Source organism: Equus asinus, chromosome 12, assembly GCF_041296235.1.
Source record: "Equus asinus isolate D_3611 breed Donkey chromosome 12, EquAss-T2T_v2, whole genome shotgun sequence".
In the NCBI taxonomy this organism is placed as follows: Eukaryota; Metazoa; Chordata; class Mammalia; order Perissodactyla; family Equidae; genus Equus; species Equus asinus.
In genome coordinates, this window is record NC_091801.1 from 36,965,871 (window position 1) to 37,032,746 (window position 66,876).

The 66,876-nt window shown below is 37.5% G+C and overlaps 1 protein-coding gene across 1 annotated transcript; it reads left to right on the top strand.

The window, feature by feature from the left end:
• The first annotated feature begins 38,458 nt into the window (after positions 1-38,458).
• OSGIN2 (oxidative stress induced growth inhibitor family member 2) lies at positions 38,459-60,603 on the top strand. The gene is made up of 6 exons (XM_014853399.3): positions 38,459-39,161; positions 46,248-46,402; positions 51,716-51,852; positions 52,436-52,627; positions 55,644-55,735; positions 58,295-60,603. Exons 1-6 carry the CDS (start codon positions 39,118-39,120, stop codon positions 59,322-59,324), a joined length of 1,650 nt encoding a protein of 549 aa, XP_014708885.1. The 5' UTR covers positions 38,459-39,117; the 3' UTR covers positions 59,325-60,603.
• The last annotated feature ends 6,273 nt before the right edge of the window (positions 60,604-66,876 follow it).

Consider the following 66,876-nt stretch of genomic DNA (forward strand, 5'->3'; position numbering starts at 1 on the left):
TAGGGCCTGTGTGAGGAGCAGGTGAACTGTGGGGGGCATTGGTGGAGAGTGTGGGGGCCTGTGCAGTGGGGTGACTGGGTACACTCCAAGGGGTCAGGAAATGTGCATGGACCAGGACTGTGTTGATGGTGTGTGTGGACCTGTGAGGGGTGGGGCTTATCAGTGGCCGAAGACCTGTGCTTCACAAACAGCCACAAAGGGAATTGGCCAGCCTGCCAAAGCCTGAAACAATTGGGTGCTCCCATGCCTGGGGCCAATCCCACTCAGTTGCAATCCTGAGAGAGCTGACAACAGTCTTGCAGGCCTGAGGCCTATAGCCATTGTAAGCCCCTGAGCCTAGCAACCAGCCACACTGGGTGCCTACTCAATTAACAGAAAAACTGCAACAGGAGTGTGCTATTAAACCTTGCAGCCAGTGGTGCTGGAGCTCCCCAAACCCAATTTGCAAACAGCTGGCCAAGGAGAGAAAACCTAGGTTCCCTGGGTACCTGCAGTTAGAGCAACCCTGCCACAGCAGAAGGACATGCAGCCCACACAGGTGTTACTCCTGGGACATTTGAACTGGTGATGAGAGAGAGGCACACTGCTGGACTTCAAAAGGCATCTCTTACACAAGGCCACCTTTCCAAGATTAGGAAACATAGGTCACTCACCTATTACATAGATATAAGCACAGAGAAAGAGGCAAAATGAAGAAGCGAATGAATATGTTCCAAGCAAGAGAACAGGACAAGAGTCCAGAAAAAGAACTAAATGAAACAGAAATAAGCAATCTACCTGACAAAGAGTTAAAAAAAAAAAAACCTCATAATGATGCTCACGGATCTTGGGAGAAGACTGGATGAACACAGTAAGAACATCAACAAATAATTGGAAAGTATAAAAAAGAACCAATCAGAAATGAAGAACACAATAATGGAAATGACAAATTCACTAGAGGGACTCAATAGCAGAATAGATGAGACAGAAGAATGGATCAGCAAGCTGGACAAATGACTAGCGGAAATCACCCAACCTGAACAGAAAAACGAATTGAAAAGAACAAAAACAGTCTTAAGGGAACTCTGGGACAATGTCAAGTGCACTAACTTTCATATTATACGTGTCCCAGAAGGAGAAGAGAGAGACAATGTGGCAGAGACTCTAACTGAAGAAATAATAGCCGAAAACTTTCCTAACCTAAGAAAGGAAACAGACATCTGAGTACAGGAACCACAGAGAGCACCAAGCAAGATAAACCCAAAGAGGCCCACACCAAGACACATTATAATAAAAATGTCCAAAATTAAAGATAAAGAGAGAATTCTAAAAGCTGCAAGAGAAAGGCAACAAGTGACATACAAAGGAAAGCCCATAAGGCTATCAGCGGACTTCTCAGCCAAAACCCTACAGGCTAGAAGGGAGTGGCATGACATATTTAAAATTCCAAAAGGAAAAAACCTATGGCCAAGAATACTCTATCTGGCAAGGTTATCATTCAGAATGGAAGGAGAGAGAAAGAGTTTACCAGACAAGCTAAAACTAAAGAATTTTATCACCAAGAAACTAGTTTTACAAGAAATGCTGAAGGCACTTATTTAGGTGGGAAAGAGAATACCACAGGAAGGAATAGAAAATTATCAAAAACACGACAAAAACAAAAATAGGCAATCAAATCACTGGTAAACACAAAAACACAGTAAAGGTAGCAGATCAACCACCTATGAAGATAATATGAAGGTTTTAACTTTAACATCTTTAACTTGAAGACTAAAGTACTAAAATTGCCTATTTCAATGATAAGAAGGTAAGGGATAGACTCACACGAAATAAGAAATTAGATATATCAAAAACATACAATGTGGGAGGAGGGGAGTAACAGAGTAGAGCTTTTAGAAAGAGGTCAAACTAAAAAGATCATCAACTTAATATACATTGCTATATACATAAAACATTATATTTGAACCTCATGGTATTCACAAACCAGAACATTCTCCAGGATTGATCACAGATTAGTTCATAAAATAAGTTTCAATAATTAAAGAAGATTGAAATAATACCACACATCTTTTCTGACCACAAAGGTATGAAACTAGAAATCAATTACAGGAAGAAAATCAGAAAAGCCACAAAAATGTGGAGATTAAACAAAATGCTACTGAACAATGATTGGGTTAATGAAGAAATCAAAGGAGAAATCAAAAAATACCTGAAGACAAACGAAAATGAAAATATGACATGCCACAATCTATGGGATACAGCAAAAGCGGGTCTATGAGGGAAGTCTATAGTAATTCAGGGCTACCTCAACAAACAAGAAAAATCCCAAATAAACAATCTAACAGTGCACCTAAAGGAACTGGAAAAAGAAGAACAAACAAGCCCCAAATCAGCAGAAGGAATGAAATAATAAAAATCAGAGCAGAAATAAACGAAATAGAAACTAAAAAAAATAGAAAAATCAATGAAACCAAGAGCTGGGTCTTTGAAAAGATAAACAAAATTGACAAACCCTTAGCTAGACTCACCAAAAAAAAAAAAAAAGAAGGCTCAAATAAATAAAATCAGAAATGAAAGAGGAGAAATTATAAAGGATACCTCAGAAATGAAAAGATTATAAGAGAATACTATGAAAAGCTATACACCAACAAATTAGATAATCTAGAAGAAATGGATAAATTCTTAGAATCTTACAACCTTCCAAAACTGAATCAAGAAGTAGAGAATTTGAATAGAATAATCACCAGTAAGGAGATCAAAACAGCAATTAAAACCTCCCAAAAAATAAAGCCCAGGACCAATGGCTTCCCTGGTGAATTCTACTAAACATTTGATGACTTAATACCTATCAGTCTTAAACTCTTCCAAAAAATTGAAGGGGAGGGGAAGCTTCCTAATTCATTCTGTGAAACCAACGTTATCCTGATACCAAAACCTACAAGAACAACACAGAAAAAGAAACTTACAGGCTGATATCACTGCTAAACATTGATGCAAAAATCCTCAACAAAATACTAGCAAATCAAATACAACAATACATGAAAAAGATCATACATTACAATCAAGTGGGATTTATTCCAGGGGTGCAGGGATGGTTCAACATCCATGAATCAATAAATGTGATACACCACATTAAGAAAATGAAGAATAAAAATCACATGATCATCTCAATAGATGCAGAAAAAGCATATGACAAGATACAGCATCCATTTATGATAAAAACTTTAAATAAAATGAGTACAGAAGGAAAACACCTCAACATAATAAATGCCGTATATTTATTGCATAGCTAATATCATTCTCAATGGAGAAAAACTGAAAGCTATCCCTCTAAAAACAGGAATCAGGCAAAGATGCCCAGTTTCACCACTCTTATTTAACATAGTATTGGAAGTCCTAGCCAGAGCAATCCCACAAGAAAAAGAAATAAATGAATCCAAATTGGAAAGAAGAGAAATTGTCATTATTTGCAGATGAAATTATTATATATATAGAAAACTCTAAGGAATCTACTAAAAAACTTTTAGAAATAATAAGTGAATACAGTCAAGTATGCAAAATCAACATAGAAAACTGAATTGCATTTCTATACATAAACAATGAAGTAGCAGAAAGAGAAATTAATACTACAATCCCATTTACAATTGCAACAAAAAGAATAAAATACCTAGGAATAAACTTAACCAAAGAGGTGAAAGATCTGTATACCAAAGCTGGAGGTATCATACTCCCTGATTTCAAACTATACTACAAAGCTATAGTAACCAAAACAGCATGGTACTGGCACAAAAACAGACACACAGATCAATGGAACAACATCAAGAGACCAGAAATAAACCCACACATCTATGGACAACTGATTTTCGACAAAGCCAAGAGCATACAATGTAGAAAGGAGAGTCTCTTCAATCAATGGTGTTGGGAATACTGGACTGCCTCGTGCAAAAGAATGAAAGTAGACCATTATCTTACACCATGCACAAAAATCAACTCAAAATGGATTAAAGATTTCAATGTAAGATCTGAAACCATGAAACTTCTAGAAGAAAACATAGGCAGTACGCTTTGACATTGGTCTTAGCAGCATTTTTTCAAATACTATGTCTGACTGGGCAAGGAAGACAATAGAAAAAATAAACAAATGGTACTACATCAAACTAAAAAGCTTGTGCACAGCAAAGGAAACCATCAACAAAACGAAAAGACAACCTAACAACTGGGAGAATATATCTGCAAACCATATATCAGATAATGGATTAATATCGAAAATATACAAAGAACTCATACATCTCAACAACAAAAAAACCAACAACCCAATTAAAAAATGGGCAAAAGATGCAAAAAGAGATTTCTCCAAAAAAGATATGCAGATGGCAACAGGCACATGAAAAGATGTTCAACATCATTAACTATCAGAGAAATGCAAATCAAAACTACAATGAGATATCACCTTACTCCCGTCAGAATGGCTATAATTAACAAGACAGGAAACAATAAGTGTTGGAGAGGATGTGGAGAGAAGGGAACCCTCATACTCTGCTGGTGGGAGTGCAAACTGGTGCAGCCACTATTGAAAACAGTATGGAGTTTTCTCAGAAAATTAAGAATAGATCTACCATATGATCCAGCTATTCCACAGCTGGGTATTTATGCAAAGAACTTGAAAACACAAATGCATAAAGATACATGCACCCCATGTTCATCACAGTGTTATTTACAATAGCCAAGACTTGGAAGCAATGTAGGTGCCCATCAAGGGATGAATGGATAAAGAAGATGTGGTATATATATATACAATAGAATACTACTCAGCCATAAGAAACGATGAAATTTGACCATTTGTGACAACATGGATGGACCTTGAGGGTATTATGCTAAGTGAAACAAGTCAGAGGGCGAAAGTCAAATACCACATGATCTCACTCATAAGTAGAAGATAAAAACAACAACAAATAAACACATAGCAACAGAGATTGGATTGGTGGTTACCAGAGGGTAAGGGGGGAGGGGGAGGGCAAAAGAGGTGATTAGGCACATGTGTGTGGTGATTGATTGTAATTAGTCTTTGGGTGGTGAACATGATGTAATCTACACAGAATTCGAAATATATTATGATGTACACCTGAAAGTTATATAATGTTATAATCCAATGCTACTGCAATAAAAAAAATTAATTAAAAGTACGTATAAGACGAAAGAGAAGAGCTAGCTTCTCAGTTCATTTGGAAATGTAGGTGTTTTTGTTGATTGCTTGCTTAATGTTGTCAACATTGTGACATGTCTGATAAAAGAGCTACAGAGAAAAGGCTATAGTAATGGACAAATAGTGAGGAACTCAGAAGAGTTTAGCTGGTTGTATTTTCCAAAGATGACCATAACAATATTTCTCATTCCATATGCTCTTTTTTTACAATGTGACTTGCACTTTTGACACTCTTCCCATTGAGTGGTGGGGAGTATGTTCCCTCCCCTTGAATCTCAGTGAGTTTTTTACTATGGCGAAATACCACCATGTGACTTCCTAGGCTAGGTCATAAAAGGCAATGCAGTTTCTGCCTAGTTCTCTTGGGACACTCACTCTTGAAACACACTCCCAATCTGTGGACATAACAAAGTAGTTTTCTATACTACTAAGTTTGGGATGGTTTGTTATATAGCCATCAACAACTGTAAAAAGAAGAAAACGGGCATGCAAGTTGTGATTTATTTACTCAATGGAATATTATGATGCCACAATAAGAAGCTTTCCTGGGGCCAGCCCGGTGGCACAGTGGTTAAGTGTGCACGTTCTGCTTCTCGGCAGCCCAGGGTTCACTGGTTCGGATCCCGGGTGCGGACATTGCACCGCTTGGCAAAAGCCATGCTGTGGTAGGCGTCCCACACATAAAGTAGAGGAAGATGGGCATGGATGTTAGCTCAGGGCCAGTCTTCCTCAGCAAAAAGAGGAGAATTGGCAGTAGTTATTTCAGGGCTAATCTTCCTCAAAAAAAGAAGCTTTCCTATTGAAATAGAAATAAATGTTTATTATCGTTCATTTACTCATTCAAGAAATATATATATATATATTTTTTTTTTTTGAGGAAGATTAGCCCTGAGCTAACATCTGCTGCCAATCCTCCTCTTTTTGCTGAGGAAGACTGGCCCTGAGCTAACATCTGTACCCATCTTCCTCGACTTTATATGTGGGATGTCTACCACAGCATGTCTTGCCAAGCAGTGCCACGTCCGCACCCGGGATCTGAAGCGGTGAACCCCAGGCCACTGAAGCGGAATGTGCACACTTAACTGCTGCGCCACTGGGCCAGCCCTCAAGAAACATTTTTGAGCCTACTATGTACTGGGGGCTGTTCTGAGGATGCAACACTAAACAAAACATAGTCTTTACTCAAAGTCCTCTGCCTGGCCTGTGTAATTTGGTGTCAGTCATTGTTTAGTCTTTAGTTCTCTTGGTCTGAACCACTGATGATGTCCAGAATTCTATCTTCAGCTCTATCTCTATCTTGAGCTCCAGACTTACATGTTAAATGCTTACCTGCTCTCTTGAACTGGATATCCCACAGGCATCTCGAACTTCTAATTAATACCATAATACCTACACATAGTCCTGAGCCAGAACTTGGGAATCATTGGGGATTTCTCTCTCTCGCTGCACCTCCCACCACTTGACAACTCTACCTCTACAGTCACAGAGGTCGCTGAGTGTACCTCCATATCATCTGAATCCATCCCTTTTTTCCATCCCACCACCACTGCCTGGTTCATGTCATCATCATTTCTTCCCTAGGTTCTTTGGTCTTCCTGACACTATATTACCTCAAATTCAAACTATATAATACTGGGTTTTTTCATAATGTACAAATATGATTATGTTACCTTCTTAAAATCTTTCACTCTTCAGAATAATGTCCAAGATTCTTATCGTTGATATAAATGGAGGGAAGTTACAGAACAACGTGTGTAGTGTGATCCTATTTATATAAATGTATGTACATGTATTCATATGTTTATATACCTACAGAAAGACCCTAGATAGTCAATAAAATGCAACAATTGTAATCTTAGAGTGAGGAGAGTACAGGTGATTTTTACTTTCTTCTTTGTACTTTCATGTATTGTTATAATACATATAATATCAGAATTCTTTTAAAAAATTAAACACATTTCATCTTTACAGAAACAATAAAACACTGAAAATGTTAAATAAGGAGACTCTTCATTATCTAGCCTTGGCCTATCTAGCTTTGTCATTTCTGCTCTCTCTCCTGGTCCTTACCCTAGCCCCTGCCTCAAGCTATGCAATTACTTGCATTCTCTCGGCACACAATGCTCTTTCCAGCCTCCAAGCATTCACACATCCAGTTTCCTCTGCCCAGAAGGCACTTTCCTGCCTCTTTGCCTATCTGATCCCTACTTATTAGGGCTCAGGTCAGGTATTGACTCTTACAAGAGGCTTTTCCTAACCAACCCCTTCACCAAGCTCCTATGTTAACTTCTTCTACCACATATTACACTGCCACATAGTCCTCTGTTGGCCTCCATCTTTGAGGTATCCTACACACCAGATATCCACAGAGCCCATACAAGGCTGTCACACTGAAAGCATTTAATACAATGTTTTCCAGGTCTGAACCTGAGAAAATTCCAAAAGCGCTGTTTGGGGAGACAAGAGAGGTTAGGGGCTAAGTTTTGGTATTCTGCTCCATGGGTTCAAATTTCCAGTTCTGTCACTTGCCAGCTGTGGAAATTTAGACAAATTACTTAGCCTTTCCGTACCTTAGTTGCCATATCTATAAAGTGAAAATAATACTAACCACATCCTATGATGTTTGTTAGTTGTTGCAATTGTTTGTTGCAACAATTACGTAATGTCAAGTATAAACAAGTCCCACACAAGGGTAAGCATTTAAAAAACGGCTATTATTATTTTCTGTCCTCTATTGAGACAAGCTCTTTGAGAGCAGGGGTGTGTTCTTTATGACTGCATCCCCAGAATCTGGTACATAATAGATGTTTAATTAAAGTTTGATGAAACTTATATGAACCGGTATATTCTTGAATCTTCTGAAAAATATCTTTCCCTTATTTAATAATTACTTCATGATTATTTTCTCCCTGAAATCAATCCTCTACTAGAGCAGCAGGAGAGAGCATGCAGTGCTGGAAGAACTGTCTCTTTCCTAAGGTTATACAAGGCCCAAGATAACTATACCCAGCTTTGAGGATGGCTGACTGTGTACTTCCCTTTCTTTCCTTCAGAATGTCCTTTGTTTTCACACTTTCTGGTGTGTATTATATTTTCCTGAATCTGGAGACCTGTTTCCCTGCCTTCCTATGTTTTTCCTCCTCTGCCCATACCCTGCATCTTTGATGATAGTTGTTGAACAATAGCAAAAGGAGTCATACAGGAAGGTGCAGAGATATCGAATCTAGTCCTGGGTTCCTGAAATAAGACCTTCCTTAGACCTTTCAAGGTAAATAATGATTCACGTAGAGCCCGATGAAAGGATCTCTATTCAGTGGCTCACCTGTACCCACAGAAAGGAGAAAGCTAAGTATGCTTCTCTACTTCTCATTCCTGGTCACTTAAAGTCTATTTGAAAAATAATTCCTGCGAGTTTATAGGGAATATAAAATGAGATCACATATGTGGAAGGGCTTTAAAAAGTTAAAAGGCGTAAATTATCATATTAAATTATGGGGATAAACTCTCCATTTTGTGTATTCAGTAACAAAATTGGCAATTTTTACCAATCTTAATTTAAATTTATTTATTTATTTATTTTGAGGAAGATTAGCCCTCAGCTAACATCTGCTGCCAATCCTCCCCTTTTTGCTGAGGAAGACTGGCCCTGAGCTAACATCCATGCCCATCTTCCTCTACTTTATATGTGGGATGACTACCACAGCATGGCTTGCCAAGCAGTGCCATGTCCGCACCTGGGATCTGAACCAGCAAACCCCAGGCCGCCGAAATGAAATGTGCGAACTTAACCACTGCACCACCTGGCTGGCCCCCAATCTTAATTTTAAATGCTAAATTTTCCTAAATTAAACATGAGAAAATTTAAAAATGTTTCCTTGTATCATATTCTTAGAACCATTAGGGCCTATTAATTTTGGCAAAATCAGAGACCTGGGAAATATTTACAATAGCCAGGCAACCTCTGGTGATCAGTGAGCCTCAGCGTCCCTTCTTCACCACAGGAGCAACCACAAGGGTGAGAGAGCTAGAATACTTCTGCTCTCCATTCAGTGGCAAGCCCATAAGCGTGTTCTGCCGAAGATACCCCAAACCTTGTGCATCACAATATTTTTAAGTTACTTACTGAAGGATGCATATAATATACTTTATACTCTACAATAATTTTCCTGAGCTAAATGTCTGCTAAGGAAGTGATGTTTGAGTTAATCCTTAAAGATAGTGATAGGGAGGTTTGGAATGCATGCCCATCTAGAAAGGAAAGAAAGGAGGGAAAGTAGGAAGGAAGGAAGGAAAGAGGATAGAAAGGAAGGAAGGAATAAAGGAAGAAGGGAGACAAAAGAGAGAAGGGTATGTCTGAGGAGAGTGCATAAACCAGTTTGGTAACAGTGAGGAATTTATATTCAAAATAGCAGGGTGTTAAGTTTGTAAAAGTGGGTCTCAGAAAGATTGTTGAGAGATTTTTGCCATGTGCAAAAGAATTTAGACTCTATTGAGCCAGCAGGATGAGGTAGGAAAAAACATGACTTTTGCTATTGAGGAGACCCTAACAAGCCTCATTCTTCAAATAGAAAAATACTATTTGAGAAAGCCTGGTGATGAGAGACCTGTGTAAAACAAGCAGGCCAGGAACTAGCCTCTGTCTTCTTTATCAGAGAATATAATATATTGGGTGCACTTTTCTATATGTCAGGGGCTTATTTAATCCTATGAGGTAGGTACTGTTACTATTTATCTTCATTTTGCAGACAAAGTTAAACAACTTGCCCAAGATCACCCAGATAGCAAGGGTCAGAGCTAAGACTTGAATCTCAGCAGTGCGATTCCAGGTCCCAAGCTCCTATCACTGCACTGTGCCTCCTCCTTCAGGACTGAAGAACATTAAGTAGGACAGTAACAGGATCAGATTGGGGCTTTTGAAAGTCACTCTGGCACTGAGGTAGGGGAGGGACCGGAGGGAAACAGCAAGTGTACAACAGATGTTTCAGTTCCAGTAACTATTTTGGCTTGCAATTTTCTTATATTATTAATACAAAGTTTGAAAATAGTTCATATGTAAGATAAGCTGTTTTGGTCTAGAAAATCAAAACTTACAACCAGTAACATGTTGATCTCTTTGAACTTTTAAAAATATATTAAAAAGCCATGAACATAGCCCTAATGGTTCATCAGTAAGACACGCTCACATGCTCTCTGTTTCATTTTTCCAGTAGTAGTAACCAGTTATTCCCTCCATATTCATGGAGCAACCCTCATCTTACCCTCAGCATGTAAATGAAGAAGACCCCTATCCAACAAATGGGGAAGGTGTTGGGCATCAAGGTGTGTGTATATTGGAACAGAGCTGGTGTGCACATGTGGGTGTTGTGAGGTGGGGTTTATCTTATACAAACAAACTGAGCTGAAATATTGTCTTTTTCACACTATGCTATAATCACAAGAAACATTTTCAGTTATCATGATTTCCATTTTCAGTGATGTTTTCAAATTATAGTTTTATGAAATGTTTCCTTAACAAATTTCAGACTCAAGAAATATCTGTTGTTGTATAAAATTAAGTGGAATGGAAAGTAATTGAATTGAATGGGATTAAAAATAATTGAATTGAATTGCAAAATATGTACAAGTATCACAGTTCTTAAACACATCTATGTTATTGTCACTAGAGGGAGCTCAGCACTTAATTTGTATTCTGAAAGAGTCCAGCACTTTGGCAATCACAACATCACAAGTGCAGTTTGCATCCCATTGCTCTGTGTGTGAAAGGGCTTTCAAATAAATAAACACCATTATTTTTGCAAGAAAAGGAAAGAGACTGAAAGCATTACCTCTCATGCTTTTCATGGTATTTGGAGCAAGTATAAATGCTTTCATCTCTGTGGCGCCACTGTCAAAATAACACATACACTTCATTGAATGCCCTTCTGAAATGGCTCATGGTCTTTGCAATGGTCCAAAATGGAATGGATGAGTAAAGATTGTAATATGATGCATGAAATGCGCTTCAGCACATTGTCTCAGGAGGAGAGTCTATGCGGGGTAGTCAGCACAATAGCCACAGGAACAAGATGTGGACCTCAGATGATGCTCCACCTTTAAATCTGCATTGCTATATGTGAACTGCCCTTGCTCACATCATTAAATGTGAACTGCTGTTGTTCACATCACTTCTTGTGATGGATGCATTTTTTAAAAACAAGGGACACTTCTATTATGTCACCATCATTTATGGGCAAAAGCCACTGAACTTTGGACTCAAGCTGTTTAAAAAAAAGATTGGGTGTGACTTTTAGAAGACAATAAACATTTACTAAGTCCTGCAGCTGAGGGATTTTGAACAAAAATAAAAGACAACTCTAGGCCTCATAGAAATAATTGAATTGAATAAGCCTTGTAGATGAGAATGAAAAAATCACTTATTTTTTCACAAGCCTGCTTTCTAGTGAAGAAATACAACATAGTAAAAATAAGAGATCCAGGCAAAAGCCAGTAAATATGAGCCTTAAGTCACTCAGGACATGGTTATTTTCACATCCTTGGGGAAATGCTGAAGTTCATAAAATCACAGATGCTTAAATTTGGAAGGAACTCAGTCTACCTCTTACCTCCACAGAAATCCTTTTGCTTCCTCTAGTCCTTTGTGGTGCTCAGGCGTGGGGAGGAGAGCCCACCACATGTTAAGGCAGCCTCATCTCTTATTGGATGGCTCTAATTCTGTAAAAGAAACCCTTCTGTCTTCAGAACTTCAATTTTCTACTGTATAACATCATACTCTTATTCTGATTCTGCCCTTCGGCTGAAAATAAAAAGTCTTTTTTCTTGTTCTAAGGAAAGGCATTGAATCTAAATATGGATATCATTTCCTCTAACGGCTGCTTTCTTCTTCCCCAGCCCCATGTCCCCTCCCATCAAGACTTTTTATATCAAGCCCAAATATTACAAGCTTGTTTACATCTTTATTAAAATGCACTTTTATCATTCTTCCCTTGAGATAAAACTTTGTAGAAGTGTTAGAAGATTCAGACATGCCAGATGAAGAAAATAACCTTACTGCTCAGAAATGATCAATTTTTCTGTCAACATATAATTCTTCATGAAATGTCTTCACAAAAAATAGGATATCATTCATTTTGTTTAGTAAACTTTTTTCCATGTAACCAACTAATAAATCATCTACAACAGCATTTTTAAAATTGAATAGTTCTCCATTGTGTTTGTGCCATATTTATTCAAATAATTCACTATTGTTGGATATTTAGGTAGTTTTGCATTTTGGCTATGTGGGGGACTAGAATTGGCCACCCCAAGATATGTCTCTTTGGCACATGGATTATTTTGGGCTGGTTACTTTTACAAACTGCAGACATGAGAGAAACTCTGAAAAGCAGAATTTACTTACTGTTTGTTAAGAGACATTTACATTTGTAAAGGAAATCTCCATCTGTAAAGGTGTCTCCCTCTCTGCACCAGGAAGAAGGGGGGGATAACCTTATCTCTAGAAACTCTTAATCAATGTGGAAGGCAAGGACTCAAGTCTCCATAATAACCCTGCCCTTGTTTACTGTGCTTTTCTTGTAATCTCCTATAACTGACTCCCCCACCTCCAACATCCTCCTTTGTCTGTAGCTGAGGGTAGTATTTAAGGTAAGAGCTTCCCCCATTTTCGTGAGTTACTCAGTTTTTCTGGGTCTCTCTCATGTATACACGTTATAAAGCTTTGTTTAATTTTCTCCTGTTATTCTGTCTCATGTGAATTTAATTCGTTGTCTGGCCAGAAGGACCCAGAGTGGGTAGAGGAAATGTCTTCCTCCCCTACAGCTATTAGAACAATCACTATAAAATTCTTGCCTATTAATTTTTGGCAAGACGCTTGTATTATTTTCTGAAATTTTATTTTCTTATTTTTTAGAAATTAAGAATTTTTAATTCTTTTAAAATTTATTACTTCAAAAGTAAAATATGCTCTTTACTTCCTCAATAACTTCTTATGAAACACTGTCCAAATTCATCATCATTCCCACCAATCTCAAAATAGAGAAATTTACTTCCCTCTGAACATTTTTTTCTGAAAAGCTGCTCCCTTCTCCCAATGTCATTTTTGTCTAGGAGAGTTCCTGAGCCTCTGGTCTAGGTTAGGTCTCTGTTATAATGTCTCATCATACCTTTTACTTGTCCTTCATAGTATTTTTCATGATTGTAATTATATAGTTGATTGTATGATGATTTGTTTAACTCTGCTGACCTGTTAGAGTCACAAGGAGAGAAACTCTGTCTGCTAATTCAGCACAGTGTCTATGGTAACTGACTGACTAACACAGTGCCTAACAAAAAACATGTACTCAAAAATACTTCTTGAATAAATGGAAAGATTTGTAGATTTTCGGTGACTGTGGACCAACAAAGTCCACCATTTCAAGTGGGCAAGAAATATGATTTACTTTTCTATATTCTGAGTCCTTTTTCTACAAGGCTGAAAGAAAACTTATCTCAGTCATATTGAGGGGTTTCTATATCTTGGCCACCTCACCACCTGCTGAGCCATAGTTACTGAGTTAGACAGGCCAAGGCATTGGTCATCTGTCCAGACGTTATCTGCCCACTGTTCCTCTCTGCATGGCTTCTTTAGGTCTGTGGCTCTTCTCAGATTCTGTGCCATGTCTAGGACATGTGAACTTTCTCATGAGGCTGCCTGCACAAAGGTCTGCATCCACACTCAGCCATTACTCTTTAGTCCTCGCCACCTTTGCAGATAGTGACACCAGCTCAACAGAAGGTTGACATAAGGGAAGCCGTATTGTAGAAAAGAAACCACATTGTAACTTTGAATAACCTCTGATAAGCTAACTCAGACATGCTCTGTAGAATTTATGGCCCCTCCCAGCTGCTATAAGTTGATAACTTTGTTCTTTTGAGCTCCTTAGGAATGTGATGACCCCCAGGCAAAGAGTCTGTGCTGATGGCCATCATCAATGACAACTGAAAGATCAGGGTATAGGGCATTGCTCCAGTCTCTGATGCATGGATATTACTAAAACAAAAAGACTATCAGGAACTGAGACCAGATGTCTGCCCCTACCTGGAGATCAGATGGAGGCTGCACTGGGATTAGTTCTATTTTTCAGGGACTGTTAAAATTTGGGTTGTCTATACTTCTTATCCTTCTAGTTGGACACTTGATTATAAAATGTGCTTTTAGATGTTCCAAAATTGTTGAGCAAGATACAAAATTTAATAATACAAGAATGTCAACCTGAAGCTGAAACAAGAGAATATTTCCAAATGAGTGCTAAACAGTTTCATTCCTCTAACCCAGATCTATGCCCCAATTCAGCAGGAATTAGCTAGATTGGTTGTCACCCAAAATCCCTCAAGAATGATAAATACCAAAGAATAGGAGGGATTGAAACCAGCAGAGAGTTAGCCATTGATGATTAAGTAGCTAGGAACTAAAGGTTATTTTCCTTTTTGCAATTACTGATTATAGCTTTTAGCTGTTTACCCACCCATTGTTAATTGTGCTGTTTAGGCAATGTGCTATCTGACTCCCACTAGGCTTCTATAGATAACATCTCCCTGGAGTGTGGGGCACCATGGTAATGGGTGGGAGCTGTTTTTCAGGAATTTGAACTCCTTGTCCAATTCAGGCCAGTTGAGACCACCAACTCTTCAACCGGGCCTGCGCAGATGTTTGATAGGTGACCTTTTGACATCAAGAGACTAAAAACTCCACCCTCAGGTCATGCTAACACTGTCATTTTGTGAACATGGGTCCTATAAAGAGGCATGAAGTCTGACTACACTTGTGCACATCATCAATTACCTCACCTCTCCTCACCTGCAATCACCTATCTCCACATTTCAGACCACCTTGTCCCCTATCCCATAAATATCTCTGAGTCCCTATGATAGGGGAAGCAAATTTGAGGCTCATGCTCTTGCTTCCTCACATGGCTGCCTTGTGATTAAACTCTGTCTCTGCTGCAGTCTTATTGTCTTGGTGTTTGGCTTTCTGGGTGGCAGGCAAAAACGAACCTGGTTCAGTAACAACAGTGCTGGTAACAGTGGATTCCCTCTGCACAGCTGACTCACAGTCATCTCTTTCTCTCTTTTCCCGTACCAGCCCATGGAAACTTATTTCCTGCCCAACTAAAAGCTCAATAGAAAAATGGTCAAAAGTTCTGAGAACAGTTTACACATACCCATAAAAGGAAATACAAATGGTTCTTAAACATATGAAAAAATGTTAAGACTCATTCATATTAAGATAAAGGCAATAAAAATTAGAGGATACCATCTTTCACTTATCAAAATGGCAGAGATCTGATGGAAGAGACTACATCACTGGTGAGGATGTAGATTGGTCTTACTTTAGGGTAGGTAAAAGATGGCTGGAAATTCTTTGCCCCCAGCCCCCAGCCCCAAGCTGTTCCAGTCCTGCTAGCCCAGGTGCCAGACATGTAGTGAAGAGGCCTTCAGACATCTCTGCCCTCAGCAGCCATCTAACTGCAAGTATATGGGAAACCCAAGCAGAAGTACCCAGCTGAGCCCTTCAATCCCCAGGACAGTGAGCGATAATAATAAATGGTTGTTTTAAGTCACCAATTTTGGGATGGTTTCATATATAGTGATAGATAACTAGAATACATCTCTTGGGAAATATAATTTGACAATATTTATCAAATATTCAAATCAATACATACTATGACCCAGAAATTTCATATATTTATCCTACAGATACACTGGAACACATACAAAATAACATGTAACAAGATATGCATTGCAGCTTTGTTTATAATAACAAAAGACTGGAAACAATCTAAATATCTCCATATGGAACAGTTTAAATACCTTCTAGTACATTGAAACAGTGGAATATGCTGCTAATAAAAAGAAAGAGTCACAGTATGTACTAATATAAAACCACATAGAATAATCCTCAAGTTATTTAATTTCACAGCAAGGTGCAGGACAGTGTGTTTAATATGCTATTGTTTGTATGATAAAAAAGAACATACATATGTATAGTTTTGTAAATGCATAGAATGTCTCTAGAAGGATGCACAAGAAAATGGGTAGCCATAATTGCTTCTGGGAAGAGGATTTGGACACCTGAAGGACAAGAAGTGAGAAAAAGACTTTTCACTGCAAACTTTTTAAATTCTGTACCATAAGCATGTATATATTAACTTATTCAAATAACTTTTTAATAATATTTATATGATCCAGCCACACTAGTACAATATCCTCATATTAAAGATGAGCTCAGAAAGCCGAGCTGATTTGTTCAGCATCTGAAAGCTTTCCAGTGACAAAACAAGGTCTGGAAATGACTCCTCACATGGAGTTCTTTTCCTTGGATAGAATTCCTGAGTTTATCCCTTTTTAGTAAGCCCTTTCTCTTAGCATCTCCAAGAAGTACACTTTTTTCTTTCCCGTTTCATCCTTTTTCTACTTCTGGACTAAATTCTTCAGGACTAAATCTATGTGTGTTATATAAGTTTTCTATTACTGCTGTAACAAACTACCACAAATTTACACAAATTTACACAAATGTGTCTTGAAACAACACAAATTTATTATCTTACATTTCTGGAGGCCAGAAGTCTAAAATGAGTCTTATGGGTATAAAATCAAAGTGTTGGCAGGGCTGCATTCCTTCTGGAGGCTCCAAGGGAGAATCCATTTCCTTGTTTTTTCCAATTTCAATAGATGGCCCACATTCCTTGGCTCACAGACCTCTTCCTCCATCTTTGAAGTGCATTATCCAGCTTCTGTTTCCATTGTGTTCCATTCTGTTTCTCCTTCTTCTGCTTTTGATCCTCCTGCCTGCCTCTATTAAGAATCTTGTGATTATATGGGGCCTGCCTGGCTAGTCCAGGATAATCTCTCCAACTCAAGATCCTTAACTTAATCGCATATGTAAAGTCTCTTTTACAGCATAAGGTAACAGCTATAGATTCTGGAGATTAGGACATGAACGTCTTTGGAAGGCCATTATTCAGCCTACCACTTTAGCTCTAAATTTGAGGCAAATTTCCTAAACTTTTTCTGTCTCAGTTTCTCCATCTATAAAATAAGAATAACAACACTACCTATATTGCATGGCTATTGTGCAGATTATATAAATTATTGTATTTAAAGAGCATGGAACACTGCCTGACACATTGTAAGCACCAGATATATGTTATATATAATATATTGAAAAATACTTTATTTTCTGTGAACTGACTAAAAGCCCCAAAAGAGGCAGAAATGTAATAATAATAATTTGATAAATAATCTCTAGGTTGAATGAACTCAAACCATGCAACTACATCTCCTTACATCTATATGCAAGAATCTGGCAATGAGAGAGCAAGTGGGGAGAAGGGGGGCCGCTTTTCCTTTTCCATTTCCTTCCTTCAATCAGATACAGATAAAGCAAGCAACACTTTGTCTGAGGTACATAGTCCCAGGGAGATGTGAAGCCCAAGAAGTCAGAAACGGTTAGTGTCTCAATAATTTTTTCATGGTGCCCCAGGCTAAAGGAAACACCTAATTGTTGGGTTTATTTAGTAGTTAGGTCCAAACAATTTGATAAATGTTTAGTCCTATCAATGTAGTGGCTGTTTGAAAAAAACAATACACATAAATTAAAAGAAAAAGTAATATTATAACTATGCTCCTAAAGGACCACAATTACTAATGCTACATGTGTGCTTGTTGGGCACTGTAGAACTTCTCAAACCTTGGAGTCAGATTGGACACTACTGCCCTCATTTCCTGGCTACACATTGATTTCCTTGGGGTAATTGCTTTTTAACCACAGCAATGGCTGAAAATCCAATTTTGTAAAGATATTATCTAACAGAAAGGAAGGTAGCATGTTTTACTGTTGAAACTGTGCACTGTCTCAAGCTAGGAATTTGCACTGATATCACTGTGATCGCCTTGAAAAATTAAAATATTCTACTGAAACCCTGTGAGTTTGAGGGCACTGAAGCACATAGTTTGAGAGCTGTGATGGCTCCAACATTAAGCTATGGAAGTTGAACTCTCAGAAAAGTAAGTCAAGTGGAACTCTTCCACTTGCTAAATGTTTGTTCAGTTGCCCTAAGGAGACCTGTTGTGGAGGGACACGAGAAAAGGAAGGAGTAGCCAAGTGCTCAGGCCCACCTGTGCTGTTCTCTCAGCCTGTTCCTTAGGGAATTCACCACTTTCCAGAATCGTTCTTCCATTGTCTCAGAACAGAAACACCAACCCCTTCCACTGTCTGTCACTGATGTGGCTATTTTGAAAATACAGTTACTGTCTCCCACTAAAAAAAATAATAGGACGTCTCATTCATATAATCCTTTCATATAAGAAACAACTTGATGTTCTGGAAAGAGAACTAGATTTATTGGATTACAATTGGATTAGGGCCCTGTCTCCATCACATAAGAAGTAACCTTGGGCCAGTTATTTAATGTTTCCAAACTTTAGTTCTGAAGATAATCCCGGCCATGTGTAATGCAATATTTTAATAGTAACTACAACCCATCTGAATAAAGCAAAGTTTCTCAAACTCAATGTGCATAAAAATCATTTGAGGGCCATTATTAAAAGGTAGAGCACCAGGGCTCCACTCTCAGACATTCTAATACAGCAGGTCTAGGGGGGAGCCCAGGAATCTGCCCTTTTGATAAGTAATCCCGCCCCCCCCAACCAAGTGACGTAAATTCAAGTAGATCACAAGTTAAGAAACTTTAGTAAAAGATGTCTTTAAATACTTGCAGACAATAACATTTAACAGTAACATTTTAAAGTAAGTAGCACTGGTATTGTCTTCATTTTATAGATGAAGAAACTGAGAGTTTGAAAGATGACAGTGGCAGCTCCAGATTTTCTATACTATAGGTAGGCCCTGTAATGATGAGAGAGACTGAATTTATCTTATACATAAAATATGTATATGTTCACCCACTGAACTGTATATTCCTGAGGACAGCAAATCTTATTCATTTTTGTATCTCCAGTACTTAATGAAGCACCTTAATAAACGTTTAATAAAGAAACTAATTTTTGAATTTGTTGAATATATAGAAATATCTAATATTTCCAAACAAAGCATAGTTTGAAACATTTTTTATTTTTCTCAATCAACAAAAGTCCCGCAAAAAAAACCCAAAACAAAACCAAACTAAAAACCTCAAGCTACAGTTTTCACAAAACATAAACCTTCCTTTGTTTCCTAATAGCTGAGCTAAAAGTAACTTTCTCACAGTTGGGGAAGGATCATGAGGTCACCCAGTTCCACCCTGGAATGGAATGCCCACTTGCTGCTTGTTCAGTGAACTGATGATGCCAACAATCCTTTGTCTTTGATATAATCAGACTCTGAAATTCATCCAGGCTTCTCGGTTCAGGCTGCCAATGCTGGCAGCATCACTTCCAGATAACTGATCTTGTTCTGCTGACTCAAAAAGTCAACTCCCAGAGTCAGACAGGGCCCCTGTTCATATGGGACCAGTTTCTTGACCTTTTTTTTTTTTTTTTTGCAGGCAGCGGGGAATTGTGAAATCCTTAGAAATAAAAGCAGATTCATATGAACCTTGAAGCCAATGTCAATGGACACTTAAAATAAGATTTTTTTTTTTAAAAATTGGCACCTGAGCTAACAACTGTTGCCAATCTTGTTTTTTTCCTTTCTGCGTTTTCTCCCCAAATCCCCCCAGTACATAGTCGTATATTTTAGTTGCTGGTCCTTCTAGTTGTGGCATGTGGGACGCTGCCTCAGCGTGGCCTGATGAGCGGTGCCATGTCCGCACTCAGGATCTGAACCAGCGAAACCCTGGGCCTCTGCAGCGGAGACTGCGAACTTAACCACTTGGCCATGGGGCCGGCCCCTAAATAAGATTTTAAAACTATTTTGCAAAACCAAATATGTTATTTTCTCCCTTATAAAGTATTTTCTACTGGGAATGAATTGACTTGGGTATCGTATGGCCTTAAGTGGCTTATCTAATAAACTGAGAGACAACAGAGTGATTTTTGACAATTATTATGATCCAAATCATAGTTTATTCAGCAGTAGCTTCTTCAAGGCTATTCTTTTCATTCTACTGTTGACAGTAGAACATTTGGGAAACGCTGGTATTCCCATCAAAGGTAAACACAGGTTAGAATAGAAAGAAATTTGGTCTGGAAGCAGGTATAATGACAGTAGTAATTGCAAAGAAAACTGCACAAGATAATTTTATTTCCACTGACACAAGCTATCACAAATTTCATAAAGAAGCTCAACGCATACAATGTTAATTATCAAGGGGTTATAATCTCTTCTCATACATTTAAAGGCAACAAGACATGTTGAATTATGGAATAAGCAGAACCTCTCCCCACCTGCTCCTACTGTCAGGACAACGCCCTAACTGATGCGGGGTCGGTGAGCCAAGGATTCGAAAGAAAGATTTCTTAGACTCTTAAGATCTGGCAGTAGTGCTCTTTTATTTAGAGAATAGTGTAGAATAGCATGGGGACAGGACCCACGGGCATTCAGAGCTCCTGCTGCTGCCCCGAATTGAGGGTTAGGGCTAAATTTAAGGCATAGGTATGTGAGTCATCTCTTTACAAGACAAAGAATATGTAAAAAAGTTAAAATGGTATCAGTGCCCCTATGGTCTGGCCATTTGGCGGTCCCACAACTTTTAGATAAGAATCAAACCGGATTGAGTAAATGGCAGAAGTCACCGCTTGAATTTTATCCTTGGCTAAAGACAAAGAAGGATTTGGGGGGGGGGGGGGGTGGTCAGTTACATGAGGTTGCCAAACAGTAACCAACTTAAGTTCTTGCCTCTGGCATTGATTAAGAGCTTCTAGAGATAAGACCATCCCCCCTTCTTCCTGGCATAGAGAGTGAGGCATCTTCACAGATAGAGGTTTCCCTTAGAAATGTAAATGTTTCCCAACAAAGGGGCAAACAAATTCCACTCCTTGGAGCCTGAATCTCATCTGTAGTTTTAAAACTAACCAGCCTAAAAATCCTCATCATAAGCCATTTTAAAATTAAGCAGCCTAAAAATCCTCATCATAAACACCGTATTTACAAGGGTTTTTGACTTTACAATATCTACAACTACAACAGCACAGAGTGTCCCCAAGCACTTACTTGGCAAAACCAGTTTGGAAACTTTTATCTTACTCATAAGGCATGTTTCTCTTTTGTAATATAGCACCCTATGAAGATTCACAAGGCCATGAAGGATTGTGCCCTACGTGGAATTTCTAGATCAGAGGTGGAATAACAAAGGACTGGTGGGACCGTAAAGACAAGGTGTTTTATCAAGCTATTATTGAGGCACATTATAGTGATCCACCCAGAGGCCTACTATTTTCTCTGGTAAATATTATCGTTTTATCCATTTTACAACTGGGCAAACTAGGCTTTGGAGAATTTAAATAACCTCTCCAATATCACTTAACCAGGGGTGAGAAAACAAACTCTGCCACATGACTCCATATCCTAATACCACACTGACTCCAACATACTTTCCTTAACTGAATGCATGTGAAAAATACTATTGTTTAGCTAATAAAGATACTATGGGAAACAACATCAGTATGAATAATACAGAGTGCGAATAAACAAATTTTTTCTTAAACTTTGGAATATGTTTCCATACATATGTTTGGATATGGGTATTGCTAATGTTATGAAAATGCATAAAACTATCTTGTTCTCCAAAGCTAGGATACGGAATTAACTATGATGCGGGGTCGGTGAGCCGAGGAGTCAAAAGAAAGATTTCTTAGACTCTCAAGATCTGGCAGTAGTGCTCTTTTATTTAGAGAATAGTGTGGAATAGCATGGGGACAGGACCCATGGGCAGGCAGAGCTGGTGCATGGGGACAGGACCCACGGGCAGTCAGAGCTCCTGCTGCTGCCCCGAGTTGAGGGTTAGGGCTAATTTTATAACGCATGGGTACGTGACTTATTTTTACTGGAGAAAAGAAAAGATGATGTAAAAAGTCATTAAATGATTTCAGTGCAGATGGGATCTGGTTATTGTGCGGTCATATAACTTTAGATACGAATCTGGCCATATAGATCGGCATGTAGGTGAGGATGCCCTGGGCCTCTCTCCCTGGGGCGGTCCTAATTCATACTGATGCGGGGTCGGTGAGCCGAGGAGTCGAAAGAAAGATTTCTTAGACTCTCAAGATCTGGCAGTAGTGCTCTTTTATTTAGAGAATAGTGTGGAATAGCATGGGGACAGGACCCATGGGCAGGCAGAGCTCCTGCTGCTGCCCTGAGTTGAGGGTTAGGGCTAATTTTATAAGGCATGGGTACGTGACTTATTTTTACTGGAAGAAAAAGATGATGTAAAAAGTCATTAAATGATTTCAGTGCAGATGGGGTCTGGTTATTGTGCGGTCATATAACTTTAGATACGAATCTGGCCATATAGATCGGCATGCAGGTGAGGATGCCCCGGGCTTCTCTCCCTGGGGCAGTCCTAATTCATACCATAAAAAAAGTCCACTGGGTCATATAGTTTGGCATGTAGGCCAGGTCACCTTGGGCTTCTCTAGCTGGGGCAGCCTTAATCCACATCACATACCATAAAAAAAGTCCACTGGGTTGTATAGTTTGGCATGTAGGCCAGGTCACCTTGGGCTTCTCTAGCTGGGGCAGCCTTAATCCACATCAACTATCTCGATTTTGAAGCAAACCTTATACCTCTTTGCTTTTCAATGACTTTTGGATTTGAAATTTTCAAACCGCAAAAGGAGATGAATGTATTCAGGGGGGTTAAAGAACAGATTTGAAATAAGCATTGTCTGAAATATATGGTTGCTGTTTTTGTAGTTTATAACTTAGAGGTATAAACAGGAAAGGCGATAATGATAATAGAGGAGCAATTAGAACTGAGCAGACAAAAATGTCATAGGAAAGTTAAAAGCAGGATGTATTTGGTATAAGGCTGTATTATTCATGCATTCACGAGACTAGGCAGGTGATCTGCTAGTGACAACATGTTTGCTATTTCTAGATCACTGAGGAGATGGAAAAATGCTTGGAACTAAAGGCAGCTGAACTAATTAATTTGCAATGGTGCTTTCAGACTGAAATGTTATATTCTAAGTTTCTGAAAGAATTATACTTTGTGGTCAGCTAAAGATCTTGGAAAGGAATAGACATATTAAACATTCTGACAAATATTTTTCTATTTACAGGGTTTTAAAATCATTAAAATGCCTGCAGTATGTGAGAATCTAAATAGTTAAACCTGTTTTATATAATATTGGGTTGTGATTTTCATTAATAATAGAACATCAAATAATGTTAAATCAACAATGAAAATAGTATGTACTTTTAGAAAATTTAAAAGAAATTCTAAAAAGAAAATTTAAGAATTCAATATATTGAAAAATAAACAGTAAAAACAAACCCCAAACCATTCAAACACAATTAATAACAACATTTAAAAAAATTTAATTTACTGATAACATTTTGATATATTTTCTTCCTATCTTTTTTCCAAACATAAATTTTGGGCATTTTTTTATATATAGAATTGAAATCCTACTGCATACCTGTTCTGCATTCTGTATGAACTTACCATATTTTATTTAACTATTTCTCTGTAGCCAGAAATAAAGAATATTTTAATGTTTACAAATATAAATAATATTGTTGGGAACATCTTTGTATACAGACTTTTCTGAATTCATTGTTATTTATTCTAGATTCCTAGCAACAGAATTGTTATTTATGGTTTTACCTATTTCACTTAGTGTCAATATTTATATATTTTGTTGTAAACACATTTGATTATATGTTATATAAACGTTTGATTATAGGGTGCTGCCTCAGATCCTGATGAGATTATTTGTGCATGATAAAAGGCATATGTTTAAAAACAATGTCTGGAATACACATGATCCCAAGAGTTTCATATATAGGATTGTGCACCTGTATGAATATATTTTATTTGATTTAGCAGCAGAAAATTTACATTCTGTATTTTTAATTCATTTATTTATTTATCTATTTTGGTGAGGAAGATTAGCCCTGAGCTAACATCCATTGCCAGTCCTCCTCTTTTTCCTGAGGAAGATTGGCCCTAAGCTAACATCTGTGCCCATCTTCCTCTATTTCATATGCGGAATGCCTCCACAGCATGGGTTGATGAGTGGTGAGTAGGTCTGCATCAGGATCTGAACCAGTGAACTTCGACTGCTGAAGCAGAATGTGTGAATTTAACCACTACTTGGCGGGGCGGCCCTTAAATCCATTTATTACTTTACTTACTTTGCCCTTGGTGGTCTTCTCTCTGTCGATTTAATAAAATGGAATACAGTATAAAGCAAATAAGCAAAATTTATTCATATGGCTGAGGACCACAGAAGCAGAGAGAATTATGTTTACAGTTAAAAATACTAGATCTTCAAATAGAACTCAGCTAACTCATGACAGGTTTTTTTCCTTTGGAATTAAACTTATTTTCTCCAAAATAGAATCAAATGCTAAAAGCTTGCATATATTATTAGTGCCATTTATGTCTGGAAATAGTAACTGATTGATAAAATAACTAAACACCCCCAAACTGGAGATTTTAATCATTTGGGTTACTCCCCAAGCTCTCCCTGATTTCATTATCTGTTACACTCCCCAAGGTCCACAGCCTCTGTGCCAAATAGTATAAATGGAATGTTTACAGCTAAAGTAAACAAAGTGAAACACATTTTGTCTTTTAGAAAAAAAAGGACCAGTCCTACAGGAAGTTTCCAAAGCAGAAACAGTATGTCTTTCTCACATTTGACTGTTGCAAATGTTCTATTTGTATCATCTGAAAAAGTCTCATCTGTCCAATGTAATCTCTAACAGTCCACAAGACCAAAACCACAGTGAATGACAAAAGTAAAGTCACAGCAATAAGCACGTGAATAGCAGAAGAATCATTTAAAATTTGTTTAACGATTAGTATAACACTAAAAATAACAAAAATTAAAGAGTAATTGTTGAAGCCAGAATATTGGGTTTCTGCTTTTTCTTAGATGTTTAAAAATCAACTCTAGGCCTTAATAAGAATTACATAAATTATAGAGTTGTATTCATCGAGCTATCTAAAAGTAGATAATCTTATCATCAGAATGTTAATCAAAAGTTTTAAATTCTAAGACCAATTGAAAAATGTAAACCTATAAGGTTTTATCTTTTCTTTTGGCTGTCAGGAGGTCTGGTTATTATTTTATGACAATTAACTTCCCCTCTTAGAACTATTGCAATAACTGAAAAGACATCGGACTAGGAAGGGAAGATAATTTTCCCTCTTTTTTGTCTAGCCTAATATTCTGGTTTAAACACGTATTCCTCAATTTTTGTTTATTTTTAGAGTTATACTAGTTGTTAATTTTTAAGTGATTTTTCTATGATTCAGATGTTTACGGCTGTGATTTTACTTTTTACTGGGCGAGTTAACCGTAGTTGAGAGCAGGAAAAGTTGTATCACACTACCTCTAGCCCCACTTTACAGTGTGGTACTCCGCACCTCCCTCATCCTCACAACTGAAGGGTCTCTCCCCATCATTAGGCCCTAGCCGGTGGCACAGCAGAGTAAAGGCAAGTCTATGGCACTTACAGGTTCCCCAGGGAAATGTGGTAGTGATGCGGGGTCGGTGAGCCGAGGAGTCGAAAGAAAGATTTCTTAGACTCTCAAGATCTGGCAGTAGTGCTCTTTTATTTAGAGAATAGTGTGGAATAGCATGGGGACAGGACCCATGGGCAGTCAGAGCTTCTGCTGCCACCGCTTCTGCTGCCCCCGCTGGCATGGGGACAGAGCCCATGGGCAGGCAGAGCTGCTGCTGCTGCCCCCGCTGGCATGGGGACAGGACCCATGGGCAGGCAGAGCTGGTGCATGGGGACAGGACCCACGGGCAGTCAGAGCTCCTGCTGCTGCCCCTAGTTGAGGGTTAGGGCTAAATTTAAGGCATGGGTATGTGAGTCATCTCTTTACAAGACAAAGGAAAAAAGTTAAAATGGTACCAGTGCCGGTAGGGTCCGGCCATTGGGCGGTCCCACAACTTTTAGATAAGAATCAAACCGGATTGAGTAAATGGCAGAAGTCACCGCTCAAATATTATCTTCAACTAAAGACAAAGGAGGATTTTGGGGTGGGGGGTCAGTTACATGAGGTTGCCAGACAGTAAGCGACTTAAGTTCTTGCCTTCCCCATTAAGAGTTTCCAGAGATAAGGCCATCCCCCCTTCCTCCTGGCGCAGAGAGGGAGGCATGGAGATTTCCTTCACAAATGCAATTGTCTCTGATCAAAGGGCAAACAAATTCCACTCCTTGGAGCCTGCTTCTTATCTGTAGTTTTAAAAGTAACCAGCCTAAAAATCCTCGTCATAAACTGTTTTAAAATTAAGCAGCCTAAAAATCCTCATCAGTAGCAGCCATCAATTTAAAAAGAACCAGGAGAAGGAGAGCATAGGACAGTACTAAGCCAGCCACCAAAGCATAACCCAACTCCTCGTGACTGCTGCAGGACCATCAGTCACTTTCCTTTCAGTTCCACCGTCAGCAGACCCACACTGTATGGGATAGCCAGCTCAGGGTCACCTCCCAAGTCTCATCTTAAAGTATACACTCTAAAGCAGGCTGCAAAGAGAGTGAGCACTAGGAGTTCCATCAGTAGTGAAAGGAAGGATATAGCACCATGTTTAAAGGGAGATCTCACAACTGGTAGAGTTTTACACTTAAAACAATGAAAAACAATACCTTGTAGTGTTATTTAAACAGTCATATACTTTATATCATTTTTCACTCAATAACTTTCTGAGGCAAGTAAACCAAGGAAACGAAAATGGAGATACTGAGAAATGCTCTGAGTTGACCAAGCATCATACACAACTGGAATAGAGAATAGTGGGTGAGAGTGTGCGCTGGGGATCAAGACTTCAGAGGTTGTAATCGTGGCTTCACCATTTCTGTAACAGCAGTCAGGGTCTGTAAGTGTTTCCTTATATTCAGTCCCCATGTAACAGCATTTTCTAATCTCCTAATTTGTTTTTAAGCAAAAGGAAAAAACATTTTTGCTTCTAGTTGATACTTATTTAACCTTTAAGCCAATAACATTCTAAAATAGGGGAATAACCTGGAAGAAGCGGCTGTCCTTAGGGGGGGCACTAAATGTAGCGGGTAAAAGGGTAATCACTCATCAGTGATAACTTGTCAGAGGCCAAAAAGCCACTCGCTCTAAGAATGTAAAGGAGCAGTCTGGTAACTTTGTGAGCTGTTCAGGCCACATCCTCCCATTCCCCTTAAGCAGCCATCTACTCGTCCTTTTTGAACTATTTTTTACACTCTCCTCTGTTGCCTGTATGTGACTCAGGAATTAGACCCTTCACTGCTTTATTTATGTCCAATGCCTGATATGCAAAAATGATTTATTATAATGTAATTAGAAATAAAATACATTTTATAATGAAAAAATTTCTTTGGTGTTAAGAGGTTTACATAGATTAATATGTATAATGTTCTTTGAAGTGCCTGACAAGTATTCTGTAAGCGTTAATTATTACGTGCCCCTTCCTTATTCTCACCCACTGAGCCCTTAGACTCAGGCCAGTCTTCTGCATTGCTTACAACTTCTTTTGCCAAATTAACATAATATCTGAGGGCCAGCAGCATCCAAAGACATAGTTCCATTGGTCTCCCAAATTATCCCAGGTCTCATTAAAGGTTCACCTGAGGGAGAAGTCTTGGAGAGAATCTTAGCTCTGCAGTCTCCAGGCCCAGGTATGGCACATTTGAGTTATTTGGAAGTGGCTGCAGGTTCTTGGCGTAAACCTAGTCTTTGTCCTAATGGTAGAAGCCTCCTCTAATTTCAATGAGGAAAGAAGAGGACATGCTGAGGGCTTTGGAAAGGGAGGGTTGTGAGCCTTCTTCCTCGCTCCGCCTTCCTCTCCCATCCAGCCATCCATGCTCCCATAACCAACCATGTTTCTAAGGTTCATTTGGATTGTTTTGTTTCTGACCTAGCTTAGCTAGCCATTAAGCTTTGTCTTATCTACACAATTACGAGGTTGCTTTTTTCAAAAATATAAGGGAAATATGGTTCTTTAAATTTTTCCTTTTCAGTTTTTTCCAGGTCATGTTTCTGTGTCTATATTTTCAGATCAAACTAGGTTTTCTTAAAACACCCTCTGCAGAAAGCACAACATTGCACCCTCAAGTTCTTTAATTTATTTCAAGATTGTTCAGTTCCAGATAATGAAGTTTTTCTGGAAGAAATTATCTTAAATGAGCTTCCTTCTTAAAGCAGGGACTAGACTGATTTCTAATATAATCTGTGACCATGTGGCATCCATTAGAACACAGCATGGTTTGCTTTCCTTTCTTCTTTGTAAGTATTCCTTGTCAGAGCATTTTTGGAGAGAAGGAAGAGAATTGTGATAGAGATAGGGCCACTATGATCTAACTTTCTGCAGACAAATGGACTTTGACAAAAAGACCTCAACTCCCTGAGCCAACCCAAACTTACATGCACTGGGGGATAAAAACACACGCAAGAGTTCAGAATAGAATTTACCTGGTTTAGATGTTTATGTAAGCTACAGGTTTTACACCTAAATTTTCATCAGGAGGGAATATGGTTAAATATGTTAAGATATAAAATATATACTTTACTATTAGGAAACTTTTAAAGTAATATTTTTAAAGAATGTTTAATGAAAGCAAGATTTTAAAAGTGAATATGTATACATTTATCATGTATTTATATAAGTACATATATGTATGTATACTATAGAAAGGAATACACAAAAATAGTAATAGTGGTTATATTTAGTGGTAGGATTCTTATAATTCTCATTTTCTTCTTTTTTCAGAAATGAATACCCATTTTCTTAACTTTCTGTAATGACCAGGTATTACTTGTAAAGTATAAATTCAAATATATTTTTTAAAGCAAGGCGTTGTTAGTTCAAACATGTTTGAAACTTATGTAAATATAAATGCTTTTAAAACATTCCAGACACTTGATAAACCCCAAAACATCTATTCCTAATCATATTTATTTTAAAAAAATTACTAAACTGTATATATCTGAAATATCCTATTTTCCCCCCTGAATATTTGTCCATTGTCTTTAGGTATAATAAAAATTTATACTTTTATAAATTTATTCATTTTATTAATTATATCATTCATTTAGCTTCTGCTTTTATTTGTTGCTTGATTACTGACTATATAGCAGCCTATCAGCATAAGAACATTAGGAAAAGTATCAGTGGCCCTGGAAATCTTTACTTCCAAGAATTCCAGAATGTGAGCTCTGTGCCCACAATTTCAATCCATGCCTTATCTTTAACAAAGATCACTTCAGCTCAGTGTTCCTAAAAGTGACTAAGCTGAATTCTACTTGCTATTCACTAATACTGTTTTGAAGGAGGTGGTAGAAATTAAATGAACAGTTTTCATAATTAGAATACTTAAAATATCTCACTACCTTTTGTTTTACACCATGCCCCTGCTTCCTATGGTACTGATGTAGTACATTGCCAAGAGACCAGAAAAAGCATACAGTGAGTTGATAATAGCAAAGATACAGAGGCTTCTACATTAATTATTCTGCTTTGTTAGAAAGTTTCCTTGTGCTGAACCAAAATTTCCTTCCTTGGAATTCTCCCCAACATTAATGCAAATCACTCTCCCAACCACTAAGAATTCCATTATGTTTCAGCTCCAACTCCTTTGACACAGACTTTTAGAAGGAAATTAATTAATCAAATTCTTCAGGAGGTTAAGAAGAAACTAGCAAGACACTATAACGTATCTGTTTAGACTGGGTTCTGCTGTTAGGTAGAGAAACCCAAAATACCCATTGTTTAAATGAGATAAGTCATCTAGGGTTGGTAGCATGCCTTCACAAACTATTGCACTACGTTTATTGCAGCAGGGAATACTAAGAGAAAGTATTATATAGAGAACTTCTATCTGATAAAGAATTTGTATTCAGAATCTAAATAAGCACATAAAAAATGCTCAACAGTGTTAAACATTCATGAAAAGCAAACTGAAACCAAAATGAGATGCTACTACATACCAAAGAATACCTAAAATTAAAAAGACTGACAGCACCAAGTGTTGTTGAGGATACTGAGTAATGGAAATTTTCATATATTGCTGATGGGAATGCAAAGTAATACAGCCACTTTGGAAAACAGTTCTGAAGTTTCTTCTAAAGGTCAGGATACTCTTGCCATATAACTCAGCAATTCCACTCTTAGGTATTTCCCAAAATGAAATGAAAACATACATCTATATGAAGACATGTATGCAAACGTTTACAGCAATTTTATTTTTAAATTTTACCCATGATAGCCCCAAATTGGAAATAACTCCAATGTCCATCAACTGGTAAAGAAGTTGTAGTTGTTTATATAAAGGAATATGACTCAGTAATAAGAAAGAGGACATTCCAGGGAAAAAGGAAAGCTGGCAAAAGGCTTAAGACAAGAAATATCTTGCTATATTGCTGTAACTATTAGGATTTGGAGGTCCCTGGAAAGTTAAGTATAAGAGGCTAAGCAGCAGTTAAAATAGACCACATACCTTGTATGCTATGCTAAGGCCTAAGATTTATATTTTTGGTAAAGGAATCACTCCTACAATTTGATTTGGGCAGGATACGGCAAACAGGCAGGTATTGAGATAAAATAAATAGAAAAGAAAATATTTGTTCAACAAAGCATGCATTGACTTATTGTAAAGGAATTTTAACCTGTGCAAGTAGGCTAGGGAGTCAAAGACAGGGAAGAGAACAGTGGCATCCATTTAGATTTTCCAGAGTGTGTGATTTAAATACATAGGATAGGTCAGATACAAAGGTGTGTTTCTATGTCGTCTCTGTGTGCTTGCATTAGACATATGATTTCTCTTTCAATGTTCAGGTTAACACATTATTAAAGTCAGAGAAGTAGTGACTATATTGACACTATTAGAAATACGATACTTTTTCAAGCAATTAAAAGACTATCTATAGAGGGAGGAAGAAACATAGGGTAAATAAAGTTTTAACTCTGTTTTACTCCAGGTGTTGGCTCTAATATATACCTTCATAAAATGAAGCCAAGAAGTTTAACACATCAATGAATTACACGGAGTTTACAGACCACACCTCAACGTAAGAAAGTAAAAAGCTTTGTTGAACAAAGCCTACCAGGATGAGTTGGTGATAGGAGTGCCCCAGATAGAAATAAAGTAAGAAGAAAAGCTGCATTATGGTCACCAGGGAAAAGGTGGCACCAAAGAAGTGAAGAGGTAAGGGAGGCAGTTACCAGAGTTGTAATAAAGCCAAGTTATATTAGGGAGGCTTATTGCCAACTGCTGCCTTTGCACCAAGATTCTCCTTGGCTGTCCTGAGAGCTCTGCCTGGGCCTGAAGAGTCCTAAGGAGGTAACCAGATGATCATTTGGGAAGGAAAGGATGTATGTCTAAAGGAATGAACAACAAAGATGGGCCTGAAGGGTAAGTGTGACATAATGAATCAGCTCCAACAGGTTATAACCTCTTCTCCAAGAGCTCATGACCCACTTGGCCTCATTTAATTTGCGCTGTGCCACGTATGTCTAAACTTAGCACAGTGTGGACTCTCGCTGACGTGTTCAGCTCGTCCACCTTGCGCCCTAATCTGGTAACTAGGCTTCTACTGCTAGCCAAAACTCTTGTGCCCATTTTGACTTAATTCAAATTAAAAAACAGGCCTGTTTGTTTCATGTAACATTGTCATTTTCTGTTAGTTTTCTTGGTATTTCAGTCTATTCAGAGCTTTCTTGGCTTTGGCTAGTCCCACTCTCACAGAATGGAATCCTGACTCTGAGTAAATTCTACTGCCAAAGTAGTCTTCCTGGCTATAATTAGATATTAAGTATTGTGCATATCAACAGTAAATTCAAGTTCAAAGTACTGGTTTAATTCTTTTGAAAGAAAGAAAAAAACGATTTTACTTTACCCTAGAAATGATGAACATTCAGAAACCATATAATTTTAGACAAAATTCAGTCAACTATTTCAAAGGAGAAAGATGTGTAAAATTCTTTACTTATCATCTTTGTATCTATGATTCAAGTATAATGATAAGGAAATAATTAATAACCCCAAGCGGAACTCACAAGAAGTAGTGAAACAATGAAGGATTAGGAAGACTTGCATATATTACAGAAATTCATAAATTTTAAGTTAACATATGAGAACAAGTTGATATTAGAAGGACCCTTTCATCCTAAGGGAACACATGGATCAAATATAACACTGGATATCTCGAAACATATCAAGAATAAATTATATAATGGTGGAAACTCAGCTTTTCTTTCCAAATAATCTGATCTGTGATGTATTTGACATTATAGTTTTTTCTTTCGAATCTACAGGAAATAAATGCAAAATAGCAGTGGTTGTTCAATAAGAGTGAGAATCTTCAAATAAATTAGTCAGTTGTTAAGTACCTCTTAAGACTGAGAAACATGTCAAGAAGTAATTTAACAGTGAATATACATACAAAAGAACTGGTATATCATAAAACACTTATATTAACTGGGGAGGCCAAATAGTCTTTTAAAACTAAAAGAATAAAGTTAGGAGCAAAATAACAAAAATACACTTTAAAGTGAAAAAATAATGTCAGTGTCCCTATGAAATTATCCCATCTGGTGGCATAAATTGAAATTCTGAAGCCGCTAGAGAGAAATGTAGGAAATGGATCCCTTTCCAAAAGTAACTTTGCCAGGCATCTTAGAATTTTCTATGATTTAATGGGCAAATAAGCTTTGAAGAGGATGATTAGTTAGAAAGAACATCCATAATTATATTTGTTCTATGACTTTTTTGTGGATAAAATGGATTGAGGGAAGGTAATGCACCTTGCAAGATGCTGTTTGGATAAGTTTATACCAACAAAGTATCAATATTTAAATCAAATAAATACACTTGGATCTATTAAAAAAAACTAAAACAATCCGTTTTTTCTCCAGTCAGTATTCTTGATGACTTTGTTAATAAGGCTAAGCCACTATCATCATCCAAATAGAATCTCACCCTGGCACTAAACTGACCACTTAATTGGAACAAACTCTAAAACTACTATATCAATGTAAATTAATGAACTAAGTTAATTAAATTGTCCCCACATTTAATATTATCCTGACATATTAAAGAGCCTAATTCTATGAAAGAAATGAAAATTTTACTGTTTTCTTATGAACTTGAGAGACTGAATATGAAAACAGACCACATACAAAATAGAACTTTAATCCACAACCTGCAGCAACCGGCCCAGGGAGCCAACACCTTTATCCACAGTAACCAGATCAGGAAGCCAGATGGTTATGTCAGAACTGCAGGAAGCCAGATTGCTCTCTCTAATGATAATCCAGGAAGCTAAATAATAAGCTCTGTAACAATCAGCCCCAAATATCCAGGACTTGATAAATAATTGACAGCTTCCCTATTTTTTGTCTCTGCTTCTACTTAGTACCAAGCAGAGAAAGCCAAATATGACCCTCAACCAATCACATGGGATGCCTTGCTTCTAGTTAGTCCGCCTATAGCTTCCCCTTGCCAACAGCTTCCAACCAGGGCATACCTGAAGACTTCCCTTTTTTCCACTAAAAGCTTTCCTATTTGTTTGCTTTCCTTTGAGTTTCTGCCAAAATGCAAGTGACAGTGGCCAACTCCATTTCTATAGTAAGCTCAGAATAAATAGCCTTTGCTTTTCTCATCTCCTTGGTCTTCATTTATTTCCACAACCAATGCAACAAAAAGTATTGCTAAGATTAATATTTCACAAAAAGTTAATTGCTAACAATTGTTGAGCCCTTGTCATGAACCATGTACTGTATTAAATGTTCGTACATAGATTATCTAATTTACTTTCACAGTAAATATAACAATGACTTCTGAAATTGGTACTATTACTATATTCATTTTACAGAAGAGGGAACTGAGGCTGAGAGACGATGAATAACTTATTTAATACATAGGCAATGAGTAGTCAAGCAAGGGTTAAAATAAAGACAATCTGATTCTAAAGAGGATAAGTTTCTTTTTGAGGAAGATTAGCCCTGAGCTAACATTTGCTGCCAATCTTCCTCTTTTTTGCTGAGGAAGACTAACTACGGGTTAGGCACTGTTCGACACACTTAAGTTTCATTAGTGAACAAAATAAAAAAACCTATCTTATTGGTTTACATTCTATTGGGAGAAAACAAGCATTACAGAGTAGATACATCAAGTAGGCAAATTATATAATATGTTAGAAAGTAATAAGTGCTACGATAAAAATAAAAGCAGAACAGAGTAAGATTGGGAGTACCGGTTTGGGACAAGGAGGGCAGGTTGCAATCCTAAACAGGGTGACCAGGATCAGCCTCATTGAGAAGGTTATGATATCTGAGGAGTTGAGACAGTTAGCCACATGGATATGGTGGGAAGAGTGTTCCAGGTAGAGGGAACAGCCATTGCAAAATCCTGAGAGGAGATAGCCTGCTATATTTGAAGAGAACAACATGAGGGACACTGAGAATAAAAAGTGAGATTAGAACTGTAAACTGGGACGTATGTGTGTGTAGGAGGCTTTTGATCATTGAATTAACTTTATCAATGAAAATAAGCTACATATTTTCTATTTACACTATAACTATGTATTATAAGGTCAAAGAAGTGAATGTAGTTCTTTTTCAGACTTTACCTGTATTATGAATATCAGAATGAAAAGTGGTTTGAAGCTCTAATTTGTTTTGTCAATTCAATCAATTGTGCAAAAATTGCACGTGAATTGTATGTTAATGATTTGAAGCACGTGCCTGTGGTCCCTTCATCAGAGACTTTTAATTTAATCAGTAGTGATGAGGGTGGGATAGGACGGGGTTGTACCTGGGCATTGGGTTTTTTAAGTGCTCCCTGGTGATTCTAATATTCAGCCATGGTTGAGAAGCATGTGGAAAAGAGAAGGCTTTTTCATTCCTGCTCCCAAGCAGTCTGCTTTGTATGCTCATCATCCTTGCTGCTGCAGCTCACTTCAGTGTCATCACTACCTGGAAGTCCAAAACCATGCATCCCCTCCACAGAAATCCTGGAACCTCTCCAGGCCACCCCATTGGAGGGGAAAGGTAGGACAAGCCAATTTCTCCTTTGCTGCCCCATTCATGAGTTCCCCATAACACCAACAAACAAGAATGGATGTGGGTGTCAGATGACTGAAAACTTTGTGTTAGAAAATGACAAAGTAAGAGGAAGGGTAAGAGAAGAGGGGAGCAACATGGTTAGTATCAATTGCCTAATAAATTTTTAAGAACAAGGCTGTCTAATACTGAATTTCAAATTTTGGCATTGTTTCAGTAGAAAATATCTTGTCTCTCCAAATCTTCTGTTTCACTTATGTGTGCATGGTACATTTCTGGCATACAACAAATATTTCTTATATGAATGAATGAATTCAAATGGGATGAACACAAAAAGCAACAAGCCCATCCTTTCCTCCCATCTTGTTCCCCAGAGGCAATCACATTTACCTCATTGCTATTCTCCTATCTCTAAATGATACACTTATGCTGTTAATTCTGGATGTATCAATGTTAGATTTTGCATACTTACTTTCTGCCAAGATAGATAAGGATTTTACTAAATTAACCACCCCAAATTTTCTCTAACTGTAACATCTAATAAATTATATCACTATTGCTACCTTTTCCATTAATTACATATATACTTAAACTTGTATTTCCTGGTTCAACTATAAACAGTCTCTCTTCACTTTGTCAAATAAGAATATTGTATCCCATACCCCTCTCTTCATCTCTCTTGTTCTCTTTTACATTGTCATGGTTAACATTTACAATCTGTTTTGTAATCATAGTTAAGGGGTTCTTGCTTTGCCTACAGGTGAACTGTAAATTTGAAAATCAGTAGAAGATGTTTATGTTATAGTCACATAAACATTGTTTACTGCCCAGGCAAGTTGTATTCTATATTGGTGTTTTGTATTTTTTTTTTTTTTTTTTTTGAGGAAGATTAGTCCTGAGCTAATTACTGCCAGTCCTCCTCTTTTTGCTGAGGAAGCCTGGCCCTGAGCTAACATCCGTGCCCATCATCCTCTACTTTATATGTGGGATGCCTACCACAGCATGGTGTGCCAAGTGGTGCCATGTCTGCACCTGGGATCCGGCCGGCGAACCCCAGGCCGCCGAGAAGCAGAACGTGCGAACTTAACCGCTGCGCCACCAGGCCGGCTCCTGTTTTTTGTATGTTTTTGTCATATAACCCACCCCTACCAGACTTCTGATTGCCTTTTTACTTTTGTCTTGAATTGTCTACTTTTATGGCATCATTAGAATAGGTTCTCCCACATTTCCAGGATACCGTCACATCTAGGGACTGTTTTGTTTTCTACAGGAAGTTCTCTTACTGCCTTGCAGTCTCCTTTCAGTTTGGATGGGTGGCTCTCAGGCCTGGTGCACAGTTTTTATCCTGGGACTTGCCTTCATTGCTTGTCTGAACTAGTTCTATTGTTCATAGATCCAACTTGCTCCAATTTCCTAGATAATTCCCTTGTTTTGCCAGCCCACATTCTCAGGTAACATCCTAAAAAAGAGTATTTGGGAGCTTTCTCAGTTTATGCTTAATTTTCTTTTTCATTCTACCCCCGTATTTTATCCATAGTTTCGCTTGGTATAAAATTGCAAGGTCAAAGTCATTTCTCTGTGGAACTTGCAGGGATTGCTTATCTCCTTATATCCAGTCCTGTTGATGAGAGGTCTATTACCAGCCTAATTCTCATTCCTTTATGGAGGACTTGTATTTGCTCTCTGGAAGCTTTTAGAATCTTCTATTTTTGCTATTCTTAAATTTTATGATATGCCTACGTGTAGGCTTTTTTCTTTTTCTCGCTCAGTACTCAGTATGTCTTAGACATTTGTAGACTCGTGTCTCCCTTTAGTTCTGAATAATTTTTTTTCTTGTTTAATCCAACAATTTTCTCTGTTCTCTCTGGAACTTTTATTCTGAAGTTGAAAACCTCGATTAATTCTGTATGAATATTTTTTCTGTCCTATTTTCTGTCTCTGACTACTGTTCTCTACTTTTCACATTTTCTCTACTCTTGTAGTAATACAAACAGAGCCCACAAGATGACCTTACAGGAAATGAGACAGACAAATGAGTCATAATTCATGTTTCTCCCTTCCAGTTAGTTAAAGGCTTATCCAGCATCAGCCCTGATGGGTCACTGGGTGAGTGTTACCTATGATGGTTTGTGTTCACTCCCACTTTATTATTGATTTGAAAATACTACAAGAGAACTCAAAGTGAAAACCAAGCCATAAAGGGAAAGTTATACAAAGTACTTATAAACATTCTTGTAGTTATAAACATTATTTCAATTCTCTGGATTGACACAGCTTTCAAGAATTTAGGTTCTTTAAAAGGATAATGTTATGAATATTGACAGAAAACTTGATGCTTCATTTTTCAAACAACATTCAAGTAAAATGAATGTGTCAAACGGTCAATAATTCAAAGAACAGAAAAACAGAAATTTTGAAGCAGGCTGAGTCCTACAATTTTCCTTTAAGCTCCACAGAATCTAAAATACCTGCTAAGCGCAAGTCTGTTCAATGACAGCATTCAGCAAAACTTGAGAACTTTTAAATAAAACTGTTTAAAAACAGAAACTTACGTATCTTATATTTTACCTGCAAAAATGATTGGAGATTTTTTGGGAGGAGAGATAGAAAGCCATCTCTGTTCAACAAGATATGCAATCAATCACTTCTAGGTTTTTTTCCCCCTCCCCTTTACTTTTTAACACCACCAAATAGGTGTGCTCATTACTCATAACTTTTCTAACTTTTTTGACACCACGATCACCTGGAAGGATTTAACAAACGCATGTTCCTGTCCTTTCCTCCTTCTCGAAACGGACTCGGTCAATCTGGGGGAGGGGCTGAGCACCTAGATTGCTAACCAGCGATACAGGTGAGTCTCACAATCGCGGAAGTTTGCGAGCCGCTTAATTAAAGAAAAGAGGGTGACCCATTCGAGAAGCCAGACTTCCACAATCCGAACTGTTGGCGGTGGGGCGCGGGCACCTGAGGTTTGGTGAGTTCCCCCAGGCAACTGTGATGCAGGGTCAAGAGCGAGAAGCGCGCGGGAGCACCAGGCGCCAGCGCCCGGGCCAAGCGCTGAGAAAGACGCTAAGGAGGGTTTCCGGGGCGGGTATCGGCCTTTCCCGGGCCTCCTCGGCAGGAGGCCCCCGCGGACCGACTCCGGCGACACCGCGAGGCTCGAATGGCAGAGGCCGCACGTTACGCAGGGATTTCCCCTGCGCCGTCCGGCTACCGGGGTCGGCAACTTTTTCTCTTCCTCTCGTCACCCGGCCCTCTCGACGAGCATCCGCCCAGCCCCGCCAAGCCCCCACGCCGCATGTCGGGCGCACGAGGAGGGGGCGCTGGACAAGGCCAGCGCTTGGGCTGCCGCTGCCGAACCCGTACGGTCGGCGGGCGAACCTCGGCCTCTGGCCCGCGCAGCCGCCGCTCCGTCAGGCCCAGCCCCTCGCCCCGACCGCGGCTCCACCAATCGCCGGCCTCGCCCCTCGCCGCACCTGCGAGGAGGAGCCCGCGCGCCGCCGTCGCAGCGTCCCGCCCCGCCCCCACCGCGGCGCCCCGAGATCGTCCGCTGCCGGCGTCTGGTTCCCGGCGGGCGAGAAGCGGAAGCTGCTAGCCTCAGGGGGTCTTGGGCGCGCCAGAGCCCGGCTGGCTGCTGAACCGCAGCTTCCGGGCAGCCGCGGCAACGGCGAGGCGCGGGTGTCGCGCAGATCCCTCTACCCCGAGCGAGCGGGCGGGCGCCGCGAACCGGCAGCCCCGCTGGGGGCGGCGGCCGTGGCGTTCGCGCTCATACGCCCTGTGCGCCGCGTTCCATGCCGGTGTGGTGTTGTCGCTGCTCCCTGGCCGGTCATTTCAGGTGACTTCTCCGCCGGGGAGGGGAAGGGAGCAGGACTGTCCGGCCCGCAGCCGGGGCCGGGGTGGGCAGAGGGCTGGCGGGGTCGGGTCGGGACGGGTCCGGGTGGAGGGCGAGCGCCCGGGTCTGCAGCGGCCTCCCGTCGCGCCCCGCCTTGCCGCCGCTTCCTGCGAGTTCCTACCTAGTCGGGGTTCCCGCCCCTGCTGGGTGGGCTGCTCGCTCCGGGAACTCTCCTCTCTTGTCCCCTTTTCCTCGCCCTGGACCATGCCAGTCATGGGACTGCGAGACCGGTTAGGCCCGGAGCGAGTCGGTCATTGCCAACTGAGACTTAATAAGTAGTGCAAAGTTTTAGTGAAGGGGTGTGAAGACCCTCCCCCACCGTTTAAAATGTCCGTCTTTACGGAAATCCAATAACCTAAGTTACCGGGTTGAAGGGAGGTAGGGAACTATGTTTTATTTTATGTTTGGTAGTGTTTAGTAGTGTGATCTAGTTACAGATAAGTTCTGACTGGTTAAGGTGTTAGTCATTGTAAGCCATATATATTGTAGAAATTAAATGTGGCGATTCTAGACTCACATTCTGGGGCAAGTTTTTAGGGATGATAAGGATAACACATTTTAAAATAAAACTGAATGTATGTTCTAGATCTAGCATGGCTGGCCAATACTTAAGTCAATTGTGGAGAGAAACACCAGACACTTGAAACTGGTTTTAACCCTGTGGCGAAGAAATACTAAGCTTAGCGAAGACATTAGTTAAAAGTACCTTGCTTTACATATGCGACTGCGAAATACGAAACTCTGATCTAGAGTTCTTAAATTTGGGTTCGTAGATAGAATTTAGGTGGCCCATGAATTTGGATGTAAAGAAAGGTGCAAGTCTCTAAATTTTAACCAAAATCTATTATTTTCTTCAATTACGAATATAAGCAACAAATCAGGGTAGTATTTGTGACTTTGTCACCAATAAAAATCACAAACATTTTCATATCACATTACAGTTGCATGTATCTAAAGATACTGTTTATGCTTATTTATTCAAAAATACAGTAATTATACCTCACTGAAGTTGTTACTTAATACAGTAGAAAAGTACATATAAAATCACAATTTACTTTTTATAACCATATTTTAATATAATTGGTTTCCTTGTAAATCCTATGTGTCTTTCATGTGTTTAATAATAATATTCAAAGAAGAGGTCCAGAAGCTTCACCAAATTGCAAAAGGGGTGTGAGGCACAGTTCTGGTTTAGAACTGCTGTTGTAATAGAGAGCAATAATGCAAACTTGCCCAGCTTCTCAGTGCGTTTTGTAGAAGTCTCTAAATTCTGGATATTTAACAAAATTGTTTTATGTAATAAACTGCTGGCTTTTAAGTTCTAGGCAAACTTTTTTGTTGATTACTTGACAGACAGTGGTTTGAGAGTATCAGATCTACTTTGGAGAGTTTTGGAAAACAGGTTCCCCTGGTGAAAACTTGTTAAACTGAAGCCCCTGATTAAATAACTCGCCTTTCAGAAAATACTGTCTGAAAGCGTTTTGTCATCTGTTGGTACAGTTGAACTCTTAAGATGCAGCTTGGGATTCATATCTATTCAATTAAGCCTAGGTGGTGAGTAACATATGGTTACCTCTTTGTACAGAAGTTTGGAGGACGTGATGAAAACAAAGTATTTGCTATATTTTGATCTTGAGGGATAAAGGAAAACAAGCATATTAGCCAAAAGATAGAAGTTTTAATTAATAAACCATATTTCCATTGTAAAAACAGCTCTGTTGCATGTAAAATTTAAAAAATAAAACAATATTTAAAACAGCTCTTTTAGGAGAATTTTTATAATTTACTAATGCTATTTTTGGAACAATTTCATTAGGAACACACATTTTAAAACAGATTGTGACATCTGCATTTTGGATCTTGTCAAATTTCTGAAAGGATAGGTGTTGTGAGAGAACTGTCTATTAACTTTCCAAGGGAGAAATCCCCATATTTCTGTTCTGGAAGATGAAGAGTGTGACTGACTTCATTTGTGACTTTAGAACCTTCTTTTCATATGGTAGTATCAGTTTGGTAACAATTTAGGATTATGCTTCCAAAGACTATAAAAATTCAGATAGTAAAGCATTTCATTTCAGTTGGATCATTTAAAGAAGTATTGCTAGATGTGAGACAAGTTTTTGTTATCCAAGTATTATGCCTATGCTGTCCTTGTAAATTTTTTTTTGAGGCTTTCGACTATAGTGTTTCCAAAACACAGGATGGAAGGCCTCTAAAATCATCTTAAATTTCAAGGAGTCTTTTGATGCCTAACAGTAGGTAACTATTTTTCTATGTGTGTAAAACATGTGCAGCAATACTAAATTTATAACTTAGGCTCTGAATTTTTTAGAAAGAATATTTACTATTAGGTCTTTGTTTCATTGTTGCTTTATAAAACCAGTGAACCATATTTTTGCTTTGTTTGCTTCTCTTGCTTCAGTTTTCCTGTCTGTGTTAAACCAGTATTAGATTTATCAAATACCATGCAAGTATATTACAAATAGTTTATACCGATATTATAGATTATATACAGTTTATATATACACAGATTATCCCAAAGACTAGTAGAAAATCAGAACAAATTATGTGTAGAGAATTTAGATAAGGTAAAACTTTGGCTCTACTTTACTTGGTTGTTGGAATAGACTACAGTCAAATTGCTTGAGGCCCACACACAAAAAAACCTACTAGACCTAATAAATTCAGCAATATTGCAAAATACAAGATCATTATACAAAAATCAGTTGTCTTTCTATACACTAACAATGGACAATCTGACAATGAAATTAAAACAATTCCATTTATACTAGCACCAAAAAGAATGAAACTCTTAGGAATAAACTTAAAATATATAAATAATGTAATATATTATTTATAATATCTACGTATATATATTTTATAATATGAAATAAATAATATAAAAATGCATAAATTTAAAGAAGTGTACACTGAAAACTATAAACCATCAATGAGAAGAATTACAGAAGGCCTAAATAAATGAAAAGGAATCTCATGTTCATGGATTGAAAATATTCTTAAGATGGTTGTATTCCTTGAATTGATCTACAAATTCAGTGCAAACCTATCAAAATCCTAGCTGCCTTTTTTTCAGAAATTGACAGGCAGATCCATTTGCAATGACCCCACAATAGCCAAGACAATCTTGAAAAAGAATAAAGTTGGAGGATTCATGCTTCCTGATTTCAGAACTTACTAAAAGAAACAGTAACCAAGATAATGTGGTGCTGTCATATAGATCAATGGAAAAGAATTGAGAGTCCAGGAATAAATCCTTACGTTTATGGTCAGTTGGTTTTCCATGGGATCCTCAGACAAAGTCTCTTCGACAAATGGTGCCGGGACAAATGGATATCCACAAGCAAAAGAATGAAGTTGGACTCCTACCTCACATCATATAACTTAAAGTGGATAAGAGACCTAAGAATCAGAACTAGAACTATACAACTGGTAGAAGAAAACAGGAGTAAATCTTTGTGATCTTGGGTTAGGCAGTGGTTTCTTAGATATGACACCAAAAGCACAGCAACAAAAGAAAAAATAAATTGGACTTGATCAAAAATTATAATTTTTGTGATTCAAAAAACAACATAGAGGCTGGCCCTGTTGCTGAGTGGTTAAGTTTGTGTGCTCTGCTTCGGCGGCCCAGGGTTTTGCCATCGCGGATCCTGGGCACGGACATGGCACCACTCATCAAGCCATGCTGAGGTGGCGTCCCACATAGTACAACCAGAAGACCTACAACTAGAAAACTAGAATATACAACTATGCACTGGTGGGCTTTGGGGAGAAAAAGAAGAAGAAAAAAGATTGGCACCTGAGCTAAAATCTGTTGCCAATCTTTAAAAAAAAGAAAACACACAAAATGAGAAGACAACCCACAGATTGGGAGAAAATATTGCAATTTATGTATCTGAAAAGGACTTGTGTCCAGAATATATAAAGAATTTTTAAAGCCCAACAATAAAAAGACAATCCAATTTGAAAGTGGGCAAAGAATTTGAGTGTCTCTCCAAAGAGGATAAATAAATGGTCAATAAGTACATGAAAAGATGCTTAACATTACTAGTTATTAGGGAAATTCAAATCAAAACTGCAATGAGGTGCCACTTCACACTCACTAGGGTAGTTTAAAAAATAAGTGTTGGTGAGAATATGGAGAAATTGGAACTCTCATATATTGCTGTTGGTGTTGTAAAATGGTATAGCGACTTTGGAAAATAGTTTGGCAATTCCTCAAGATGTTAAATATAATAGAGTTTATGGCTCAGTCATTGCATGCACTCCTGAGAGTGTATGCAGGAGAAATGAAAACATTTGTCCACACAAAAATTTATATGTGAATGTTCATAGCAGCATTATTCATAAGTCAAAAAGTAGAAACAACCCAAATGTTCATCAGCTCATGAATGAATTAAACAAAATATTATATCTATGCAATGGAATATTATTCAGGAATAAAAAGGAGTGAAGTACCAGTACGTCCTACTACATGGGTGAAGCTTGAAAACATGCTAAGTGGAAGAAGTCAGACACAGAAGGCGACATAATGTATAAGGGGTTCCATTTATATGAAATGTCCAGAATAGGCAAATCCAATAAAGCAGAAAGTAGATTTGCGGTTGCTAATAGCTGGGGGGGTGGCAGGGGTGTATACTTTTGGGGTGATAAAAATTTTTCTGGAATTAGTGGTGGTAATTGCAAAACTAACAACCCTGAACTGTACACTTTAAAAGGGTGTTTTATAATACATGAATTACATCTCATTAAAGGCCTTGTTTAAAAAAAAAAAAAGGCATTTTCTTTCCAGGCTCCCTTTATTTACTTTGGTCTAGGCCCCAATCAAATAAGCTGTTATGTTTCTTATGTTTTGGGGCTCTTGAAAGCTAGCTGTCTTTCTTGGTTAATAGAAGCCCAACAGGGGAGGCATTTTATTTCTGATTGTCTTAACCTCTCCAGTTTTTTCTTAGGTATAAACCACTTTGAGAGGACAAGTCCAATGTAATGAAAAGTACTTGCTTATAAAATGTATAGTCAGTATATAGAGTTGATAGCTGTATTAAAATTGAGGCCTACCAGAAAAAAAAAGATTTCTTGAGACATCCTGACTTAGAATATTAGATGCCTCTTAATGAGTTATACAAAAATTGTATTCTGCTGTACCTTTAAGCAAAGTGATTTGGAGTTAGTTTGTTTAAGCCAACACTTCTCTTCTAGCCATAGTTTGCTTGTGGTCTTAAGAAACATTTGAATGTTAAGTATTCATTTCACAGTATTTATTTGTAGACTGAAGAAACCGGCCAAGGCATTTTATATCATTGAGTTTTGCTTATAAAGTCAAATATGGTAGTAACTGCTAAAATGCTGTCATTCAAAGGATCATCAGTTGCTTTCAGAGTGTACAGGATATCAGATAATAATTTAAGTAGTCTAGCTTACTAAGTATATATATATATATATACTCTTAAGTTGACTCTAAGAGTCAACCCCAAGCATATCCTCCCTGTTTTTTAATGTGAAATGTTTAAGGTTTGAAGAAGGAGACATCTGTTTAATTGCCAGAAATTTAGAGTGATGATCATTTTTATTATTTCTCAGGTTATATATATAGAAACACAACACTGTTTGAGGTAAGGATGTCTGGAAGAAACTGAAGATGAGGTCTGCATCTCCTGAAAAAGAATTGTGGCCCTTACAACCACAATTATATTAATCAGGCCTGGGTATCCAAAAGGACTTTGGTCAGAAGCATTCTGAGGGAGCTGGAGAACTGTCTCTGGCACACACTTAGGAGAAATATCAGGGACAGGCCTGAGTATAATACATTCATGTTGAGTTCAGTTGCCAAGAAGCAGAAGCAGGCAAGACAGCTAGTACACCTGGATCTGATAAGATGTAGTAATTGGAATGATCTGAAAGGGATGGATTATGCACAAGATATTTCTTCCAGGGCCAGGGTTGCAGTGTGAGGAAGGGCTTTCTCTAGTAGCCACGACCAAAGAGTATTCTGGCCAAAAGGGGCCGTGTATAGTTAGGGGAGTCCAAATATTCGGGGTAGAAGTTACATCTTCAGTTTAGGAGAGCTGTCAGTGTGTTCTAGGGAACTCTGCCCTATCCTAGGGTATATTGGGAACTTGTAAATTTAAAGGGAAGCAGAAATTTTGGTCTGTGATTCTTTCCACTTATCACCCTCCTCCGGAATCAATGAGTCCGATGAAACAACCCATCCATCCCATGTTTATTGTTTTGGTAATAGTATTAAACGCACTCACCCATTAGTTGGTATTCAGTTTAATATTTCCAGACACTGGCCTGTTGCTAACTATATGAAGATGAAAAGTAACTTGGGGATTCTATTCTGAAGTAATCTCAAATGTAATGTAGAACGTTAACTCTGCTTGGAGTATACTCCATTTATTGTGTGGCCACGTCAGAATGCTAAAACTAGTTTCTAAGGAGGCAATTGAGAAAGAAGGTAGATTAGAAATCAACATTAAGATTTTCCATATTTCATTATCTCCTTGAGAATAAATATGATATATACTTCATTTTTTTACCAAAATGCACAATTTGTAATATATAAGCACAGTAACTTCTCTTTAAAATATTATATGTGACTACTCTAAATATACTGCCGTTAATGCACTCACCTTTTTATCAGTGAGAAAAAAGAAGAGAAACTAGCCATTCCTAGGAGCTCTCAGAGAATTATAAAAATCCTCAATACAGTGCTATGTCTTTGATCATTAAAAATAACTTCTTATTTAGGACTTGTCTTATGTAGGACTTCCCTACAAGGTGCTAAAGAGATATTAGCAGCTATTCAGGATTTCTGACATTGGAAGTGGTGTAGGTTGACATGTAGCTAAGCTGTTAATTTGAAGGCATTAATCAGAAGGATTTCCTTTTTTCCTTTTATGGAATATTGAATATTTTATGGACTAAATAAAATCTGAGTAATGACAGATTTTTATAAGGGCTATATTGACTTTATGTGTCTCATTTTGTTCCATGTTTTTTTTAAAAAAGAAGTTATAGTGACACTGAAACCGAAGGAGAGATTTTTAATTCCTTAGTGCAATATTTTGGTGATAATTTGGGGCGAAAAGTTAAAGCTATGCCATTAGTTGAAGAAACTACTTTACTTGAAGATTCATCAGTGACTTTGCCTGTGGTAGTAATAGGTAAGTTATCGCATTTTATCTCTTAAATTACAGTTATGATCCTTACTACTTTTATAAGTGTACAGTTACATAGCACAAGTTCTTAGGATTGTATTGAAAAGTATTCTTAGGTTGTTTGATATGGTAAAATAACCAATAACCAAATCATTGGAGAGAGTAATTTGTTAATCTGATATTAGATTCTATGTTAGAATACATCTTTTCATTGAAGGATGAATATTACTCTGTTATTTAAAAATATTGTCTATTGGTTGTGTTAATTATATGACAGTGTCATGGTAAAGATGAACAACAGTATTCTTAGATCCCTGTACAGAGCATTCTGTGTACGTTATTGGATTATGCCTTACAACCTGACAGCCCTCTGATGTTGTAGGGCTAGCTATAGACAGGGAAACTCAGAAGTTGAATAACTTGTGCAAGTTAGTAACCAGTGCTTAGTTAGTAATGAACGTTATAGTACTCTGCAGTAATGTTTATAATTACCTGAACCATAACTATTATATATCCTTTGTACCACCTCAACAGATATGCATATTAAAAATTAAGCTATATATAGAACCTAATTACTTTAGAATTATAAAGTTTATGATTTAGTTTTATTGCATGTATTTAATTACCTGTCATGTATATCTTTCATCTAATATTCAGACTCATGAAATCAAATAAGTACTATAAGGTGAAGCCAAGCTGAAGGAAAGAATTAGGGGACATAACGTACCATGATGGCATACAACTTCCTTAGTTTCTTTGATAGCCTGTTTCAACGTTAATGGGAAGGAGTGAAAAGTCCTGTCCCCTGACTGGCTTGTGGGAGATGAGGGGAAGGAAGGAAGGAAAGGAGGAAAGCAAGATAGTTCTATGTTAGATTGCCCTCTGGAGGAGATGACAGTTCTTGCAGTAGTTCTCATCCAGGATATCTCAGATCATACCTTGTGTTCCATTTTCCAACCCTGGTTTTCCATCCTGCATGTCTTGGAATGAGTAAATGTCTTGTTCTACCTGGGCTATGGGAGTGTTAGAAGAGGAAAAACTACCTTCATCTGTTCCTGCCCACTGCACTCGCTCCAAAACAGTCCATTCCTATTTTGCCCCAGCTAGCCAATGAGTAGCTTAACCTAATGTATTAGAGCCATTACTGCCGGCAGTATCACCACCAGTCTGAGCATAGATAAAGAGCTAATTTCCTTAATAGAGGTATTGGTTTTGTGTTGTCATAACACTTTTCCACAAACCTAGTGGCTTTAAACAAAAAATTTATCTCGCAGAAGTCCAACACTTGTCTGATTGGGCTAAAATCATGGTATCAGCAGGGCTGCATTCCTTTCTGGAGGCTCTAGGGTAGAATGTTTCCTTGCTTTTTACAATTTCTAGAGGCTAGCGCATTCCTTGGCTCCTGGACCCCTTCTGCATCTTCAACGCCAGCAATGTTGTTTCGCTCTTCATAGTCATGTTTCTGCCTCCCCCCAGCTGGGAAAGGCTCTATTTTTAAGGACTTGTGTGATTATATTGGGCCCATCTGGATAATCCAAGGTACTCTCCCCATCCCAAGGCCCTTAATTTAATCACATCTACAAAGTCCTTTTGCTATGTAAAGTAATAGGTTCTTGGGAGTGAGAGAGCATTCTGCCTATATAGTTCTCTGTGAACTGCCTGTTTCTTTGCCTCTTGTCTGTTGAGTGTTGTTTCTTTTTGATTCCAGAAACTTGGCTCTTTGCCTCACATCTTAACTCGCACTATTTTTCATTTATTTAATATTTATTTGAATTAATAGACTTTATTTTTAGAGCAGTTTAGGTCTACAGGAAAATTGAGCAGAAAGTACAGAGAGTTCTCATATACTCCTTTTCTCCCCACCCCCTGCTGTTTCCTCTATTATTAACATCTTGAATTGGTGTGGTACATTTATTATAATTGAGGAATCACCGTTTATACATTATTAACTAAAATCTGTAGTTTACATTAGGGTTTACTCTTTGTGTTGTACAGTTCTGTTGGTTTTGCTGAATGTATACTGTCTTGTATCCACTGTTATAGTATCATACAGAATAGTTTCACTGCCCTAAAAATCTCTTGTGCTCCACCTATTCATCCTTTCTGTCAACTCCCGACCTCTGGCAACCACTGATCTTTTACTGTCTCTATAGTTTTACCTTTTCCAGAATGTCATATACATGGAATCATACAGTGTGTAGCCTTTTCAGACTGGCTTCTTTCACTTAGCATTAATGCATTTAAGATTCCTCTGCTTTTTATGCCTTGATAGCTTATTTCTTTTTATTACTGAATACTATTCCATTGTATGGATGCTTCACAGTTTTGTTACCCATTCACTTACGGAAGGACATCTTGGTTGCTTCAAAGTTTTGACAATTATGAGTAAAGCTTCTATAAACATGCATGTGTAGGTTTTTGCATGGCCATTAAGTTTTCAATTCATTTGTTTAAATACCTAGGAGTGTGATTGCTAGATCATATGGTTAGACTGTGTTTAGCTTTTTAAGAAACTGTCAAATTGTCCTCCAAAGTGGCTATTATCATTTTGCATTCCCAGCAGCTATAAACAGGAGTATCTGTTGTTCCACATCCTTGTCAGCATTTGAAGTTTTCTGTGTTTTGGATTTTAGCTGTTCTGATAGGTGTGTAGTGGTATCTCGTTTTAATTTGAAATTCTGTAATGATATATGAGGTTGAGCATCTTTTCATATGCTCATTTGCCACCTATGTATCTTTGAGGTGTCTGCTCAGATCTTTTGCCTACTTTTCAATTGATTGGGTTGTTTGTTTTCTTGGGGTTGATTGAGATTTAAGAGTTCTTTGTACATGTTACAAACAAGTATTCTATCAAATACATCTTTTGCAGATATTTTCTCCCAGTCTTGGACTTTTCTTTCTCTTAACAGTGTTTATTACAGAGCAGAAATTTTAAATTTTAATGAAGTCCTGCTTATCAATTTTTTCTTTCATGGATCCTTTCAGTGTTATATGTAAAAACTCAGTTACCAAACCCAAAGTCACTTGGATTTTCTCCTATGTTCTAGAGGTTTATAATTTTTTTGTTTTATATTTAGGTCTATGATCTGTTTCAAGTTAATTTTTGTAAAAGATAGAAGATTAGCATCTAGATTCGTAATTTTGCATGTGGATATCCAGTTGTTCAGTACCATTTGTTGGAAAGACTATCCTTTCTCCATTGGATTGCCTTTGCTCTTTGTCAAAAATAAGTTGACTGTATTTGTGAGGCTTTCTCTCTAGGCTTTCTATTCTGTTCCATTGATTTGCCTATTATTCTTCCATCATTTCCACACTATCTTGTTGATTGTAGTTTTATAGTAAGACTTAAAGTTAGATGGTGTCAGTCCTGACTTTGTTTTTCAGTATTGTGTTGGCTATTCTGGGTCTTTTCACCTTTCCATTTAAACTTGAGAGTCAATTGCCAATATCCACCAAGTAACTTGCTGGGATTTTTATTTGGGTTGCATTGAATCTGTAGATCTAGTTGGGAAGAACTGACATCTTAACAATATTGAGTTTTCCTATCTGTGAACATGGAATATCTTTCCATCTATTTAGATATTCTTTGATTTCTTTCACCAGTTTTAATGGTTTTCCTCATATAGATCTTACATATATTTTGTTTGACTTATACCCAAGTATTTCTTTTTTGTGCAAATATAAGTGCAAATATAAGTGTTGTATAATTTCAAATTCTACTTGTTCATTGCTGGTATATAGGAAAACAATTGACTTTTGTATATTAACCTCATATTGTGTAATATTGCTCCTATTATTTGTTAGTTCCAGGAGTTTTTTGGTCAATTCTTTGAGATTTTCTACATAGATAATCATGGCATTGACGAACAAAGAGAGTTTTATTTCTTCCTTCCCAATCTGTGTATCAAAATTTTATTTCCTTTTCTTGTCTTATTGCATTAGCTAGGTCTTCCATCATGGTGTGTGTTGAGTAGGAGTGGTGAGAAGAGACATCCTTGTCTTAACAATCTTAGAGGGAAATCACCTAGCTTCTCACTATTAAGTATGATGTTAGCTGTAAGTTTTTTGTAGATGCTCTTTATCAAGTTGAGGAAGTTCCCCTATATTTGTAGTTGCTAAGAGTTTTTATCATGAATAGGTGTTAGATTTTGTCAGATGCTTTTTCTGTGTGTGTTAATATTATTGTATGATTTTTCTTCTTAGTTTTGTGTCTTTCTTTTTGCTTCCAGGAAATTAGCTCTTTACCTCAGATCTTAACTCCCACTATTTGTCATTTGTTTTTAATTTTTACAAAGTCAAATGGTTTCTTTTTCTTTTTGTCTTTTGAGTTTTGTGTCATGCTTAAAGGCTTCCCACTCCAGCATTATAAGTAGAAATATCCAGTTTTCTAATATTCTTATGATTTTACTTTTCATATTTACATCTTTGAGCTTATTTTATTTGAGGAAAAATATTAGGCAAGGAACAGGATTTTTTTTCCTGATGGCTAGTAGTTGTCCTAGTTGGATTCAGTTTTTGATAGATGAAGATAATAAAGAAGTGGCAGCCCATACTAAAGGAACTAGAGAAATGGAAGTAGTTAGGGTCCAACAAAAAAATCCGGTTTGGTTTTAGTTAAAGCATATAAAAATATAGGAAGGCAGTAATAGGAGATGGAACTGGAAACATGGTTGAAACCAGAACATGGAGAACACTGGGTAGTCAGAAACAAGCAATTAAGGCCTTTAGAATAGAGGGGGTAACATGACGAGGACCATGTGTTACCAAAACTCATCAATGTAGAATGTGAAATTATTTTGGAGTAGGTGAATATGGAGGAGAAACAGGAGGAGATTTTTGTCTTCTGAGTGAGAGTATAGGAGTGAGAATAGCAGACAACTGTATGGATATAGGTTTACAAAGTACGTTTGGAATTAGAATCTGATTAACTTAAGATTTTGCTCGTACCTTACTTTGAGAAGGGATGAGGTTTAAAAAGGATAGGGCACCTAAATGAAGGAACTCATGAATTTGCTTTTGAAAACATTGTGACTAAGTTATTAGTGGGTCAGTCAGGTGGAGTGAAGAAATAGCATGGTGGGATGTATTTTTGGGGAAGAGGTCAGCCTAGAGATCTAATTTTGGGATTCAGTAGCAATAGGGAGTTGAAGCTTAAGTAGATGAGACTCCCAAAAGAAAACAGGAGAAGACAGAAGTCAGAATCTTGTGAATATTTGGTTTTAAGAGTTTAGAGAAGGAGGAATTGGTGAGCGAGAAAAGCCAAGGAACAAGAGTATTAAGATGCATGACACACCTCTCTCCACTTTTTTTTTTAAAAAGGAAATGGACCTTCAGGAATCTGCCTTTCTTATATGTTATCAGGCTATAGACCATATTTGTCATCAGAAGCAATACATCCAAATACAATCTTACATAGTAAATTAGAAGAAGCAAGACATCTTTCCATTGTTGATCAGGTAGTATTATTATTATATTATTATTATATTATTATTATTACATGTCAATCTTTTAAATTTTATTTTTAATACTCAGGTTGTTTTTCTACTTACAGAAGCACTGTGTTTCTTAGCTGAAAATCCTTTCTTCTAAATAACATTTTCTATCATTTTAACTTTAAATTTTGTAAATATGTTTTGCTGAGTTACTTCTCTTTATTTTCCTAAATTGGTTTAGAGCAGAATTCCCTAAATTATTTTATGATGGAGTTTTAATAGGTGCCCTATGCTCAACTAAGTTTGGGAAGTGCTGCTTTTTATTGTTGGAGCATCAAGGTAGAAATATTAAGGTATATTAGCATATTAAAGGCATCTTCAAGTTTTACAGTAAAAGGATCTGATTAGCTTTGTTAAAACCCAACCTTTTCTCATATTTATTTGACCAAAGAATCTAACCAGATCTCAAGGACCATCACTGCTCTGTAGCACACTATCTGGGTAATGCTGGATTAGAGCAGTGGCCTTCACTATTATTATGATAGCTATGTTTGTTTTTCCAAATTCTATCTACCTTTTTTCCTTCTTTTTTAAAAAATTCATTCAGGACTTAGAATACTTGTCTGAGGGCCTTGAGGGCCGATCATCCAATCCAGTTGCAGTACTTTTCGACACACTTCTTCATCCAGATGCTGACTTTGGGTATGATTATCCATCTGTTTTGCATTGGAAATTAGAACAACATCATTATATCCCTCACTTAGTTCTTGGTAAAGGTCCACCTGGTGGAGCTTGGCATGTAAGTATATTTTTCTTAGCATTTTTGTTATATGTCATCTTGATAAGACCATTTTGATTCTTAAACATTATGATACAATGTTATATGATGTTTACCAAATATTTAGCTGAGAATTTTAATGCTGTTCAGTTAAATATGGGTTAATTACTAGTAGAAGTTAAGCCAGATTTGATTAGTGATAGTCTTAGCATAAGTGTTTCTCTATATTATTCTATAAGAATTATACAGAAAATATTTCAAGAATATTTTGCATAGTAAAAAATTTATTCATTTTAGAGTTTACAAAATCTCACACAGTATTTCATGCCAATATCCATTATTTTTCCTGTATTTTCCAGATTGTAAATGAAAAGTATTGTAAAAGAAAGAAGTTGTATTAGTCTGCTTGGGCATGGACTGAGTGGCTTAAACAACAGATAGTTATTTCTCACAGTTGGAGGCTAGGAAGTTTTAAGATCAAGGTGTATTTAGTTCATGGTTATGGTCCTTTTCCTGGTTTGCAGATGGCTGCTTTCTTGCTGTGTCCTCACATGGTGGAGAGAGTGCTCTCTCTCTTTCTCTTCTTATAAAGCCACTAATACTACTATGAGGGCACCACCTGCATGACCTCATCTAGCCCTAATTACCTCTCAAAGGCCCCATCTCCAAATACCATTACATTGGGGATTAGGGCTTCGGCATATGGAGTTTTGGGGGTGACACAGTTCAGTTCATAGCAGAGGTTAAGCCAGAGAACCAATAGCGCATTTTATTAGGGAGCAGCAACTAATAATTCTTCTTCACTTTTGTGTCCTTAGCAGTTAGTACAGTGTCTAGTGAGTGCTCATTTCTTGTACAAATAAATAATTTTTGCTATATTTATGAAATAGACTTCATGGGAATTTTAACATTAAATATCCAATATTTAGTACTTCACTTAGATCTTCCTGTATTCGTGCAGTGTTACATGTCTTAAAGTTGTTTACATTTAATTTTTCAACTGATTGTTTCAGGGTATTTGGGGACTTTCTAGATTAAATATATTGCTGACTTTTTTTTTTTTTTGAGGAAGATTAGCCCTGAGCTAACTACTGCCAGTCCTCCTCTTTTTTTTGCTGAGGAAGCCTGGCCCTGAGCTAACATCCGTGCCCATCTTCCTCCACTTTATATGTGGGACGCCTACCACAGCATGGTGTGCCGAGTGGTGCCATGTCCGCACCCGGGATCCGAACCAGCGAACCCCGGGCCGCCAAGAAGCGGAACGTGTGCACTTAACCACTGCACCACTGGGCCGGCCCCTCACTGACTCTTTTTAATCTTAATTCTCTTTATGGTAATAGGTAGCAACTACCAAATTATCTGTGCCTTTTAACTTAAGTGTTTAAATTTGCTCTATTAATAAGTAACATTCTTAATAAAACTGTATTTCTTGAAAAAGCCATAATATGTTTTTAAAAAGTTTTTAGACTACATTCTCTAAGTTCCTCAGGTTTTATATTGTACTTATATTTTTCTGCTTAGAAAAATGTGCAGGCAATAATTGATCTCTGTTACTTCATTTCTTCCACTTATATATATAGGAAAGTTAAAGTATGGTTAAGCCTTGATTGCTGAAAACACATTTGAGTCAGTGTTAAAGCTGAAATATACCTACAACTTGCTGAATTTTTTTTCATGCCTCATATCTACTAGAATAGGGATATAGATAAACGATATTTGAGCTGTGATCCAGTTGTCAAGCATCACTTCTATGAAGCTTCCTTACTTTCCCAGGCATAATTATTTGTCCCCACCTCTGCATTCTATAATTTATTCTTAATCTCATAGTGCTTGACTGTAGGACTGTTTGTTTAGGCAGTTATCTCCCCTGTGGTGCTTCACATACATTTCAGTTAACCTTGGTTATTACTCAAATGTAAGCTCCCTAAGTCTTTTTCCTCTCATATTAGTCTCTATATAGTTCTGTTTCTCTTGTGATCCAATTTCTCACCACTTTCCTCACTTCCAGACTTTCTATGTCCCTTCAACTCCATTTAGTAATAAACAAGCTTTCCTACACTCATTTCAGTTATGTCCTACTTCTACTTCTTTTCTTGAAAGCTTGCTCTTTCCTGAAGATACCACCCTCGCTCCAGCTCTCTGAAGTGGAGTCTGTTCATTCTCCCATAGCCCCATGTCCTATCGGGTTGGCTAGTGACATTGGTGCTGACTTTATTCCCTATTGCTCTTGTGTAGAAGCCCTTGTTCGTTTGAACAGGTTGTCATTTTCTAGCTTCTCTACCATTCCAGAATGAGCCCCTCAATTATTGAATCTGTGGCACCTAACTCATTGTCTTCCATTATATCCCAACTTTTATTTCACCTTGAATAACTTTACCTTTACGTGACACAGATCCAACACCTTAACGTCTTAGTCTCTTAATCTCTTCATTCTCAATGATCTTCTCTTCCATTCCTCATTAGGTACTAACTCCAGTGGCTCCACTGTAACTCTTACCTTTCCTAACTACTCAACTTGTAAACACCTAAATTCTCAAATCTTCAGGATCACAACTTTCTGTTCTTCCAGCTGCATCACCCCGTTACTTAACACTGTACCTAAACTTGTAACACAGAGAATGTTCCAGGCCCTGATTTTTAACCTCCTTACCTGTCCAGCTTAGGTTCTATAATCCATCGACTTAACCATTCTCCTAATTTCCTTGATCACATGGGCTTGGCAAAAAAAAGCAATTCATACAACTGTGCACTTTATCTTTTCCTATAAAACATTACCAGAAAAGAAAAAAATTCGTACAACTGTGAAAAGTATTCTCCAATGTCAGTTGGGTCCTGAACACTACATTTGGCAATCCTTTACTATTTCCTTATTAAGTTCTTCTCAAACCTCTATCCTTTTTTTTCCACCTTCCTGCTTAGAAATACTCGATTCTTACTTTATAGAGAAAATGAAATCTGAAGTGGGTTTGGCTAAAAAGAAAAAAATCCATGTTACTGCTGAAATATGTTTTTTGATTGTTCATTTTTCTTCAAATAGAATATGGAAGGCTCCATGTTGACAATCAGCTTTGGAAATTGGATGGAGCTACCTGGACTTAAATTTAAAGATTGGGTGTCCAGCAAACGAAGGTAAAGATTAAACTAGTCAAATTCTTTAGTGTACAATGGGAAAGAATCTGTTGTCAAATTTCGAAGTATTTTTGATCCTGTAAATGAATAATATAAATGTGTGTTTATTTCAAATAAAACCTTTTTCCAGCAGTGATTATGAGCTAGTTTACATTTTGGAGATGTTATAGAACTAAGCACACAGAGGTAAGGGATTGTCTACAGATTGGGTTCCTTTTGTTTTTTTTTTAAGATTTTATTCTTTTCCTTTTTCTCCCCAAAGCCCCCTGAGACATAGTTGTATATTCTTTGTTGTGGGTCCTTCTAATTGTGGCATGTGGGATGCTGCCTCAGCGTGGCTTGATGAGCAGTGCCATGTCCGCGCTCAGGATTTGAACCAACGAAACACTGGGCCGCCTGCAGCGGAGCGCGAACTTAACCACTCAGCCACGGGGCCAGCCCCCAGATTGGGTTCCTTTGATTTCTTTGTTAATCATGGATTTATCCCACTCTCCTGTTAAACCACTCTACGTTTAGTACTTTCTCATCCACCCATATATCCTTTCTACACTTATTTTGTTAGTGGATACATAACTTCATGTATGCATATCTCATGTATACATACAAAAGTGTTTGACTTTCAGCGTAGAAGAGTGTATATCATTTATAATTTAGAATGATGGAATAAACTAGAATCTGTGAGATTGGCTCCTTGGATATAGAGGTAAATATTTAATAAGAAATATGAAAGTAGGAGTAACTCAAAAGAAATTTCAACTTGGAAGAGTTCAAGTTCATTTATTTTGGGAGAAAGAACTTGAAATTTAAAAAGAGAAATATGAAAAGCCCCGTTATTTTCAAGGATAGTAAATATTAAATTAGATAGGAATTACTAATCCAGAGAACCTAGTCTAATTTGACTGCTCACAGAAACAATAAAGCAGGAAGTTGGTTAGAACAGGGCTATAACATTTGAATGCTTGACTTCCTGCCAGGTAGAAACCATGTTAATTCACAGAAATTATCCTTAATTTGAGAAGATTTAAGGAGAGCAAATTTAGACCAGCATGAATAATTGAGATTAAACATTTCACATTCCTTTTGGGTTTTTTAAAATGGAATTTTATATGAGTTTGAAATGTAAAGTTGCAAAATCAGGCAAGTTGTACGAGTTCTTGATTCTTTTTAAGCAAGCAAGTGAAATTGCTCAATATTCTTCCCTTTGTGATGTGGGTAAAAAAGGGATTATGTGATTTATATACCAGCAGTGTTCATCCTTCTAAGTTGGGCATACTCTGTATTGAAATTATATGTGAAAATGAGTCTTGTGATAAATAATTAGCTTTAGTTCCTGCCTTTGCATAGTGTTGAGAAGACTCTTAGATCTCTAGAGAGTGGGAGGGTTTGAATCCTGACTGTACAACTTCTAATGTTGTGACCCTGGCCAAACAACTTAAATTACTGCTGTCAATTTCCTAGTTTGTAAAAAGGAGATAATAATAGTAGTAACTACTACATAGGGTTTCTATAAAAATAGTTAATACATTCTAAATCTTATAATAATTAAATTTTAAGAAGAAATTTTTATGACTTTCTTCCAAGTTATAATGAATTATGTGAAACAATTTGGGTAGGTATGTTTTTATTATTATTTATCTCTAATTGGGGTACAGTGTTTAGGGCTACTAATATCCACTGCTTTAAAGTTCAAGTGGAAAATGAAAGAGGTACTAGTGCATTTTTTCATAAAGAGCAGATTATATTTATAGATCTCTTTATGAGTAGGAAAACACAGAAAGAAATGTCATATCTTATTTACTTAGATGATTTTGTTCAAAAGACAGTTATTTTTGCTCATCATGAAAACAGAAAGCAACTCATTAAAAATCGTGTCAAGATGGTACATATTATCTTTAAGAAGTATATGTATGGGGGCGGCCCCGTGGCCGAGTGGTTAAGTTCGTGCGCTCCACTTCAGCAGCCCAGGGTTTCGCCAGTTCGGATCCTGGGCACCGACATGGCACCGCTCATCAAGCCATGCTCAGGCGGCATCCCACATGCCACAACTAGAAGGACGCACAACTAAAAATATACAACTATGTACTGGGGCCACTTTGGGGAGAAAAAGTAAAAATAAAATCTTAAAAATAAAAAAGTATATGTATTAGTTAGACTTGCAATATCTCAACAATTGTAATCTAAATAATTCAGTCTAGTTATAGGTTACAATTGTGAGATAGACTATAAAACAGTCTAATTTTCAGATATCCACATTTTAATCCCTTCATTTATTTAATAAGTTATTGATAAAGGCAGCTAATCTGAACAGCTATATGCCAAGGCACTGGGGAAACAAAGATGCATTAAATATAGTCTCTACTCTTATGGGACTTCTATTGATAAAACTAATTTATCAACATTTTTAAAAAGAAAAAGAAAACCTTGCTTTCTTTGTTAGGATAATTTCTAACTTAGTCCAGAGGAATTAAAAAGATATAATAGCTTACTAGGTAGAGAAGTAATAATCATAGAAACTAAAAGTACTATCCGGCTAAGATATTTTTCCTTTCCCTTTTTTAGAAAGCTTAAAGGGGATCGAGTTATGCCAGAGGAAATAGCTCGCTACTATAAACATTATGTAAAAGTCATGGGTCTTCAGAAGAATTTCAGAGAGAATACTTACATTACGTCTGTATCAAGACTCTACAGAGATCAAGATGATGATGATCGTCCAGACAGAAATATTTCAACGCAGCATTTACAGATAGAGAAGTCACAATTTATCAAGAGAAACTGGGAGATCAGGGGTTATCAGCGAGTAGCAGATGGTTCCCACGTTCCCTTCTGTCTGTTTGCTGAGAATGTAGCTCTGGCAACTGGAACATTGGATTCTCCTGCCCATCTGGAAATTGAAGGGGAAGATTTTCCTTTTGTGTTTCATTCAATGCCTGAATTTGGAGCTGCTATAAACAAAGGAAAGTTGAGTGGCAAAGTGGATCCAGTGTTAATTGTAGGTTCTGGGCTTAGTGCAGCTGATGCAGTACTGTGCGCTTACAACAATAATATCCCTGTGATTCATGTATTTCGCAGACGAGTAACTGATCCAAGCTTAATTTTCAAACAGCTTCCCAAAAAGCTTTATCCAGAATACCATAAAGTCTATCATATGATGTGTACTCAGTTATATTCTGTAGACTCAAATCTTTTATCTGATTATACGAGTTTTCCTGAACACCATGTGCTTTCGTTTAAGTCGGACATGAAATGTATTCTTCAAAGCATCTCTGGATTGAAGAATATATTTAAGCTCTCTGCAGCAGTAGTATTGATAGGTTCTCATCCCAACCTGTCTTTTCTGAAGGAGCAAGGGTGTTACCTCGGTCATAACTCAAGCCAGCCAATCACATGTAAGGGTAATCCTGTGGAAATAGATGCATATACCTACGAGTGTATTAAAGAAGCTAACCTTTTTGCATTGGGTCCTTTGGTTGGAGACAATTTTGTTCGATTCTTAAAGGGAGGGGCATTGGGTATTACACGCTGTTTAGCTACAAGACAGAAGAAAAAGCATTTATTTGTTGAAAGAGGAGGAGGAGATGGGATAGCTTAAAGCAAGTTTACAAGTAATTTTATATGGACAGTTTACTGTTAAAAGATTTTTAATAGTGGTTTTGCAGTGTACTGGCTTGAATTTCTGGACTTTGAACTAGCTGGAGAACAGCCTCAAGCTATAGTAACTATTTTTTAAAGTTACAAGAACTTGGTGTCCTGATTTATATTGTAATGTATCAAAACTGCCAGTGTTCAGACAAGTAGAAACACTGCCTATTTGGTATACTTTAAGCTCTCACTTAAGTGAAACATGGTTTTCTTTCAAGACTTACTTTTTGTGATCATTTTTGGTTATGTCTGATTTTAAAATATTACAGCCTTGAATCTATAAAACCATACAGTCAATAGGCCAGAAATTGTCCTCAGTATATATTGGGTCACCTTGCTGCTCAAAGGGTAGTGCAAAGATCAGCATCTGCTTCAGTTGTAACCTGTTAGAAATGTAGGTTCTGAGGCCCGACAATAGACATATTGAATTAGAAACTGCATCTTAATAAGATTCTCAAGGAATATGTATGCTCATTAAAGTTTGAGAGACACTGGTCTAAATGACAGTGGGATACAAGGTTATGTATGCTGGGGGTGGGTTGGGGATAGGAGGCATTTACAACTCAGGTTTTATTTATTTTGAAATTACCAATTACGTAAATTAATTTATTACCAAATATGAAAAGTATTTTTATTGAAACCTTAACAGGTACTTCATATTCTTAGCTTCTAATAATTTAAACAGTCCAATAATGTTGGCATATATTTAAGACATCCAGGAACCTGGCCAGGACTTGTTTTGAAGGTTTATTCTCTACTTAACTAGCGTTAACAATCTAGTTTGCAGTTCAGTGAACTGTGAAAGGAACTACTTATCCCTGTGTGACCACTGAGTTAAATTTGTCACTGAAACTAAGATATTTGGGCATAAGGACTTCTAACATTGTAATACTATTTGGGTATTGCTTTAGGTCAAAATTGAAAATAAGGTTAAAATCTGTCTTCTCCGTTCTCAAGATGAGTACTTTGAAATTTATTCACTGGAGATGACAGAGCAGCTCATACTATGGTTATTTATTGAATTATATGCTGTATCTTAATTTATATTTAAGTGTGCTTAATGTCTGTTATTTATACACAAATCCCCAGAATTCTGAGTGTAAGATAAAGTCTTTCTTCTGAAGTTCTCTATGGCAAATTGAATTTCTTTTTTTTAATTTACATCTGGAATGTGTTTATTGAATGTCTAACTATTCCATTTTTTCTTAGTATTAAAAAATGGACTACAGTATCAGTATTCTGTACATCTTATTGCAACATTCTGTTCCTAAAATATAATTTATCTTAAAATTGTTCAGAATGTACTTCTTCCTCCAACTAGCTGTTTCAGATGAATTCTTACACTCTTGATAAACATGTCAGATTAATTTGATTTTAGCAATATAATCCAGTTTTAGTTTACTTTGATGGCAAATTGTTTTCAAATTAATTTCAACCTACTGATATGGTGTAAAATCCTGATTGCACTTGATTGAGCACTCTCCAGCTTGCCTGTTCTTAGGAGCTCTGAGTGAGTTGGATTGGATTTTTTTTTAATGTCATTTCTAAATTGAAAATGAGATAGCTATAAAGATGGTTTCTAGGAAAGGACAAGAACTGCTGACATCCCCTTGTGTCTCAAGTTTGCTCTTACCCCACCAATAGCATTTTTGAGATGAGAATATTCACCCAAAAAAACCTGATTTCAGGGAAAATAAAGCTTCAGTGAGGCCCTAAATAAACCTGGTGAATAATTTCATCTTGAGTAACCTTCCATTTCTCAATTGTCCCTCAAACTTAGCTGCCCTGTATTGCATATAACATTAAAGCTTTTCTCTGATGTACTATACTCTTATACTCTTAAATTGATCAGCTTCTGTCCCATAATTTCAAATCTTAATTTTCAGTATCAAGTAGCTAGTCAAGGAGAGGGGGAAAGCTCTAAATATTTGACTAGTTAGTCTTACTATGATGTGGGCATTGCTTCTTCATCCCTCAACAGTCTAGCTCTTGAAAAAAGGTTTAAAAAGCATAATCTCTCTGGGGTTTTAAAAATAATACAATAAAAATAAGATTTAGTCACAGCTCTGTCTTTGGGGCAATCTTGAGTTTGTGAACTTTGTTCAACTTTACTGTTTTTTTTTTAAAGATTTTTTTTCCTTTTTCTCCCCAAAGCCCCCTGGTACGTAGTTGTATCTTCTTAGTTGTGGGTCCTTCTAGTTGTGGCATGTGGGATGCTGCCTCAGTGTGGCTTGATGAGCAGTGCCATGTCCACTGGGCTGCCTGCAGCGGAGCGTATGAACTTAACCACTCGGCCACGGGGCTGGCCCCCAGCTTTACTTTTTTGAAAAACTTCATACTTTTATCATATATGTTTCCATGGAATCAAATTTTAGTTAACAGATTAAAAAAATTAAAGGATTTTAAAATATTATGTTGTCAATGGGAAATGGTGAAAAACTCTTCTAAATAAATCCTGTTATTAAATGAACGCAAGTTCTGTTAAGTTCCAGCTTCTGGAACACTGAGACACCCAGAATCAAACAAAATTAGACTGAATTTAAATGTCATTTAAAAATCTAACTTGGTTTCAGTCCTGCTTATTGCATAAAGCCATTTTGATCAGACCAGATCATATAGTCTTTTAAATTACATTGTATACATTCCTAGTGGAAGAAAAGGGCCAGGGTCCCTAAGCCTAAACTGAAAAGAGTATGTGGAATAAGGATTAAAGAGAGAGTCTACTGATTTGACTGGCCTCCCCCTACCCCCACCCCAACAGGCTAGTCAAGAAAAATGGTGTCTTTTAGGGAAGGAGCAGGGCAAAAAAATAACTGATAAACTAATATTTAAAAATAACCTTCAAATTTAAAACAAAAAATAAAGGGATAGCTTCCTGGTTTCAACCATGATGGAGTAATGCGAATTGGATTTACCCTTCACTGTAATCAACTATTAAACCAAAAAGAACCCAAAACATAAAGCAATGTTTTCACACAATGGATAGTAGCCCAGGACTGATTTTTGTTTTGTTTTGTTTTTTGCTGAGGAAGAGTCATCCTGAGCTAACATCTGTGCCAATCTTCCTCTAATTTGTATGTGAGTCACCACCACAGCATAGTTGCCCATGAGTGGGGTAGATCTGCACCAGAGAACTGAACCTGGGCTGCTGAAGTGGGGTGTGTGGAAGTTACTTAACCACTAGCCACAGGGCCAGCCCCTCCAGGACTGATTTTTAAGAAAAAAATTTAGAGGTGAGCTCTACAATCATTCCTTCTGCCTGAGGGCACTTTCCAAGTTAACACTGAAAGTGGGGTGTTTCTGGGTGGAAGAAAACATAGTTCAGGGTTCCTGCTGGAATTTCATGAACAGGGTACCAGAGAGAAGGGAGCTCCATAGAGCTAGGCAGATCCAGAAATTTGCATTATGATTCTCTTAAATCTGTCTCAATAATAAACTGAGAACAGGGTGACAAACCAAAAGGCCCGGCAGAGATCAGTAACTAAGCTGAGGTTGAACAGAGATTCTGGATGAATACAATTTTATAAATGGAGTTCTGTCCAGCCAGAGTAGCAAGACCTTGCTGAACACCCACACTCAATTGAGACCCCAAAAAGGCCAAGGCTTGGGAATACAGTTATGCTAAATCCATGTTAGCCTAAAACTAAACCTCAACATGATCAAATTGATTTGCCAGTAAATTAACCACCTGCAAGCACAAAACAACACTCTTTAAAGGAAGATGACAAAATCCAGACTGTCAGCAACATCACAGCATCCAAATATCCAACATGCAATAAAAAATTCCTAGGTGTTAAGATAGACAAAATGTTGACATAACCAGGAGAAAAAAAGTAATCAAAACAGATCCAGAGTTGACACACGTCAGAAATAGCAGGGAAGCACTTTCAAAGTTACTATATAAATATGTTCAAAAATATTAAAGGAAAAGGTTAACAGTGAATTGGTCGTGAATCTCAGAAGAAAAACAAACAAATGAACATTCTACACCTGAAAAATACATTCTGAAATGAAAAATTGACTAGATTAACATAAAAATATAAGACACCAAGGAGAAAAGATCAATGAACTTGACAGGTTAACAGAAACTATCCAAACTGAAACAGATACGTAAAAGGATTAAAAAAAGACGACATATAGGATAAATAACAAGTGGTCTAACACATATAGCTGGAATCCAGGCAAGGAAGAGAGAATGGGGCAAAAAACATGTACAGAGTAAATTAAAGTTGAAAAATTTCTAAATTTGATTTAAAAAATAAAAAGTAACCCATAGGTCCAACAAACTCAAACTGCAAACAGGATACATACAGAGGAAAACACAACCATGCACACCACAATCAAGCTGTTGAAGAACAAAGATGAGAAATTTTAAAAGTAGAAGAAAAAAGACTTAGGAAAGGGAACAGTAAGAACAATAAACAACTGATCAGAAAAAATGATCAAGATGACAGTGGAACAATGTTTTTATAAAGTGCTGAAGCAAAAAATCAAACAAATTCTATGTCTAGTGAAAATATCCTTTAAATTTAATGAAAGCTGAGAAGGTTTGATACCAGGAGACTTGTACTACAAAAACTGGTAAAGGAAGTTCTTCACATTGAAGGTACCTGATTCCTGATGAAACATGTATCTACATGAAAGAAAACAAAGAGTTCCAGAAATGGTAAATAAAAATTATTGTTCTAATTAAAATCCATTTAGTGTTGAAAGGAAAATAATAGTGTTTAACCAGAGATAATTTAAAGTAAAAATTTAAAAACTAAGATTTAGGACATGTCAAGAAATAATTCTTGCATAAATAATGAGATAAGTGGAAGTACATATTATGCAGGAAGTGGTATGTTACATAAAGTAGACTGCAGTACGTAAAGAATGTATATCCTTATAGCAAGTATTAAAAAAATTTAAAAGGTGTAGCTATAAAGCCAATAGAGGCAATCAAATAGAATACTACAAAATATCTGATTAATCTAAAGGAAGGCAGAAAAGGAGGGAAAAAAGAAAGAACAGACAAGACAAAGAGAAAAGCATGACTTCAACCCAACCACATCAATAATTATATAACATCTAAGAGGGTTAAGCACCACCAATTTAAATGTAAATACACTGGTTAAAAAATGAGCTTCAACACTGGTGTTTACAAGAGACTCATGAAAATATAAAGATATTGATAGGTTATAAGTAAAAGTATAGAAAAAGACAGCATGCAAACACTAAAGAGAAAGACTTCAAGACAAGAATTAAATCCAGAAGACACACCCATCTTAAATGAATATGCACCTAATTACTGAGTTTCAAGATACATCAAATGGAGTTCTGATCCAAGATGGTGACATGAGGCTCCTGAATTCACCTCCTCCAATGGATACACTGAATATACGACTACACATGGAACAATTCCCTCTGAGAGAAATCCAGAAACTAGCCAAGCAACTCCTACAGGTTGGGTAAATGAGAAAAAACCCACATTTAAAGGGGTAGGAGAGGCTGAGACACACTCTTGCCATGAACCGCACATCTGGCACAGTCACAAATAATCAGGAGTAATACCTGAGGAGTAAGAGGTTTGGACACATCACCCAGTGCCTCAACTTTTAAGACTTCTACCTGAGGGATGGGCCTCCAAAAGCCTAGTCCTGGAAGCCAATGGAGACTCATAAGACTATAGCAAACAACAGTTCTTAACTGGCTCGGACTTGTGTGGCTATCCCACAAGGGTTCACCTCAGAGGCAGCAGACAAAAACTCCCAGTGTTTCCCTAAAGGGGGATTATTTGCATATCTTAAAAGCTATAGCCTGAGGGTCAGGTTCCTAAGGCAGCACACAGCTAGAAAGACTGCTATCCTTCTCAGAGACCAGCAGATGTCATCTTTGCATTCTCCCTCTGCCTCTCCAAAAGCAGCTGGTGCACATATTTGCCACCCTAGCTTTTGTGGATGCCACCCAAGGACACACTCCTTGGTAGCCTGGCTGTAGTGGCTGGCAGGACTTAAGTTCACAGGTTCAACAAGACTGTAGCAAACAAACAGTTCTTAACCGGGTATAACCCTAGGGCTCAATACAGAGGTAGCAGACAGAAATGCCCTTCTCTCAATCTTTATCTAAAAGAGGCCTAATTGCACATCCTAAAAGCTGCAGCCTAGGAGTCTGGCTTCTAATTTATCTCACATGTAGAGAGAGGCTGCCATCCTCCGCATAGAACAGGGAAGCCAGCAGACACCATCTCTGCATTCTCCCCATCCAATCCAGTGTCTCACTCTAGCCCAATCTAAATCGTCACTATCTCACTGGAAGGAGCTTTTGTTCATGGATCACACAGGACTGCAGCAAAAAAACAATTCTTAAGTGGCTATTCCCTCAGGGCTCAGTGCAGAAAAATCAGACAGAAACACCTAGCTCACAGTTCTATGAAAGGTTATCAACTTGAATACTTTAAAAGCTGCTGCCTAAGGATCCCCAGCTTCCAATCAGCCTGCATCTAGGTGCTGACTGAGAACTTCCCCTTTTGGACACTTAAGAGAACTTGGCACACCCTCAACTACTGGGAGCCACTAAGAACAAATACGGTGACTTGGATAATAACCAAGAGCTAGGGCCTGGCTGAAAAATAAGGTTCATCTCCTACATGAGACCACTCCATCATGACTGGGAGAGGTGGCTATGTTATCTAATATACAGAAACCAACACAGAGAGCCAAGGAAAACAAAGAAACATAGAATATGTTCCAAACAGAAGAAAATAAAAACCCAGAAGCAGACCTTGATGAAATTGAGATACTTGACTGATCTGACAGAGTTCAGAATACTGGTCATAAAGATGCTCACCAAGGTCAGAACAATGCATGAACAAAGTATTTCAACAAAGAGACAGAAAATATAAGAAAGTACCAAACAGATATCACAGCTGAAGAATTCAACAGTGAACTGAAAAATTCAATAGAGAGGTTTAACAGCAGACTAGATGAAGTGAAAGAATCAGCAAACTCAAAGAGAGGGCAGCAGAATGCCACTAACCTGAGAAGTAAAAAGAAAAAAATGAGAAGGAGTGAAGACAGCTTAAGGGACTTACGGGACACCATCAAGTGGGCCAATAATTCACATTATAAGGGTCTCAGTGGGGGAAGATAGAGAGAAAGGGGCAGAAATCTTATTCGAAGAAAAAATGGCTGAAAATCATTTTTGGTTTTGGTTTGGTTTTGGTTTTCATGGGTGAAAACCTAAACTGTGAAAAGAAACAGACACCCAGATCCAGGAAGGCCTGAGAGTTCCAAACAAGAAAAATCCAAAAACACTCACACCAACAAGTTAAAATTAAACTGTCAAAAGTTAAAAACAGAAAATCTTAAAAGCAGAACAAGAAAGACAACTTACTTACAAGCGAAGCCCCAAAGGATTATCAGAAGATTATTCAGCAGAAACATGGCAGGCCAGAAGGGAGTGGAATGATTTATTCAAATTGCTGGAGAAACAATCCAAACTGCCAACCAAGAATACTCTAA

Coding starts and splice junctions, on each gene's coding strand:
- OSGIN2 (XM_014853399.3), top strand. CDS start 39,118: ATGCCGGTGTGGTGTTGTCGCTGCTCCCTGGCCGGTCATTTCAG. Junction 46,403..51,715: donor TTTGCCTGTGGTAGTAATAG/GTAAGTTATCGC, acceptor TTTTTTAAAAAG/GAAATGGACCTTCAGGAATC. Junction 55,736..58,294: donor TGGGTGTCCAGCAAACGAAG/GTAAAGATTAAA, acceptor TCCCTTTTTTAG/AAAGCTTAAAGGGGATCGAG.